The sequence below is a fragment of the Nomascus leucogenys genome, chromosome 16, assembly GCF_006542625.1.
Source record: "Nomascus leucogenys isolate Asia chromosome 16, Asia_NLE_v1, whole genome shotgun sequence".
Taxonomy (NCBI): domain Eukaryota; kingdom Metazoa; phylum Chordata; class Mammalia; order Primates; family Hylobatidae; genus Nomascus; species Nomascus leucogenys.
Window position 1 is genome coordinate 63,187,920 of NC_044396.1, and position 72,089 is coordinate 63,260,008.

General features: G+C 34.3%; 1 long non-coding RNA gene across 1 annotated transcript; it reads left to right on the forward strand.

Moving 5' to 3' along the window:
• The first annotated feature begins 33,276 nt into the window (after window positions 1–33,276).
• On the forward strand, window positions 33,277–44,274 carry LOC115830626. Its single transcript, XR_004026155.1, has 3 exons — window positions 33,277–33,379; window positions 42,496–42,505; window positions 44,262–44,274. It is a non-coding gene; the product is annotated as an uncharacterized LOC115830626 (long non-coding RNA).
• The last annotated feature ends 27,815 nt before the right edge of the window (window positions 44,275–72,089 follow it).

The following is a 72,089-nucleotide window of genomic DNA, read 5'->3' on the forward strand; positions in this document are numbered from 1 at the left end:
ATAAATCAGACAAACATGAAACTACTAAAGGAAACTAATAAAGCCCCAGTAGTAATCAACACCAAAGATGTGGGGCTTTACAGGTTGCCTGACAAATAATTCAAAATATTCATCTTTAAGAAGTTCAATGTGATCCAAAAGAACATAGCTACATGACTAAATAATGTTCAGGAAAACAATACATGAACAAAACTAGAAGTTTAATGAAAAAAATAGGAACCATGAAAAAGAACCACACAGAAATTCTGGAGCTGAAGAATACAATGGCATAACTGAAAAAAAAAAAGCTAATGCAGATCTTCAGCAGCAGAATAAATCATACAGAATAATCAGGAAACTGGAGGATAGATTAGGCCAGGAAGGGGTAGGATTATCTAAAGTGGTAACAAAAAAAAAAAAAAAAAAAAAAGCAAGCAAACAAACAAAAGCCTGTCAACCAAGAAAACTATGTCTGGCAAAGCTGTTCTCAGAAATGGAGAGGTAAAGACATTTTTAGAGAAATAAAAGCCCCTTTTTTTGGTGACTTCTAGGGAGTTCATCACCACTAGTCCTGCCTTACAAGAAATGCTAGAGAGTTCTTCAAATTGAAACTAGAGGACACTAAGTAACAACATGAAAACATAAAGTATAAAAGTCACTAGTAGAGGTAAACCTAGAATCAATTTCAGAATATTCTCATATTGTAATAATGGTGCATAAGTTATGTTTACAGAATGTAAACTTTCAGTTATATGGTTAATAAGTTCTGGAATTCTAGCATGTAGTATAGTCACTGTAGTTAATAATATATACTTCAAATTTGTTAAGATCATTGATTTTTCCATGGCTAACATTGTTTTATTTATTTTATTTATTTTTTTACTCATTTTTAACAAAATCCCATACATTTCATTAGCAAATTGTTCAGTATGTATCTCTAAAAGATTAAGACTCTTTAAAGAATTATAATATAGCACTCTTTAACCTATAAAACTATATAGTCAGTATTCAAAATTTCCCTATTGTTGAAATGCGATTTTTAAAATAGATTATTCTTCACACAAGTGCCATACACTGTAATCGGCTAATATGTTTTTTACTCTCTAAATTTATAGGTGCTTCCTCAATTTATTATTGTTTTAAAATATCTACCTGCAGTTTGTTGAACACATCAATTTTTAATTGATACGTACTATTTACATATTTACAATATTTTGTTACGTGCATAGAATGTGTAATGATCAAGTCAGAATATTTACGTCTCCTTGAGTAATTAGCATTTTTATGTGTTGGGAACATTTCATGCCCCGTCTACTGTTTTGAAATATACAATACATTGTTTTTACTGATAGTCACCCTATTCTGCTAACAATGAAACTTATTTCTTCTACATAACTGTATGTTTGTACCATTAACCAGACTCCACACAGTAGGTCTTAAGGGTTTACAATAGCAACAACATAGGACAACTATGTGAGATGATGGATGTGTTAATTACCTTGATTGTGGTAATTATTTTACAATGTATATAAAACATCATGTTTTGCATTTCAAACATATACAATTTTCATTTGTCAATTGTACCTCAGTAAAGCTGGAAAAATACTCTGAGAAGTGTCCCATCTATTCTCTAATTATATAACATTGTCACTGACTTGATATACATGATAGATTTGCATGGTTGTACCTTCACTATTTAAAAACTGATATGCCGGGTGCGGTGGCTCACGTCTGTAATACCAGCACTTTGGGAGGCCGAGGCTGGTGGAACACCTGAGGTCGGGAGTTTGAAACCAGCCTGACCAACATGGAGAAACCTCATCACTACTAAAAATACAAAATTATCCAGACGTGGTGGCACATGCCTGTAGTCCCAGCTACTCGGGATGCTGAGGCAGGAGAATCGCTTGAACCTGGGAAGCAGAGGTTTGCAGTGAGCCGAGATCGCAGCAGTGCACTCCAGCCTGGACAACAAGAGTGAAACTCCATCTCAAAAAAAAAAAAAAAAAAGCTAATGTAATAAATTGTTTTATATTTCAAAGATTAAACATTTTCTTGGCAGAAATACATTGATGTTTAATTTTTACTTATTAATACAAGATTTTTTAAGACTTTACATGATTTTATGTCATATATTTCTTTGTTGTCATGGTTTTTAGTCTCATTTATATTTCTATAAAATGTAAACATTAGTCATATATATTTTACTTCCTTACAAGTGAGTTTTCCCTTTGAACACCATTGTTAATATCTCTAAAACTTATAAAAATTTCACATAGTTTTTTCTCATAGTTATGTTATTTATAGGTATGTGATTTGATAAAAAATACAGATCTTAGGTTGTCCCAATTCAAACAACTTGCCTGGATTTTACAACTATTTAATATACATGCATGTGCGTGTCTGTGTGTGTGTGTGTGAGTGAGTGTGTGTGTGTGTGTATGTGTGTGTGTGTGTATCACCCCTTAGATCTTTTTACTCCTGGCTTATTCTCACATTTCTGGTTTCTACATACATGGCATAAATATACCTTTTACAAACAGACTTTCTGTTTTCTTAGAGACGCTCTAAGGGATTTGTCTTTGATTGTCTTCATCAAAGAACCCAATTTATTTCTTTCATGAAATTAATGATGACTTTTATTTATTTAAATGATGTATTTATTATCTAGCATAAGCTCCCTACTTTCAAATCCAACATCTTGGGCAGTGTACTGTTTCTTGGACACTTAGAATAAGAACGCCTCCAGCAGTGCAACAGATTCCTTGTTAACGATGGGCAGTAACACACACTCTTCCTGGTTACTACAATCGATATTCAAGTACATTTTGCATTGAAAAACCAAGTGGTGAGCATCAGATGTTGCTCATCTTTCTTGCTGTCTGGCTGCCTATGGGGATAGCAAAATGTGCCCTTAACCTTTGCTGTTTGTGACTCACTGAGTAGCTGTACAAAATGCTGCCTAAGGCTGGAGGTAAACTATCCAGGGGCAGCAGATTGTATTTAGATGCTCCTCACGCCCTCCACATATCAAAATCTCACACCAAACCCGTAAAAGATTTGTTAATCAACAACGTGGCATAACCCAGCAGGAGATTTGAGTTAGGGATTGGAGGCTTGTGAAGTTCTGAAATTATTTTCTGACTCTTATTCTCATTACATAGACAATTTTATTGTAGTCCAAAACAAATAAACAAACAAATAAGCAAATGCAGTGCATACCACATAAGGAAAACATTTTTCTTTCATCTGGTATAGCCTATAATTACTGTGTGGGGGAAAAGTACATACACATTGCAGAAATTAAATAAATGCATACTTATATTTAAAAATTTAAAGAGGTAGTTCACAGAAAAAATTGTTTTATAATACATAGAAATAAGTAATCCTCACATTTTTAATGATTGTTATAAGATGTAAATTTCATTTAAACTGTGCATTTTGATAAAATTTGATGTATAGGTACTCCTGTGATACCATTACCACCAATTAATCAAGACAATTTAAAGGAGTATTGGCAAAGATGTAGAGCAACTGGAACTCTTATGCACTAAAGTTTGGAATTTAAAATAAACGACCACTTTCAAAAACAATTTGAAAATTCTTAAAATATTAAACATACACAAAACCATATGATTCGGCCATTCTGCACTTATTTACCTAAGATAAATGAAAGTCCATGTCATTAACGAAAATTTGCATATAATTTGTTCATAATAACCCCAAAACTGAAATAAATTAAATGCCAATCAATAGGTAAATGAATAGATAAATGTTGTTATGTTCATAAAATGGAAAACCATTCTACAATAAAAACGTGTAAACTCTTGATACAAGTAGCCATGTGGCTATATCACAAAATAAGTGAAGTAAAGGCATTAAATAAAAGAGTCCATACTGCATTATTAAATTTCTGTAAAACTCTGGAAAATGTAAACTAATCTCTAGTCATGGAAATCTGAACAGTAATTGTCTGGAATAGGAGGGCAAGGAATGGGGGAAATAAATATAGGAGGGACACAACTTTGAGGTTTTTTAATGTTTATTAGCTTGATTGCAGTGACAGTTTTATGGATACATGCATATGTTACAACTCTTTAAGATGTATTCCTAAAATACTGTATGTGAATTTTTATATCAGTTGCTATAAGTTTTATAATAATATTTTTCCTCCAAAATCCAGGCACTGAAACTTAAAGCCAATGTGATGGTACTAAGAGGTGGCACCTTTAAGAGGTGATTAGATCATGAGGACTCCTCCTCTTGTGAATAGGATTAGGGCCTTTATAAAAGGGGCTTTGGCCGGGCACGGTGGCTCACGCTTGTAATCCCAGCACTTTGGGAGGCCGAGGCGGGCGGATCACGAGGTCAGGAGATCGAGACCACGCTGAAACCCCGTCTCTACTAAAAATACAAAAAATTAGCCGGGCGTGGTGGCGGGCCCCTGTAGTCCCAGCTACCAGAGAGGCTGAGGCAGGAGAATGGTGTGAACCCGGTAGGCGGAGCTTGCAGTGAGCCGAGATTGCGCCACTGCACTCCAGCCTGGGTGACAGAGCGAGACTCCGTCTCAAAAAAAAAAAAAAAAAAAAATGGCGGCGGGGGAGGGGGCTTCAAACAACATTTGCTAGCTTGGCTTCTGCCTTTCGCCACTTGAGGACACAGTGTTTATATCCCCTGAGGAGAAATCAGAATTCATGGTGCCATGTTGAGAGCAGAAATGGAATCCTCACCAGACGATTGAACCTGTCAGTGCCTTGATCTTCGACTTCTCATCCTTCAGAATTGTGAGAAATCATTTTCAGTTTTTTATAAATTACCCAGTCTGAGGTATGTTGTTAGAGTAGCACAAATGGACTTAGACAGAAATATACCTTAATGAAGGTATGAAAACATAGTCTGTAAGAAAAAAAAAAAGACACAAGACTTTTGGTAATACCAAAGGAGATAAAAAGCAACGTGATCAGTGTGCAAAAACAAATATAAAAACTAGTGAAAAGTAAAAGACATTGGAAAGTATCCAATATGCAACAGAAGTTGTAGAATAATTTAATTATGAAAAACAAATACAACTGGATGGGATATTTATTGACAGTTTTTGTTTATTAGTTTGAGGGCACAACTCAATTTCCAAAACTGAGATAAACCAGTGGCAGGTAAATTCATAGCACTACTTGCTAAAGGCAGTAAAATCAGAGTTCAAGACTTGGAAAGAAGCATGAAAGGGTCTGTACAAGAACCACAGAAACTGTGAGAACCCAATCAGTGCAGTCTCCCCAAAATATGAGACTCAAAGCTAAATTATGCATGCAAAAAGGAGATCTCTGTCTTCTCAGTTAAAAAATAAAAAAAGCTAGTAGATACCAAAAGAGAGTTCACTCATGAAAGTGAGAGCTTCAGGGAGCTTGTCTGTCAGTTTGTTGCTTCATTTAACTGACTACATTCTCAACCAGTCATAGCTCAGGTAGCAAAAATGTGGTGCTGAGTAGCTTTGAAGTGTCAGAGTACAGATTATAAGGGAATGAATGAGATACTCTGAAAGTAAAGGAACAACCTCAGAAGAGTGGAAACCAAAAGAAGGCTTAGTCTCCATCTCTGCTTAGATCTTTAACTGAGCACCGATTATTTGAAGCCCAAGGGAAACATACAAGGACCAAGCTAAAAAATTCCACAATTAGAGGTCGTCATACTAGAGTAGAGATAATCAGCTGCTACATACCACAGGCAGAAACAATTTCAGATTAAAGACATGCAAGTTATTAATCTACCAGAATTAAAAATTAACAGAAAAATGTGGCAGAATATAAGGTTGCTACAAGGTATTGTATAAAATACTCAGTTTTCAACTAAATATTGCTAAACACACAATGACACAGGAAAGTGAGATGCAAAGTCAGAAGAATCTGTCAACAGAATTGACACACAGTGGGTTAAATGTTGGATTAAACAGATGATGAATTCAAATCAGATAGCATAAATATTCTCAAGTATTAAAAGAAAATACTTTCAAATAATTGAGGGATACTATACTATTGGTGAAGAAGCTCAACAGAAATTTAAAAAAGAAAATTCTAGAAATTAAAATTTATTAACTAAAATAAAAATCAGATAAAAAGTTTCAGCATTACATTAGAATTATCAAAAAAAACTAGTGAACTTGAAGATATATAGAAATTTTAAACTCTGAAGAATTGAAAGAAAAAGAGTAATACTATGGGAAGTGAGTTGGTTAATGTTAATAATTCCTTTTCTTTTATTATCTGAAATGTTTTGTGTAGAAATTTTTATTTATTCTTTAAACATTTGTAAGATTTTACCAGTGAAGCCATTTGGGCATGAAGATTTGAGGGTCTGCTTGTGGATGTGCATCTGTTTGCACATATATTTATGTGAAGATGTTTTAATTAAATTTTTCAGTTTTCTTACTATTTACAAAGCTATTCCTTTTGTGTTTTTTCTTGAGTAACTTTGGTAGTTTGTGTCTTTCAAGGAATTCATTTATTTTACCTCAGTAAACTTATTGGTATGAAGTCATATATAATATTCCTTTAAAATCTTCTTGATATCTAGAGAATATAGAGTGGTGTTCTGTTTTTCATTCTTAATATTGATAATTTTTCTCATTCTCTCTCTCTCTGTCTCTCCCATCTATCTCTTATTAGCATTGCTAAAGTTTTATCAATTTTATTTTTGTGTTCAAAGCAGCAATATTTGGTTTAATGGATTCTTTATTTATTATTTTATGCTTTTAATTTCATTGATTTCTTCTCTTATTTTTATTATTTTCTTCCTTGCTTGTTTTGGGTTTACTTTATTCTTTGTTTTTTGTATAAGAAATATTAGGATTTTGATTTGAGATTATTCTTCTTTTCCAATATAAGCATTTAATTATATAAATATTTCTCTCTATATGAATATATCTAATTTCATAAAGTTTTATTTTTTTGTTATCTAAGCCAAATAAATTGAGATATAATTAATATATACAATATTGCATATTTTATGTATATATTTTGATAAATTTGGATATATGCATACACCATGATAACATTACTATAGTAAAGATATCAAAGAACTAAACATATATACCACCTCTAAAAATTTCCTTGTGTGCATGTGTGTTTTGTGGCATGAACCCTTAAAATAGACCTATCCCCTTAACATTTTAAAGTGCAAAATAGTGCATTTAGTATAGGTACTATGCTGTAGAGCAGATTTGTAGAACTTATATTTCTCGCATAATGAAACTTAATATCCAGTAACAATTTCCCATTTTTCTTGTCCCTGGCTCCTGGCCACCATCATTCTATTCCCTGCTCTGGGAATTTGACTGTTTTAGACATCTTATATAAACAGAATTATGTGGTCTTTGCTTTTTGGTAAATGGTCTATTTCACTTAGCATAATGTCCTGCCAGTTCATTCATGTTGTAACAAAAGGCAATATTTCCTTTTTTTAATTTTCTGTTTATGTATGTATATATGTATGTATGTATGTGTTTATTTATTTATTTATTTTTGAGATGAAGTCTTGCTCTGTAGTCCAGGTCGGAATGCAGTGGCACAATCTCAGCTCACTAGGAGCTCAGCCTCCCAGGTTCACACCATTCTCCTGCCTCAGCCTCCCAACTAGCTGGGACTACAATATTTCCTTTTCTTTTAAAGGCTGAATAATATTCCATTGTATGTATTTGCTATATTCATTATTATTATTATTATTATTTCAACACCGTCTTGCTGTGAGACTGGAATAGAGTGACACAATCATAATTTACTGCAGTCTCAACTTTCCAGGCTCAGGCAATCCTTCTGCCTCAGACTCCCAAGTAGTTGGGACTACAGGCATGCACCACCATACCCAGCTAATATATATATAGTTTTATTTTTTGTAGAGATGGAGTCTCACTGTGTTGCCCAGGCTGGTTTCAAACTCCTGGGCTCAAGTAATCATCCCACTTCAAACTCCCGAAGTGCTAGGATTACAGGCATGAACCACTATTCCTGGCAGTATATACAATATTTTTTAATCCATTCATCTGTTGATAAACATTTGGATTGTTTTCGTATCTTGACTACTGTGAATAATGCTGCAATTAACATGGAAGTGCAGGTATCTCTTCAAAATCTTGATTTCAATTTTTTTGGAATACATACCGGGCAGTAATATATGGTACACACACAAGGAGATATTGTTACGTATTATAAGAAATATATAATATATATTAAACCTATATATAACATATATTTTATATATAATATATATACCTAGATACATATATACACATATATAATATATATACCTAGGTACATATATATACATATATACACACTCATACATATATATATGTGTGTATATATATATAGAGAGAGAGACACAGAAATAACAATTGTTGATGAGGATGTAAGGAAATTGGAATCGATATACATTGTTGATGAGGATAAAGTATGGTGCAGCCACTATGGAAAATGGTATGAAGTTTAACAAAAACACTAAAAATAGAATGACATATGATCTATATATGCATTTTAAAATTATTGAACAATTTAAGATTTTTAAGTTAAATTGAATATTTTAATACATAGTACATTTTAGAGGAACATAGTGTAACATTCTGAGATAAATAAAATATTTTATACTTTGATTAGGATGACATTGTCAAAGATTATTAAACTCTGTACATTAGATATGTGCATTTACTGTATGGAAGTGTTATACTGACTAGAAAAGTGTTAATATATGGAATTGGTAGAAAAAATTCCAAGAAAGGAAGGAAGCTGTGAGTAGCTTAAAGAGTGAGAGAAAAGTGTTTGTGCAGAACCCTTAAAAAGACCAGCATTTAAGTGACAGGACAAAGTTTGATAGCCAACAAAGGAGATGTTGCAAAATTATTACGCACAAAGGTGTGAGAACAAGGAGCATGTTGAGTCATGGAATTCAGGGAGTAGAGCTGCAAGAATAAATGAGTAATATTTTGAAATTTGGCAGTGATGTACATTTAAAAACAAAAGCTATACTTGCTGATTTTATATAGCACCATTAAAGTTGCAGCTGCTATTAATGAGAATTGTTCCAGAGACATAACAGAGATACATACAAAAACTGGAAGTGAGGCAGTAGAGAGTGCATTTAGGGTATGCTCTTTAGGGGTAAAGTGGGGAGTGATGATCCTTAGTAAAGTATCAAGAGATAAAGTTGTGATGATACTTGAATATGTGCATTAGTTAAGGATATAGAGAGAATGAGAAAAACAATATAAAGAAACTAGGTAAATGACTGAGGAACAAAGTCCAGAAAGAGGAGGTGGAAATGTTATTCAGGATATAGGTAAATGACTTCCATCATGTAAAACTGAAAGACATCTGCTTAAAATTGGAATCAATATTCTCAGTGAAGCAGAAAGTAGGTTTTAGAAATGTAACAGAGGTAGTTAGCTGGACAGAAGTTAATGAAAGAGACAACTAACTGTGTTTGATGGGCTGTATTAATGGTAGGAAAAAACTTGAACCGAAATAGCTTTGTTATGATAAAATTTTGTTTTCTCAAAAAGAATGAAAATTTTATTAATAATAATCACTTATAAACTGCCTGGTGTGTGTCATACACTGTTCAAAGCTCATTACATGGATAAACAAATTGAATTCTCACAAAATGTGTAATGTGGATAGTATTAGATGAATTCTGTAGGCGGCAAAATTAAATTGTGGTACAAAAAGACCAAATAACTTGCCTAAGGTATCATTGTTGATAAGTGCCGAGGTTAGGATTTGAATCTAGGCATACTTGACTTCAGAGTTTCTGTATAACTAGGAAATTATACTGCTACTCTTTGGATCAAATAATAATGATAGTAATATTTTTAATGTTGTTCATTAAACTGGAAAGAAGCCATATATTTAAAGATATAAGGTTTGAAGTTTGGACTGCTGCTAATAGTATGCTGATAATTTTGTTGTTTCTTCGACTTCATACCTAAGACTATTTTCTGGTAACCCACAAAGTTTATTTGTTGAATAATGGCTGAAAAGAAATTGAGATTTATTTAGGATTATATATCTGAAGAATGTGGTATAGGAATGCTAAAATTGTATTCTTTTCTGTATATAGTGTGACAATTTGTATTAAAAATAATAAAAATTATATCAATAATTTTGGAAAATGGTTTTCATTGATTTGGTTATTAGAGAGACAGCTAAAATACAAAAATATTATATGCCTTTTATGAATTATATTTTATCAAGCTAATTATAAATTTTGGAAAAGCAATGGTTGAGTTTTCTTTGAGGTTAATCTTCATATTTCTAAATATCTAAAATGAAAACATATTGGTTGTTTTGTGTATATTTTGTATCTATTTTTTACATTTATTTTGAAGTTTTCTTTCTATTTTATACCACCAAAATAACATCTCTAGAGACACGTATTTGTCAAGCCCTGCAGGACCTATTGAACAAATCTGCCTTATAATAGATTGCTTCCCACAGAGCATGAACTTGAGGAAACAAAAAGTAATAAAAATGTGTTTTAAAGTTGTCCCAAAAGTGAACATCTAAGTAAGAAAAGCTCATCTCTACACATCCAGCCAAATTTGTCACAAAATATAAAGTGCTTTAATAAATGGCATGATAAATACCCAAAGTAACAACTTGCTATTTTATTTAAAGAACAGTAAGAGACCACCACATCAGCTTTCTTTGCTCAACATAAGGGGAATGCAGAGGATGTGTTGGTTAAAACTATTTTTACTCTCTGGATTCCTTCTTTATGTCTAAATGTGCTGCATAATATACTGATCAACACAAGCAAGTGAGCTCGCCACTTCTTCTCTATAGGCTTCTATTTTACATTTGAACTTCTTATGTATACCATTTTTCATTGTGATGTTCATCTTTTATCCCCTGTACTCCAAATGCAGGGAAATGAGTTGATTATGAGTTACAGAAGCTCAGAATCACTTTTTTCCTCTGTATGACCAGAGTCTAGAAATTCCAGATTATCCAAGAGAAACATGAGGCTATGCTTTGAGTATTTGTCCTCTTCAAAACTCAAGCTGAAATTTAATTTTCAATGTGGCAGTATTGAAGGGTTAGGGTCTTTAAGAGGTGATTAGGTCACAAGCGTTCTGTCTGCATGGATGGATTAATCCATTCATGGATTTGTGGGTTAATGGGTTAATGGATTAATAAGCTGACATGAGAGTGGGATGTGGATTTCTTTATAAGAAGAGACGTAGATGCCTGAGCTAGCACACTCATCCTCCTCGTCATGTGATGCTCTGCCCTGCTTTGGGACTCTGCAGAGTCCTACTAGAAAAAAGTCCCTCAGCAGGTGTGGCTCTTTGACTTTGGACTTCTCAGCCTCCATGACTATACGAAATAAATTCATTTAAAAAAAATTACTCAGTTTCAGATATATGCTATAAGCAGCAGAAAACAAAGACACTTTCCTAGCTGGTTGTTCTTTTTGGTACCTGCACCATGAATATATGAAAGTCTCAGGAGCTCCACATTCTTCTACATATTTATGCTGCTATTGTTTTTTTAATTTCAGCCATTATAGTCTTTTAAGTATGATCTTTTAAATTTCAGCCATTTTCCCTAAAATTGATATGGCTGAGCACTTTTTCAAGGCCTTATTGAACAATCATATTTATTTTTTGGTGAATTTTTGGTCCTATATCTTTCCTCACTGTCACTATTTTCGTTAATTTCTTTTTGTTATTGATTTCATGCAAATAAAATATGCTCTAATTTGCAATTTTATCAGATATACACATTGAAAATATTTTCTCTGTGTCTGTGAATTATCAATTTCTTGATTGTCTTTTAATGACAAAAATTATTGATTTTAATGATGTCCAATTTTTTGATATTTTTAAATTTTCACTGTGTTTTCTCTGCTATTTACAATATTATTCTACCTCATGGTTATAAATATTTTCTCTTTATTAAAAGAAAATATATAAATATAGATACATGCCATTTTAATATTTGTGCATAATGTGAGGTAGTGATTAGTATTCTTTTTTCTAGTGTGTCTACAGTTTTTTCAGCCCTAATTTTTTTAAGTACATATTAATCATTGCTTCATTCAACTTAAGCAAAATTAATTAACTGAATTATTTGTAGGTATATTTCTTGGTTGTCTATTATTGATTATCTTTTTGTATATCCATATGCCAATACTTTACTACATTATTTTGATTATTGTGGTTTATACTAAGTCTTGTAACCAGGAACTTAGAGATATTCAATTTTATTCTTGTTTTTCTATTTGTTCTGACTATTCCAAGTCCTTTTCAATTAAAGCTAAATTATAGAATCCATGTTAGTGCCTTTTTAATAGCTGGCATAGAAAAACTTATTGGTATCTTGTTGAACCTATAGGTCGATTTACAGAGAATTGATAACTTAACAATACTGCATTTTAGCAACAATGAGTATGGTCTATCTCTCCACTTGTTTACATCTTCCTCGCTCCACTCAGCAACGTTTACAATTTCTCAGTCCCACAGAATTCCCATCTGTGTTTCACTGCTACTCCCTACCAAGGTATCCACTTTCCTGACTTCTAACACTGTAGCCTGTTTCTGAAATTTATAAAAGTGGAGTCATACAACAGGTACTCTCTTGTACCTGGAATCTTTACTTTAACAATATGATTACAAGAATTATCCATTCTTATTGTTGTACTATGCTTCGTGGTATAAATATACCACGATTTATGTATTTATTCTACTGTTTAAGTACATCTGTGCAAAATTTATTGATAGCACAATAGAGACACATTTAAAAGTTTAAAAAGTAGCATGTTAAAGAATTCCCTGAAATTGTGACACCTGATCTGAGATTTATGGTGTTTAAGTTGGAGATAATTAGCTGAGCTATATAATAATTAGGTAAGTGCAGGGTGATAATCAAGGTGAGAAAGAGGGTAGCTTAAACAAAAGCACGCTATATTAAAATGGCAGTAAAGTATAAAAAATCTTTATACCTTAAGGTATAGCGGAGGTCAGGGAAGTAGTCAGAGAACCATGATGTAGCTGATTGCTCGATGTCTTTAAATTTCATGTTATAAGGTATGGATTTTTTTCTTACAGGCAGTGGAAAATTATTAAATAATCATGGAAATAAATGTATGGATGCAATCCATGCATTAGAAGGATGTTCAGTGAGAAAATATCTGTATTTCTCTTTTCTCCTATTTTCTGAACACCTGTGAATGCTTTGGATAGATACCACTTTAAAGACATACAGGGAAACACACACATACACACACACACACACACACACACACACAGAAACCTGTGTGATTCTGTCCACAGAACTAGTATTCTGGGCTACGAGGCAGGTCAGAGATGGTGCTGAGAAGAAAGAGGTTGGGGGACAATTGAAGAATAGCCTATATGATCATCAGCTCAAGCCCACTCCCTGTGAGGACCTGGGGAACCGAAGGAAGCTTTGCTCATCAAATGTTTATCTGCCTGATGCATCATTAATAAACTATATACTTACAGTTTACCATAAGAAAACAAAACTTCTATAGGGCTTTGCCAAGTCTCAATGTAGTCCTCTCTGTAGCCCTCAATATAGGGTTTAGGCACCTTGTTTAAGTGGAGGAAAGATAAAAATGAACATAATATTTCCCATGATTTAGTGCAGACGATCATTAGTATATGACATAATGTTGCTCAGAGACTGAGGACCTGGTTGAGACTCTCCTAGCAGTGAGACCAGGAATGTTCGTTGGGTGACCCAGAGAAGCTACCTTTTTGATCAACAGAATTATCTTGCATTAGAGACACTGGGGAAAGAACTAAGAACAAGAAATAGCTCAAAAAGCTATGCCAGGAAACCCACACATGTTCTGGGACAAATACAGGCAATTCGTAATATACAGGTAAACATTAAAGAAATTCATTATTCAGGCTTTCAGGGAACAGCAAGTGCCATTCATGAAGTAAACCCTCACACTTCCCAGAAAGAAGTCTTGGTGGATAAATGGAAATTAAAATCTGGTTGTGAAAGGAATGTAAGGGTTATTAAATCCTACTTGTGTCTTCTCTTCTGGAATGGAAGCTGCTGCTTCTTTTTGTCTTCTGATGTGGGGGTTCAATGGCCTCTGCCACTCTACCTTTCCTCTTTTCCTATACAAGCAAAATTCCTTTACTACTGTAGCCTCTGATGTTGCCATTACTATCACTATCCCCACGGGTGATTAGTCCTTAACTGTCAATGCCAAGTATACCTGAACTGCTCTACCACACAGGCCCAGTATCCCCTCAACTGTGAAAGAACAATGAGTTAGCAGCCAACCCGCCTGGCAGCAGCTAACAGAGCGCCCAGGCTCTTATGTCAACCTGCCAGAACAAGAGAATTTGAAAAATCATTTCCACACAACACTCTAGCCCCAGCTCAGCCTGTCCTGCCTACTACTGTCCTGACATATTTGCTGTTCGGCTCAAAAGGATTAACCTTCCTGTGGTGGCTGTGTGTGCCTAGTGACTCATTATTAAAGGGTCCTGATAGAAATCGCAGGAAGAAAAGTCAAAAGAGAGTAATGGTATTCTGTGAGAAGACAGCAAGTGTAACAACAGTAACAACAAAAAGCTCCTTTCTGTTTACAATGCCTTCAGTCATAATCGGTCAGAATTCTAGCGAGCAGCTGGAGCAAGCCTTGTCAGGTTGGTTTCGGGAGAATTGAGGGAAACTACTTTGCAGAAAAATGATATCATATGTCCTCATTTTTTCCCCTCAAGTCCTGAATAGAAAACAATACATTTTGTATAGCAAACTTACATAATTATGGGAGTATTATAGTTATCCAAAAATAACTTATCCAGAGAGACTCTGGCCAACCCAGACCCTAGCTGTAACTCCTGGGGGACCAAAGAATCAATAATAACATCAGGCTGCAAGCTAAAGACAATGTACTACAGGTTCTGAAGACACATCATCGTCAAAATATCAACCTGAAGAAATCCAGAATTCAGCCAAGAAATGTAGTCCCTAGGTATATCATTTGTTGGAACTGTTAAAATAAAATACCACTGACTAGGTGGCTTTAACAGCAGAAATTTATTTTCTTATAGTCATAGGAGCTAGGAGTGCAAGATCTAAGTGTAGGCAGGGCTGTTTCTGCGGAAGCTTCTCTCCTTGGCTTTTAATAATTGTCTTCCTCCAGCGTCTTCTCATGGTCATTATTGTTTATGAGTCTTTGTCCTAACCCTCTGTCCTTATAAGGACAGTAGTCACATTGCATTAGGGCCTACTGTATGACCTCATTTCACCTAAATTACTTTCCCAAAGCCCTATCACAAAGTTCAGTCACATTCTGAGATACTTGGGGTTAAGAATTCAACATATAAATTTTGTGAGGACACAAGTCCATAACACTAGGTCTAATAAGAGATATAATTGAATTAGTGATGTGATTTCACAAGCAATAGGACTCTTGCAAATGACCACGTCTATCTAAGGTTACAGTACCTTTGGTTTCCTGTTTATAAGTTGAGTCACTAGATATATCATCAAGGCTCTGCTTTCCTGAAAAACAAAATACTAGAAAAATATCCACTGATGTGAAGGTCAAAATATCTGCCCCATGGTTTATTTCCAGATTCCTTTTGTGAGATCAAAAGCTATCTTTGATGCAGGGCTCATTAGTATACTCAACACATGTGAACAAAGAATAAGTGAGTCTAGGTTAATAGAAGTTACCCAAACTGAAACAGGTCTAGAGATAATAGGGATATGGGGCAACATAGGGCATCCAAGAGCTATGGGAGAATGTCAGGGGAGGTGCAGAAGTACTAGTAAAGGCTGTGTTCCTGAGACCTAGCAACATGATGCCCATGTAATTGTGAAAAAGAATAGAACGAAAGAAATATTTGAAGAATGATACCAAAACATTTTTCAAAATTAGTGACAGACAACAAGCTGAAGAATCAAAACCTTCAGAGAGCATCAAGGAGTATAAAGCATAGAGGAATATCACATTTAAATAAACAATATCAAAAAACGTATATAAGTCTTGAAGGTAGCCAGAGGAATATAAGATAGTATATTAAAAAAAAAAAGTGAGAATGACACCAGATACCAGGAACCATGTTATCTAGAAGACAATATATTGACATCTGTAAAGTGCTGAAAAGAAAAACAAAACAAAACCTGTCAACCCTGAATTCTATATCCAGTTAAAATATCTTCAAAAGTTAAAAGGAAATATAGACTTTCACGTTTAAAAATGAATAAAGTCATTCATTGGCCCAACACCTGGATCAACACAAAGAAACAGAGCATGCTAGCAATGAATTAAATAAAGGCAATATAAAATATGTTCTTTTTATTTCTTAAAGCTATATTTTTACCAACTTTAAAAGATGATTGTCAGCCAGGCGTGGTGGCTCACGCCTGTAATCCCAGCACTTTGGGAGGCTGAGGCAGGCAGATCACGAGGTCAGGAGATCAAGACAATCCTAGCTAACATGTTGAAACTCCGTCTCTACTAAAAATACAAAAAATTAGCCGGGCATGGTGGCGGGTGCCTGTAGTCCCAGCTACTCAGGAGGCTGAGGCAGGAGAATGGTGTGAACCAAGGAGGCAGAGCTTGCAGTGAGCCGAGATCGCGCCACTGCACTCCAGCCTGGGCGACAGAGCGAGACTCTGTCTCAAAAAAAAAAAAAAAAAAAAAAAAAAAGATTGTCTACGGAAAAGAATAAGAAACAATTTTGTGTTCATAAAAATATAAAGATAAGATGCATGACACAAATCAGACAAAAGATACATAAAAAGGATTGAAAATACAGTGGTCCAAGAACCTTAAGCTACATGGCGAGCAGAATAAAATCATTTTAAGGCAACCTGAATAAATTACAGATTAGCTGAAGCCAATACGAGGACTAGAGTATGGCAAGATTTTTAATTCTATCTTCTCAGCCTAAAATAAATTAAACAAGATCTCCTTGCACTATCTTCTTACAGCCTAAAATAAATCAAACAAGATCTCCCTGCACTATCTTCTTACAGTATCTCCTTAGATTGTAATTTGCCCTTAAACTATCAATTAACCTATAAACAGTTCTGCAATTATGCTATCTACTTATAACTAGTGGAACTGAGGCACAAGCAAAAATGTACTTTGTATTCGTTTCTTGTAGGGCTTAGTCTAAAGATAATGGAAAGCAGCTAACATTCAAGGCTCTGGAATATGATGACAAGCATGGTTAGGACTGTCAGTTCAATGGAGCAACTATATCAACTCCACCAGGACTGTTTTCATGACTGTATTTTTCTTTTCTTAGTCTTATTATCATGTGGTCTCAATATAGATCCTATATCTTTGTTGCAATGCCTGCATTTCATCAGGGAGAAGAGGAGAAAGGTGTTTGACTATATAAGAAAAATTTTAAAAATATCCCAGAATGAGTATATCAGAAATCATATCAGCCAGAATCTAGCTACTTGGTCATCTCTTGCTGGAATCCTGTAAGAAAGAACCTAAAAATAGATTGGATCAGGCCTAACAGTGTCTGACACACTATTCTTGTACAAGGTATGTAAATTTGTATCTAGTTTATAATCAACAACATAGATCTTACAAAATGTATTACTACGTATCATAGAATTTGTTTTATCTTCATTGGTCTCCATCAGCTCCTTTTTCATTTGAGTACCTATTTTTGTTTGCATGTCAAAATGAAGAATAGATGTTAATATCTTTTTTATTACTATGCAGATATAATTTTTACTGTATAATTATTATTGAAACAATTTATCCTAAATCAAAATCATTTGATGATTTTTTTTATTTTCTTGGATTTCTTCATTTTTCACATGTATGGCTTACATATAAATTCAGTGTAACTAATATTATAGAAAAATTTTGTTGTGAATTATAAATGACATTTCTTTCTTTTAAATTATATCAGTATGTCATAAGTATCTATACTTAACTAAGGTACGTTCCATGGATTGAAATCAGTAAAAACCTCTGCTAGCTGGGGCTGCTACTTACTTTTCAGCTTCTAAAAATGTATTAGCACCCATGGCATGGAAGTCTGAATTTCTTCTGTTGTAATTCACTGTCAGAGAAAGATACAGTTGAAGAAACATACTATTATTTTATTCTTTCCAAGTCAAATATTAGAGATTTGCTATTTGTAACCTGATATCTACTTATTTCAAAGCTTGTTTAATTTTCTTTTTACTATATACAATAATACATTTTCTGAAAACAAATTGACTTTTTATATTTAGAATGTGCTTCCTGTAACTACTGGTTGAAAGAAAGCATCTGTCATATTATGTCAGCTTTTCCTCTCTGATCAGCTAGAGGGATGATCTGAATCATTAGTTTATAATCAGTTTTTTGTTTTTAATTAAACATCAGCCGTATGATTGAGTCAGGCAAAAATAGATTTTGCTCTTGGTCTCCAAAATAAATAGATTTATGGAAGTAATGTTTGGCAAAATATTTAATAGGCTAATAGTAATAAATTTTATAAGAAAAGCATCACTTGGAGATTTCCATACACTAATTACTTTTAGGAAAGAGAGAGAGTTTGAATTGTGTAATGTTAAACAAAATGTTATTGATCAAGTCATTGCTATAATTCAGATTTCAATAAGTATAATACATAAGTTGATTTTAATTACACATTCAATTTTTTCTTTATTAATTTATTCAATCAATTATTTATTCAATCAGACCATTAGCAAATTTGCTAGTCTATGTCAGTATGCTGGTATATATGATTGTACGTGTGTGCATGCGTGTGTGCATATGCATAACACCTGTAGTATATTTCTATACATTCAACAGTTGCAGATGAAATCTAAACTAGTATAAATTATACTGTAAAATAAAGATTGCACCATCTACTAGTAAATGCCCAAAAAAACACATTTTCATTCAGCTCAGTTTAAACACAGACACAAACATTTAGCAAGCTTTGTGCTTAATGAATAAGTGAAACATAGACATTTATAGAGAATATGTATTTGCAAATAACCAGAAGTCTATTGAAGAAAATATAGTTTTAAATTCTTTTGGATAAGTCTACCAAAACATTTATTAATCTTGGGTTGGAATGCTTTTTATTGATATATACGATGAAGAAAAACAGTATACAAGTATGAAATTATAAAACTCAACACTAATCAGACCTAATAACCAAACTATTAAGCATATCTATATCTACCTACACACACACACACACACACACACACACACACACACACAAAGATAAACAGAAAGAGCAAGGTAAAAATTAGGAAAACTAATCATCAACAACAAAAAAAAAACAGTGAAAGAAACCTACAAAATATCGGATGGAAAACCCAAACTCAAAACAGAAACAAATAAATTAGTAAACAATAGAAATTTTAAATATCTTATTCTGAAAAAAAATCAAACAGCTCCATTTGATTTACCTTAAAGTAAAATAGAAAACACAGTGTTCAAGTACATGCTATTAAGAATTAAATGCTATGTAATTCTATACCAAGAAGATATGAATATTTACTCAAATCTATAATAATTAAATTCACAACTCAAAGAACTCTATTTTTTTTCTCAGAAAATAAAATGGAAAAGAACAGTTCAACATTTGGCCTAAAATGAAGTGACAGAAACCTTTGAAGGAAATGATAAAAAATTGCAATAATTTTTTTTTTTTTTTGAGTTGGAATCTCACTCTGTTACCCAGGCTGGAGTGCAGTGTCGCGATCTCAGCTCGCTGCAACCTCCGTCTCCTGGACTCAAGTGATTCTCCTGCATCAGCCTCCCCAATAGGTGGGATAACAGGTGCCTGCCACCACACCTGGCTAGTTTTGTTTTTTAGTAGAGACGGGGTTTCACCATGTTGTCCAGGCAGGTGCAATAAACTATTTTTATGACTTTGGATTGTTACGGTAGTTTTTAGTAATGGTAAAAAAGATATTTGTATATATTCAAACCCATCAGATCATACTTCCAAAATATCATGTTTGCTTACAAAATATGCTTTAATGTAAGACGAAGGTTATTCTGCATAGCATGACAGCATACCCACTGAGATATCCTCCCTTCTCTAATTCTCACTAAAACAACAAAAGATTTTATACAGATTTTACATCTTGACATTTTCAATATTAAATATGTAAACTTTTACTAAATCTTTATATGCTAGTGCCATAGTATATAGTATATTTTAATACCTTTTTTCTTACTATGCAGATATAATTTTTACTACATATTATTATTATGTAGTATGGGTGCACCTTAGTCTGCTAGCCTATGTTCTACCTTCTGGGTCAGCAGCTTACTTTTCACTTGTATTCATTCTATCTAGGATTTATCATAACAAGTATTGTTTCTGTTATCAGTTAAGATATTTTCAGCTCTGAAAAAGAGAAACTGGCTCAATGATGCCTCCAAATGTTCATTTCTTTTTTTGTCATATTGTTTATTTGTTTGATTTTTGATCATTTGTTTCTGCTTTGTTTTGCTGTGTTTTACTCTTGTTTTGTATGATTTTAAGCTTGCTTTCCCTTGTGGTTTTAGAATGGCAGCCAGCAGAGTTTGGAGCTAAATGCTTTTGTTTCAAGTCCAGAAGAAATGAGAGGGAAAACAAATGAGCAAGACAAAAAAAAAAAAAAGTAAGCATAAAAGTCACCCAAATATGCCTCAAGCATGAATTGTAAAGCCTCCCACTGAATCAAAGTGCAAAGATTTAAGCAGCTTTACTAGAAAAATTCCCAGTCAGAGCTTTTTTAAGAAAAAATTATCCTTTTTGTTTCAGGAATAAGATGTCACCTTATTTCTCTGATTATATTAATTGTATTCATTTTATGGTTTTAGCCTCTATTTTTATGGTTTTTCTTTAAAATGTTGATGCTACTTTTTAATTTTTATCATTATTTTTGTCTCCAAAGTATGATTTGTTTAATAATGACCTCTATGTAATCTCTTTGTAGTTCCATTTTCTCATCAGTTGTCTTCTACTGTTGTTTCCATAATTCACCATTGGGGTTTTCCTTCTGCCAGGGTTCTTGTGAGTTTGTAAAGCATAGAAAAATCCCTTTATGAGGTGCACCTTAGTCTGCTAGCTTTTGAGGGTATTCACTCCTTCTTCCTACTGAAAGTGTACTTCCAGGGAAGAGTTATTTCTTGATAATACAATACTCCATATTCAGTGTGCTCTTCTAGAGGTAGCCACCTAGGTCTCTGATGTCTATGCCAATTTTCTATGTGAATGGTGGGCAGAGATAGACTTAGGCAGGAGATCACTGGTTGGTGGTACTCACAGTAATACTCTGGCAAACACTGGCATTACTCCCAGCCCATCTTCCTGTGCTTATAGCAGAATATACCTAGTGTTCCCACTTTTATCTTTCAGTAATTGCTCTCAGTTCCTGGGCTCCCTGGTGTTTCCTTTCTTTATTTAAGAAAATTATTCTGTTCTTTTAAGGCAGCTAATGTATGGTAGAGCAGCTTCAGTGAGTATTCACAAATTAGTGTAAAGCAGAATTTCTTAAATTCTTAAATACAAAAAAATGTAAACAATAATAAAGGAAAAATTAGGAAAACAAATATACAATCCTGAGGTTAATAAGATCTTCCTAATTAAAAACAAATTTTGGAAGAACAAAAGTTCTTATAAATAAAGTTAAATAATAAATAATACACTAGTGAATATGTTGGCAATTAACATGCAGAGTTTAATATCCATAATGTATGAAAAAATAGCCAAAAGCTATATTAATAGAAACATTTTAAATAGGATAATCAAAAGGTCAATTGAAATACGAAAAAGTAATATTCGACTCCAGGTTTTAAATTTTGAACAAAATATGCATCATCCTTGCCTTCATGCAGTTTAGTTTACTGAGGGAAATAGAAATTTAAGACAATATTTTATCTTAATCATTATTGGCAAACTCCTATCCCTTTATAAAACTTGCAGATACAGGAAATCCATTCTCTGAAAGAGTTTTTTGTTTTAAATTAGAAAACAGAATGCAGTAGAGAGAGAAAGATGGTAATATTTCTGCCCTTTCTACCACACATAGAATGTATCATTGAAAACAATAGATGAGGAATCAGATGTACCTATTTCTTCCAAATTTCTGGCAGAACTACTAATTGGTAAATTATAATGACATATACTAAAGTTAAAAAAAGATAAGAAGATACTTGGGGATTAACTTTGTGGTTTTACTTCTAGTCATGTCAACTTGTAGATGAGACACATGGGGTGCGTACATTTTTATTTAGTGCAATAAACTAAGTCAAGGAAGAACAACATAGGAGGAACCATAACATACATATTTTGAGTGCATTTTTTTGTCGACGCAATTACCTTGATTTTAGTAATGGTATCAAAGATATTTGTCTATATCCAAACCCATCAAATTATACACAATAATATGTGTAGTTCTTTATATATCAATTATACTTTAATAAAGCTGTAGGAAAAACAAATACTGATGGAATTATTAAAATAAATAAATCTGTAAAGGACAAAATACCCTCAAGATTTGGAAGAGAACTGAGTTTTTATTTGCCCCCAAGGGGAATCAAGTAGAAATCTATAAATCCCCTAAAAGAATGGCTGTTCTTGCCCATTGATGTCAGTGTTCTTGAGTTAAAAAAGGCTAACACCCATGCACAAATGGTTCTCAGAGTGCAGAAACCTTCCCATAGCATCAGAAAACCAAAAAAAAAAAATTATGATATTGCTTTTACAATAGCTCCTCAAAACAACAACAAATTTCAATCTGCCAAACAAAAGCAACAGCCAAAAACATTTCTTTTCTTTCTTTCTTTCTTTTATTTATTTATTTTTTTGAGATGGAGTCTTACTCTGTTGCCCAGGCTGGAGTGCAGTGGCATGATCTCAGCCCACTGCAACCTCTGTCCCCCAGGTTCAAGCGATTCTGCTGAGTAGCTGGGATTACAGGCGGCTTCCACTACGCCTGGCTAATTTTTGTATTTTTAATACAGACAGGGTTTCACTATCTTGGCCAGGCTGGTCTTGAACTTCTGACCTCGTGATCCACCCGTCTCGGCCTCCCAAAGTGTTGGGATTACAGGCGTGAGCCACCACTCCCAGCCAACCAAAAACATTTCCCACTACAGAAGAGATATGACTGAACTTGAAAGAGCATTTATTAAAAGGTACTTGGTAATAGAAATCAGAATTTTAAAGGAAAAGAGAAAAGGAGTCATAAAAGTAAGCATATAATCAAAACAGTTTATTATTACAGGAGGAAGGGGATTTTAAATTAGAAGGAAGACTCATTAATGCTAAATACTATATACAGTGATGAAAAATAAAAACTCAGACCATTTATTACCGTCTTTTAGATCATACTTTGGTCTTTGAAAATCACTGGTGTTCATTTAAAGCATTTTGCTCATTGAATGGTCAGAGATTCTGTTTGCAAAATGTATTAGGCCATTTTTGCAATGCTATAAAGAAATACCTGAGACCAGGCATGGTGACTCAGGCCCGTAATCCCATCACTTTGGAAGGCCAAAGTGGGCAGATTGCTTGAGGCCAGGAGTTCAAGACCAACCTGCCCAACATGGTGAAATCCTGTCTCTACTAAATATACAAAATTAGCCCACCAGGTGTGGTGGCACACCCCTGTAGTCCCAGCCACCAGGGAAGCTGAGGCATTAGAATCACTTGAATCCAGGAGGCAAAGGTTGCAGTGAGCTGAGATTGCACCTCTGCACTGCAGCCTGGGCTGGGCAACAGAGGAGTGAGACTGTCTCAAAAAACAAAAACAAAAACAACGCAAAAAAAACGGAGACTAATTTATAAAGATAAGAAGTTTAATTGGCCCATGGTTCTGCAGGCCATACAAGAATCGGCTTCTGGGGATGCCTTGGGAAGCTTACAGTAATGGCCCAGGCAAATGGAGAACAGGCACATCACATGGCCAGAACAGAAGCAAGAGGGAGAGGGTGGGGTGGTGGAAGGTGCCACACACATTTAAACATCTCAGAGAAACTCACTATCAAGAAGACAGCACCAAGCCACGAGGGATCCACCCCCATGATTCAAACACCTCCACCCAAGCCCCACTTCTAGCATTGGAGATTACAATTCAACATGACGTACATCACAAAAGGATTAAAGATAAAGTATCTACAAAGTAAGAAACAGTAGTTACCAGATACGTATATGGAAAATCCAGCGATCAAAGAGAAAGTCTTGATGATAGCTTGATGACATGACATGATTGTATAAATGTTCTGTTTAGAACAAGGCAGAAAGTCTACTGAACTGTGATGATCAAGAAAGAAATAATGGAGGAGAAATGTGTCTTAAATATACAGGTTAAAATAGAGTAAAGTTGGATATTTAATCCCTTATGGAAGACTTAGATGTTACCCCTGGGGAACATGTACATAATATATATACAATTATGATACCCTTTATTATCCATACCAGGAGACTTTTACGAGTGAAAGTGGGACAATTAAGTTTTATACTGAGACAGACATGACCCAGATTGTTCAATAACTGAAACCATATGGTCCTTTACTAATACATTACACCACAGTTCACAGTATAGCTCAGATTTAATCTGGCAATGAGTAGCAAGTCAGTAACTAAATCTTTGTTTCCTTCTTTAGTACTGCTTTTCTAAGTATCCCTTGGAGAGCTGTTGTCTTAAGGCCTAGCAATGATGTGCTGTGAGCACAAATGATATGATGTGCTTCCAACATTGGCCTAGAAAAGTCTTCTGCATGCTGTCCTTGAGTTTCCCATTTGGTGACCTGAGTTTCTTTGAGGGCCCAATATTAAAACAGTGAATCCACTAGGTTGAATTAGCATGGGTTACGAATATATGATGAGAAGTACTGTGCCTCCTCAGAGCTGTAGGTTGATTAGAAAGAATCTTTTACTTGTTTGAGAGACATTGTTCATCCGGAAGTTTGTTAAGCAGCTATTATTATCCAATACAAACTTATTCTCAATACAATCCTTCAAATAGTTGCTACCCATAGATTAAAGTGAATATGAGGGCATAATGCTAGGACCCATTTTGACGATAATGGATGAGATGGAAAACACAGATTAGTCTTTAAAAAGTAAAGGCACACCTTATCTACAATATAGGATAAGCAAAGGGCAAAAGAGTGCAGAGAAAAACATTAACAGAGCCAAGAATGTAATTTAGGCTACATGATTTTATTTTGTTTATCCTACTGAAACAGACTGAGATTAAAGTTTCTACTCAGATAATCACATTTTAAAGGACACATTCTATAGATATATATTGTTTATTTTTTTAAATGTATTTGTGTCTACCTTAAGCATCGCTGAAACTACTAATATTTCAATGTCTCATTCTGTCTTCTCATTGTTGACAATTTGAGTGCAATATGGTAGAAAATTTTAAGCTCAAGGCTTACATTGAAACTTGTGTCAGTTTGAAGTTAAATGAAATAATATAAAGCACTGCAAGGTCATAGGGAAAAGAGTTATACATAAAAGTATGCTGAGTATATATTTACAAATAAAGTATTATATTTAATCTTTAATAATATAAAAACACATGGCAATCCAATCTGAAAAGGTACATACTATATGATTCCAACTATTTGACATTCTGTAAAAGGCAAAACTATGGATACAGTAAAAAGATCATTGGTTGCCAGGGGTTGAGGGGAGGAAGGAATGAATAGGCAGAAAATTTCTGGGAAAGTACAAAATTCTGCATGATACTGCAATGTTGGATACATGTCATTTTACATTTGTCAAAACCCAAAGATTATAACACTACCAAGAGTGAACCCTAATGTAAGCTATGTAATGACATTGACCTTAACAAATTGTCATTCTGGTTAGAATTTTGCTACTGGGGAAGACTGTTTTCGTGTTGGGTGTAGTGTGCTGAGAAAGGAACCAGAGATATATGGGAATTCTGTACATTCTCAATTTTACTGTGAATCAAAAACTGCTCTAAAACCTAAAGTCTATTACAGTATTTTAAAATACATGTCAAACCAAAACATAAATTGAAGCATTTCAAAAGATTGTCACTTTGAATTGAATTTTAACAGCTGCTTGAAATATTTGATAGTTTAAAAAATATATATATGTTTTAATATAATATCTCAAAAATTACCTAATGTAGTAAAGGAGGAACACAGGAAAATGATCAGCAATAAAAATGGTATCTTTTTTCAGTATATTTTTGGATAATAGGGGCAATTTGTTTATTGTTGTTTAATGTGCATAAAGGTGCATGTGTTGTGTCCCTTATTCAAAATGCTTGGAACCAGAAGTGGTTTCAATTTTTGAATTTCAAAAATTTTTGCAATATTCGCCTGTACATAGTAAGATCCAAGTTTAAATATAAAATTCATTTATACTTTATGAACACCTTATATACATACACTGAAAGTAATTTTATGTAACATTTTAAATAATTTTGTTCACGAAAAGAAATTTGTGGTAAGTACTTAAGTGTTGAATTTTCCTCTTGGGGTGGTCATGTTAGTGCTCAAAAATGATTTAGGGATGCTAGAACTTTATTATTTAGTTAACATAGTGGCAACTTATACAACCCTTGTATTTTGTAACACATTCACAGATCTCCATTTTGCATCTGTAGCTATATTTTATCTGTCATAATTAATGAAGCTCCATATGAATTTGCAGCCTTTTTGTAAATTATTAGAAATGATACATGATTCATGCATACATTCTTTAAGAAGCTTGTCACCTTTAATCAAGTTCATCATATTTCACAAGTCTATGACCTTGTTAATTTCATCTACATTTTTTATTTCTTCATGACTCATTTGAATAATCATCTAACAAACTAAATAGACACAATTGCACCCATAAAATTTACAAACATTCATCAGACTATGAAGAAAGTTCTGTTTTTAAGTAAAGAAGCACTTTTCCTTACTGGTTACATGCCTAAATGCGTTGACTTGATTCCGAATACCATCACTGGGCACTAATGACCACATGTACTTGGAGATGCAGTGCAAAGAAGTCACAGAGTAGATGCAAAATATTTGAACCAAAAATAAAGTTGAATTAAATATACGTTATTAAGAAGTCAAACAGTGAAAAATAGTGACTTGTAATCATGCAGATATGGGCATGAAATTGGAAAAAAATCATTGATTTTTATTCACTAGATTAGCAATCTTTGGAATTCTGTAGGAGCCAGGGTACAGTTTAAATAAATATAATTTTAAAATTATAATTATTGATCAAAGGATGAAAACGTTTTTCTTAATCTTCATTATATCTTTCGGGAATGACAGAACAGACAACTCCTTAAGAGGAGTTGGTCTAATTTTCTAAGATCTAAACTTTAAAATTATAATAGATCCGTAAATGAAGATAATTACAAATTGTGGGCTAAATATGCTCCTTGCTCAATTAAATTTGTTATTTTCATGTGACTAAAGGATGAACTATGAACACAGGTTTTTCATTTTATAATGTCATAGACAAGGCATATGAGTAGAGATAGAACCAACTCAACACCCCAAACATGAAGAGAAAAAAAAAGGGAAAAGCCTTGTGTTTCCATTAAATCTTGGATATTTTATACCTGTGTGGCATTGGTAAAGTACATTGGTTGCTCTGAAATTCATTTTCCTCACTAGTAAAATTTGTCAGTGATATCGGCAACATGGAGAATTAGGAAGCCCTGGGTTTCCTCATCCCACAGGCACACCAGTTTAGTAATATACAGAAAATTCTATTTGTGAGAAATTCAGAGACCAATTAAGAGGCTCATGCTCTATGAGCAAGTGTGAAACCAACCACCAAAACTGGTAGGAAAATTTGTAAAATTATCTAACTGTAACTTTCCCTTCAGTACATTGCCAAACAATTTCCAATTATTTGGCAATTGCCAAATTGGGAGAAAACTCCTGGCTTTCAGAGTCTTCTTGGGGAGGGAAGGAGAGAACTAGACTGTAAGTTCAATGTTTTGACTCTCGGGAGACTGATCAAGGGACTGGTTTCTGTCTTGCCTGAATCTGAGAGCTAACAGAAAAGGGCCCATATTGGGAACTGCTGAGAACCAAAGTGATGATTTACCAGTATGCACTCACCGGCCATTGCTCATCCTGCCAACTCAGCATAACAGGATCAGGAAAATTATCAGGCCCCAGATTCTCCTCAGGTAGATAAATATAAGACTGAAATATAAGCCCAGTGTTCATACATATGGTGATGGGGAGATTATCTGAGATACTCTACATGACTGGGGGTCACTGAAAACAAAAAATAGAGTCGGATGGTGTACAGCCGCTCCAGAAGACCCCTGGCACAATAGACAAATACTGGAGAGAATAAGAGATTACAGAGTTTTGAAAAAGAAAATTAACAAATCCCTATGGGATATTACGTGCACAAGTCTGGAGAAAACACGTCAAAAGAAAAAAATTGAGAGGCCTCTAGAATCTCTAGCCAGGTCAATTGATGTCTTTCATTTTACAAATTCAGTCCTTAAAGACTCGGAGAGGAAAGTTCTTTTTCAAATGTATGAATCCCACAAAAAACTGTCATGAAACATGAAGAATCAGAAAAATGTTTTTTTTTTTTAATGGACACAATAGACTTCCAGATGTTGACCCTAAAAAAACAGAGATATATGAATTTCCTGACAAGGAATGCAAAATAATCATCATAAAGTTGTCAGTGATCTGGCCGGGCGTGGTGGCTCAAGCCTGTAATCCCAGCACTTTGGGAGGCCGAGGCGGGCGGATCAAGAGGTAAGGAGATCGAGACCATCGTGGCCAACATGGTGAAAGCTCGTCTCTACTAAAAATACAAAAAAAAAAAAAATTAGCTGGGCATGGTGGCGGGTGCCTGTAGTCCCAGCTACTTGGGAGGCTGAGGCAGGAGAATGGCATGAACCAAGGAGGCGGAGCTTTGCAGTGAGCAGAAATCACGCCACTGCACTCCAGTCTGGGCAACAGAGCGGAACTCTGTCTCAAAAAAAAAAAAAAAAAAAGATGTCAGTGACCTCAGAACAATAATGTGTGAATAAAATGAGAATTTCAACAAAGAAATTAAAGGCACAGTGAAATGGAAAGACCTCCCCATATTTATATCTCAGAAGAATTAATGTAAGTAAAACATCCATACCATCCAAAAAAACCCACATATTAAATTAATCCTTATTAAATTAAATTAATCCCTATTAAAATTCAACTAATATTTTTACATAGAAATATAAAATATATCCATAAAATTTATATGGAACCACAAAAGACCCAGAATAGCCATAAAATCTAGAAAAAGTGAATGTAGCTGGAGACCTCATACTTCCTGATTCCAAAACATATTACATAACTACAGCAATTGAGTTAGTATGGTACTGGCATAAAGACAGAGTAATGAAACAGAATAGAGAGACTGGAAATAAGGCCACACATATACAGTTAATCGATTTTTAACAATGGCAAAAATAATACACAATAAAGAAAGGACAGTTTCTTCAAACACTGTTGTGAAGACTGGATATCCACATTCTAAAGAATAAAATTGGACTTTTATCTTACCATACACAAAAATCAACTCATTAAAAAACTTTAACGTAAGACCTAAAACTCCAAAATTTCTAAAAGAAAACATGAGAAGAATCATGACATTGGACTTGACAATCATTTCTTGGCTAGGTGTCAAAAGCATAGACAACAAAAGTAAAAAAAGAGAAGTGGGGCTACATCACATTAAAAAGTTCTGGGCAGTAAAAGAATAATGAACAGAGTGAAAAACTATATACGGAGTTGGAGAAAATATTTACAAACTCAAAAGGATTTAATCTCCAAAATATATAAGAAACTCCTACATCTACATTTTAAAAACCCTAATAGTCTGATTTAAAAAATGAACAAAGGGCTTGAATATTCATTTATTCAAAGACGACATACAAATATCCAAAAGGTGTATAAGAAAAGGCGCACCACCACTAATTACCAGAGATATGCAAATCCAAACCACAGTGAAGTATCACCTCACACCTAATAGGATGGTAAATACCGAAAAGCAAACAACAAACAAGTGTTGGCAAAGATGTGGAGTAACTGAAACATTTTCGCACTATTTGTGGGAATATAAAATGGTACAGCTGCTATGGAATACAATATGGAAATTCTTCAAAAAAATTAAAAGTATAACTACCACACGATCCAGCAAGCCTGCTTCTGGATATATATCCAAAACAATTGAAATCGGGATCTCAAAGAGATATTTGCACATCCACGTTTATTTGTAACATTATTCACAGTAGCAAAGTTGTGGAAGCAAAGTAAATGGTCATTGATTGATGAATCAATAAAGGAGGTTTGGTATATTTTTCAGCATTAAAAAGAAAGTAAACCATGTTATATGCAACCATGAGTTAAAATATACTCATAATGTACTCAATAGATTAACCTTGAGTACATTATGCTAAGTGTAATAGTCACAGAATGACAAATAGTGCCTGATATCACATATATGAGCTATTTAAAGTAGTCAGACTCATAGTGGCAGAATGCAGAATGCTGGTTTCTACAGGATAAGAGGAGAGGAAAAGAGGGGGTTGCTGTACAATGGTTTTATACAAAAATATATACAAGCAGTTATACAGTATAAAACATTTCTAGAGATCTGCTGTGTAACTAGTGCTTATAGTTAACAACTGTACAATGCACTTAAAACTTTGTTAAGAAGGTAGACCTCATGTTATGTTTTTTTACAACAATTAAAAATAAGTGACATTTAACTAATTATAAATATTACATGAGATAGTGAAACATTTTTAACACATGAATGTTGCACACAATACAACATTAAATAATAAAAAAGTAATCAAAATTATCTCCCTAATTACTATAATTAGTACTACAAAAATATTAGGCACATAGTGTATTAAGGATAAGTGATTTTATATATACAGACAGACATATACAGAAATATATACACATAGGTATAAATGTATGTATATATAATTGAAAACAAATTATTGCAATGGATTGAGGGTTACACTACCTATAACTTTCAAACGTAAGCTTTTTTAAATTCAGACACTCATATTGTAATATTGTGAATTTGAAACTACTACAAAGAAAACTAAATAAATTGATTTTACCTACAAAGTTATAATAATAGAAATTTGATTGGAGGCACTGAATTATGATGTCAAATATAACACAGTCAAATATAACATGATTATCCAACGACTACAACATTTTAATGTAATTTCAATTAGACATAACTCTTCAAAATTATTTCTTCAGAAAATAACTTAAAAAATTCAGTTGGAACATTAAAATTAGTATAAGTATCTAATGGATGTATTCAAAAAGTTGAAAATATTTTTTCATATATAAAACTGAAGTTAATAAATATAACACAAAATTCAGTGATAATTATGATAATTCAAAGTAATGCTTTATAATTGGAAGCATTATATATTTATACATTCTGCAACTACTTTTCAATCAGTAAACTTTTAATCTTAAAGGAAGTTAACAAGCGAAAATCTTTTGCTTTTTTTCCTTTCCTTCCTTCCTTCCTTCCCTCCTCCTCTTTCTTCTTCCTCTTTTCTTTCTTTCTTTTTCCTTCTTTCTTCTTTTCTTTCTTTCCTTTTCTTTCCTTTCCCTCTTCCTCTTTTCTTTCTTTATTTCTCTTTCTTTCCCTCTTTCTCTTCTTCCCTTTCTCCCTTCCTCCTTTCCATCCTTCTTTCTTTTCTTTTCATTTCATTTCTTTTTGTTTTTGTTATTAGTTCAAAAGGGTAAGACAAATGTTCAGGCTGTTTTTATCTCCTCTAATAACTTTATTTTTTATTTTTAATGTATGTGTGTACATAGTAGGTAAGTACATACATGGGGTACATGAGATATTTTGATACAGGCATACAATGTATAATAATCAAATCAGGGTAAATCGGGGTATCTATCACCTAAAGCATTTATAATTTCTTTATGTTACAAATATTTCAATTAAAGTCTTTTAGTTATTTTTAAATGTACTATAAATTATAGATGACTGTAGCCACCTTGTTATGCTATTAAATACTAGATCTTATTAATTCCATCTAACTATGTTTTTATACCCATTAACCACCCCACTTCCTCCCCCCAACTATGCTTTCCAGCTTATAGTAAATTTCATTCTACTCTCTAGTTCCACGAGTTTAGTTGTTTCCATTTTTAGCTCCCACAAATGAATGAGAACATGTGAAGTATATCTTTCTTTGTCTGACTTACATCATTTAATATAACATCCTCCAGTTCTATCCATGTCGTTGCAAATGACAGGATCTCATTCTTTTTGTGGCTGAATAACATTCCATTGTTTATATGTACCAAATTTTCTTTATCTATTCATCTCTTGATAGACACACAAGTTGATTCCACATCTTGGCTATTGTGAATAGTGCTACAATAAACGTGGGGTACAGAAGGCTCTTTGATATACTAATTTCCTTTATTTGGTGTACATATCTAGCAGTAGAATTGCTGGATCATATGATACTTCTACTTTTAGTTTTTGAGAAACCTCCAAGCTCTTCTCTATAGCAGCTGAGCTAATTTACATATTCACCAACAGTAAATGAGAGTTCTCTGCTCTCCACATTCTTGCCAGCATTCGTTATTGCCTGTCTTTTGAATAAAAGCCATCCATTTTAACTGAGGTGAGATCATATATCATTTTAGTTTTGAGTTTCAATTCTCTAAAAATCAACGATGTTGAGCACCTTTTCAAATACCTGTTTGCCGTTTGTATATCTTCTTTTCAGAAATGTCTATTAAGATCTTTTGCTCATTTTTAAATCAGGTTATGAGATTTTTTTTCTATTGATTTGTTTGAGCTCCTTATATATTCTGGTTATTAATATCTTGTCAGATGAATAGTTTGCATACATTTTCTTCCGTTTTGTGGATTGTCTCTTCACTTTGTTGATTTTTTTCTTTTGCTGTGCAGAAGCTTTTTAAATTGACGTGACCCCATTTGTTCATTTTTACTTTGGTTGCTGTGCTTTCAAGCATTGCTCAATAAAACTTTGCATAGACTAATACCTGGAGAGTTTCCCCAGTGTTTTCATGGAGTAGTTTCACAGTCTGAGGTCTTAGATTTAAGTCTTTAATCCATTATTATTTGATTTTTGCATATGATGGGAGATAGGAGTTTAGTTTTGTTTTTCTGCATATGGATATTCAATTTTCCCAGCACCATTTATTGAAGAGAGTGCCCTATCCCCAACGTATGTTCTTGGCACCTTTGTCAAAAATGAGCTCACTGCAGGTGGATTTCTTGCTATGTCCTCTATTTTCTCCCATTGGTCTATGTGCCTGTTTTTATGCCAGTGCCATGCTGTTTTGGTTACTACAGCTCTCTAGTATAATTTGAATTCAAGTAATGTGATTCATCCAGGTTTATCCTCTAAAAAAAATAGAAACAAGGTCTTTCTCTGTCACCAAGGCTGGCGTGCAGTAGTGTGATCATAGCTCACTGCAACCTTTAACTCCTGGACTTAAGCAATCCTCCCACTTCAGTCTTCCTAGTAGCTGGGGCTACAAGTGTGTGCCATCAGATATGGCAATTTTTTATTCTTTTGCTCAGAATGTCTTTGGCTATTCTGGGTCATTTGTGATTCCACATAAATTTTAGAATTATTTTGAATATTTATGTGAATAATATTCTTGACATTTTGATGGGGATTGCATTGAGTCTATAGATTTCTTTGGATAGTATAGATATTTTAACCATATTGATTCTTCCAATCTATGAACATAGAATATCTTCCTTTTCTTTTTTGGTTTCCTCTTTAATTTCTTGCAACAGTGTTTCATAGTTTCTGTTGGAGATTTTTCACTTCTTTGGTAAGTTTATTCCTATGTATGTTATTTTATTTCTAGTTATTTTAAATGAGATTACTTCTTTATTTCTTTTTTAGATAGCTCACTGTTAGCATATAGAAATGCTACTGATTTTATGTGTTGATTTTGTATCTGTAACTTTCCTGAATTTGTTTATCTGTTCTAATAGTTTTTTGGTGGAGTCTTTAGGTTTTTTACAAATATAAGATTATATCATCTGCAAACAAGGATAATTTGACTTATTTCTTTCAAATTTGGATATCCTTTTTTTCCTTCTCTGATTGCTGTAGCTGGAAGTTCCAGTACTATGTAGAATAACAGTGGTCATAGTGGGCACCCTTGTCACTTTCCATATCTGAGAGGAAAGGCTTTCAGTTTTTTCATATTCAGTGTGATACTAGCTGTGGGTCTGCCATATATGGCTTTTATTGTTTTCAGGTAGGCTTCTTCTATACCTGGTTTTTGAGGCTTTTCATTGTGAAGGAGTGTATGCTTTTTCATAATCAGTTGTAGTAATTGTATGATTTTTGTTCTTCATTCTGTTGATATGATGTATCACATCAAATGATTTTTATATGTTGAATTATCCTTGCATCCCACTGAGTCAATAATAAAAAAATCTACTTTTTTTTTTTTTTTTTTTTTTTTTTGTGATGGAGTCTCACTCTGTCTCCCAGCCAGAGTGCGGTGGCACGATCTCAGCTCACTGCAACCACCGTCTCCCAGGTTCAAGCAATTCTCCTGCCTCAGCCTCCTAAGTAGCTGGGACTACAGGCGTGTGCCACCACACTCAGCTAATTGTTTGTGTGTGTGTGTGCGTGTGTATGTGTGTGTGTGTGTATTTTTAGTAGAGATGGGGTTTCACCATGTTGGCCAGGATGGTCTCAATCTCCTGACTTCATGGTCCACCCACCTCCGCCTCCTAAAGTTCTGGGATTACAGGCCTGAGCCACCATGCGTGGCCAAATGATCTTTTAAATGTGTTGTGAATTCATTTTGCTAGTGTTTTGTTAAGGATTTTTGCATCAATGTTCATCAGAGATATTGGCCTGTAGTTTTCTTCTCTTTATGTGTCTGTGTGTGGTTTTGGTATCAGAGTAATACTGGCATCATAGAATGAATTTGGAAGTTTCCCTCTTCCTCTATGTTTCAGAATAATTTGAATAGCATTGCTATTAGTTCTCCTCTAAATGGTAAAATTCAGCAGTGAAGTCATCAGGTCCCAGGCTTTTGTTTGCTGGGTGACGTTTTATTATGGCTTTTATCTTGCTCCTAGTTATTGGTCTATTCGGGTTTTGGATTTCTTCATGATTCAATCTTTGTAGGTTGTGTGTTTCAAAATTTATTCATTTCTTTTAGGTTTTTCAATTTATTGGCATGTAATTACTCATAGTAGTCTCTCACGATCCTTTGAATTTCTGCAGTATTGGTTGTAGTATCTCCTTTTTCATCATTGATTTTATTTCTTTAAGTATTTGCTCTTTTTTAATCAGTTACTGTGGCTAAAATGTGTTAATTTTACTTATCTAAAAACAACAACCTTTCATTTCATTGATCTTTTGAATTTTTTAAATTTTAATTTCATTTATTTCTGCTCTGATCTTTATTCTTCCTTTTCTTCTACTAATTTTGAATTTAGTTTGCTCTTGCTTTTCCAATACTTTAAGATGCATCATTAGGTTGTTCATTTGAAGTTTTTGTACTTGTTTGATGTAAGCACTTACTCTCTAAACTTTCCCCTTTAGTACTGGTTTTGTTATAACCTATACGTTTGGTATGTTGGATTTTCATGTTCATTTGTTTCAAGAAAATTTTCAATTTTCTTCTTAATTTCTTCATTGACCCACTGGTCATTCAGGAGCATATTGTTTAATTTCCATGCGTTTGTATAGTTTCTGAAGTTCTTATTATTGATTTCTAGTTTTATTCCACAGTGATCAGAGAAGCTTCTTGATATGATTTTCAAATTTTGTGAATTTTTAAGACTTGTTTTGTGGTATGATCTGTCCTAGAGAATGATCCATGTTGCGGAGAACAATATGTACCCTGCAGCCATTGGATGAAATGTTCTGTAATATCCATTAGTTCCATTTGTCCTATAGTGCAAATTAAATCTGATTTTTTTTGTGTGGATTTTCCTTCTGGGTCATATTTCCAATGGTAAAAGTGAGGTGTTGAAGTCTCCAGCTATTATTGTATTGAGGTCTATCTCTCTTTTCAGCTCTAATATTTGCTTTATATATCTTGGTGCTTCAACATTTAGTGCATATATATTTATAATTGTTATATCCTCTTGCTGAATTGAGCCTTTTATTATTACATAATTATCTTCTTTATATCTTTTTATAGTTTTTGTCTCAAAATCTAATTTGTCTGATATAAGTACAGCTACTCTTGCTCTTAATTTCTGCTCTGTTTCCATTTGCATGAAGTATCTTTTTCCATCTCTTTATTTTCACTCTATGTATGGCTTTATAGGTGAAGTGTTTCTAGTAGCCAACAAATAATTGAATCTTGGTTTCTGTTTTTTGTCTTGTTTTGTTTTTAATCCATTCAGCCACTCTGTTTTCTTGTTGTTTTGTGGCTTTTCTTTCTTCCTTTCTTGTAAGAAAGGTCTAGTGTCGGTGATATCCCTCAGCTTTTGTTTGTCTGGGAAAGTCTTTATTTCTCCTTCATGTTTGAAGGATATTTTAGCTGGATAAAAATGCAAGGGAAAAAAAAAAGCTTTTTTCCCCTTTGGCAATTTAAATATACCATGCCATTTTTTTTGTGTCCTGTAAGATTTGCACTGTGAAGTAAGCTGCTAGATGTATTGGAGCTTCTTTTCATGTTGCTTGTTTTTTTTCAGTTATTGCCTTTAGAATCCATTCTTTATCCTTGATTTGGAGGGATTATTATTAAATGTCTTGAGGTATTCTTATTTGAGTTAAATCTGCTTGGTGTTCTATAAACTTCTTGTACTTAGATATTGATATCTTTCTCTAGGTTTGGAAAGTTTTCTGTTATTACCTCTTCGAATAAACTTTCTCTCCTGATTTTTCAATATACCTCCTCTTTAAGGCCAGTAACCGAGATTTGCCATTTTAAGGCTGTTTTCTAGATCTCTGTAAGTGTGCTCCATTCCTATTTATTCTGTTTTCTTTTGATTCTTTTGCCTGTATATTTCCAAATAGCCTGTCTTCTATCTCACTAATTCTCTATTCTGCTTGATCTATTCTGCTGTTGAGAGACTCTGACATGTTCCTCAATATAATTTTTCAGCTCCAGAATTTCTGCCTGATTTTAAAATTATTTCAATCTCATTGTTAAAATGATCTGATAAAATTCTGAATTCCTTCTCTGTGTTTTCTTTAATTTAGTTAAACTTCCCCAAAACAGCTATTTTAAATTGTCTCTCTGAAAGGTCATATATCTCTGTCACTTTGGGATTGGTCACCAGTTACCTATTTAGTTCACTTGTGAGGTATGTTTTCCTGGATGGTCTTGATGCTTGTGAATGTTTGTCAATGTCTGGGCATTGAAAAGTTAGTTACATATTCTAATCAGAGTCCGGGCTTGTTTGTCCCCATATTCTTGAGAAAGCTTTCCAGATATTCAAAGGAAATTGAATATTGTGGTCTAGCTTTTTGGTCACTGCAGCTGTATTTTCATTAGGGGGCACCACAAGCCCAGTAACACTGTGACTCCTAGAAGTGATGCCATGGTGGTGTTGGGTAAGGTCTAGAATTCCCTGGATTATAATGCAGTCTCTTTTTCTCTTCCCTTACTTTCCCCCAAACAAACACTGTCTTTTTCCATGTCTAGCTGCCTAGAATTGAGGAGAGGTACATCTTAAGCCAGCACAGCACTGGGTCTTGCCCAAGGCTTGTAGAAACCATTTCCTGGCTACAGCTGATGTTTATACAAGACCATAGGGCTCTTTAGTCAGCAGATGATGAATCCTCCCAGGAATAGGTTTTTCCTTCAGGGCAACAGTTTCCCTTCTGACCCAGGGTGGATCTAGAAATGTTGTCCAAGAACTAGGGCCTGGAATCAGGACTTTAGGAATCTGCTTGGTGTTTATTTTGCTATGGCTGAGCTGGTACTGAATTTACAAGAAGAAGTCCTCTTTATTTTTCACTATCCTTTCTTCAGGCAGAAGTCTCCCCATGGCCATTATTACCTCACGCCTATGGCAACCATGGCTACCACTGATGTTTATACAAAGCCTAAGGGCTCTTTTGTCAGCAGGAGATGACTTCTACAAAGAGTGCATTTTTTCCTTGTGACAGAAGGTTCCCTCTGGCCCAAGGTGGGTCTAGGAATATCATCCATAAGCATACTGGAATGGGAGCTTCAGGACTCTGCTTGGTGGTTTATTTTACCATGATTAAGCTGGTATTCAAGTTGCGAGACAAACATCCTCTTTACTGTCTCATCTCCTCTCCTCCAGTGGAAGAAAGGAGTCTCTCCCAGAGCAACTCCAGACCATATGGAGGTAGAGGATGGGTGACACAAGCACTCCCCAGCTGGTGTCCCACTGCATGTGTTCACCCCAAGTCCACTGGCTCTGAGCCCAGTATAGCAGCAGGAATTGCCTGGGAATTGCAGTCCTTGTGGCCCAGACTTTCAAGTTTATTTGGGACCCCAGTGTACTTGAGCCTGCTGTGGTGAGGCTAGCTGGAACTCAGGTTCCAACCTCTAGGATGGATGATTCCCCTCTGGTTAGGGCTAGTTTAAATGCTCCCTCTGTGGCCACTGGCTGAATTCTACCCTGTGTTGCTTTCTTCTGTGACTTAGCAGTACTGAGTTCCAATGCAAAGTCCTATAATCACTTCACTCTCTCTTCCCCAAGCACACTGATTCTCTTCCCCCGCTATGTGGAACCTTTGGAGAATGGGAGAGGGGTGGTTGTAGAAAATTTGAAATTTTCTTTTTTATGCTCTTCACTGCCTTTTTCCTTGATATGACGCTATAAGGTGAGTGCAAAAGTATTGCGTTTTTTGCATTGTTGGAATTTGATATTGGAATACATATGTAAGTAAATGTGTTTATGTTATACATCATCTTAATGGGCACTTCTTGCTTTATTTATTTGCTAATGACTTTATTTGCTGTTTATTTTATGTTTATTGTAGACTATGGAAATGATTTGAGACAAAAAGCAAAGTCAAGCTGTTTTCTTATTCGAGTTCAAAATTGGTCATAAAACACCGGAGACAACTCTCAACATCAACAACACTTTTGTTAATAGATCAGATTAGATTAATAATTGCTAGCCATAAACATTTTATAACATCAAACGTGTCATTTTCATTATTTTCTTACCTTTTTAATATGAAATAATTTCAAAATTGGAAGAAAATTTTCAAGAATAAGACAGAGAACACTAAAATATTCTACACCCCTTCCTTTCTATTGCTAACATTTTACCACATTTGCTTTATCATATTTTTCCTCACTAAGGATGATTGATAAATAGGTGGAAGAATAAGCAGACATAACATATTTTTTCTGGGTCAAGTAAATGTAAGTTGAGGTCATGCAGTCATGATTCCCTCTTGCCCTAAGGTTTTCTAGGTCTCCGCTGGGAAGATCAGCTCTCTACCCTACAGCGGCTCTCTACCTACACCTGTTTAGAATCACAATTTTACTTTCCTCTTTTTTTCTTCATGTGTCTCTCTTTTTTCCTTCATGTGTCTCTCTTTTTTCCTTCTTTCTTTCTTCAAGAAGATCAATAGTTAGCTAGAATACTTTGAAAAGTATAATATAACCATAAAATTTAGGAAATTAATATTCTTCATAATACTACCCATCTAATTTATAAATCCCATTCAAGTTTTACCCACTATTCAGATAAAGAACTCAGCTAAAACATCCAGGATCTCACCTAATATTTATTTGTCATATCTTCTTAGTCACCTTCAATCTGCAACAATTCCTCAGTCTTATCTTTGATGATCATAGCATTTTTAAAGACTTTAAGCTTCCATTTTGTTGAGTATCTTTATGGTTATCTGATACTTCTCTTCTTCCTCCCCTGCTTAGATTGTAGTTAAACATTAAGGACAAAAATATCACAGAAGTGATACTATATTCTCATTATATCTTACCAGGTGGTACAAGATTTTGATTTCTTTCATTACTGGTGATGTTAATTTTGGTCATATGGTTAAAGTGGCATCTGCCAAATTTCTCCTGTTGGTATTTTCAAATCAATGTATCTAACTAATGTATCTAATTAAAAAGTCTTTTGCGGAAAGATTCTTTGATACTAAAGTCCGATTTCTCATTACTTTTCACCCAATAATTATAACATCAATTGATGATTTTTCTCAGGTCAGTTGTAACTGTTATTGTTGCCAAATGGTGACTCTCTAATTTCATCAGTTCTTATGCATTTACCACCTGGCATTTCACATTCAGGAAGAATTATTTTTTCTCTCACATTTACTCATATCTTTATTTATATCAGTATAACCTCATTAATTCTACTTTATTTATTAAGTTATAGTCTGCCATTACTATTACATATATTGATATTCAAATTGTCCCATATTTTGTAAGTACATCCTAGACAAGTTGGCTTTTATCTTGTTTTAACATGCCTGCATCATTCCTCAGGCACCTTTTTAGTTTCTGGACACACTCACACCCACATATCTTTGTCTATTTATATTTTAGTTGTTCCTTTTTATTTTTATAGCCCAAACATAAATTCTTCAAAGCCTAGGATGTTGCCTCTTTATGCTTTTTTGTTTATCTCAGATACTTCACTTACCAGCTATTGACACTTAGCACATAATAACTGATTTCTCAGCTTTGCTGAAGTGACTTTCCTGACACAGAGAAGAACAAAGCTCTAGTTCTATATCCAGACTATTTTTGGTCTCACTCTTGATGCTGAACTCACTACTAGTAGTGCAGAGATGCCAGTGAACAGAGAAAGATGTGGGTGGTAGCATTTAAAAATATACACTACTGTTCACATAACTTCTTTTCTTACTCATCGGAAGAAAATAAAAAGGTAACGTGAAAGTAGAAAATAGCAGTTAGATACATCCTGTTTTTTTAAGTCAGTTTGACCTTAGAAAAATTTAGCCACTTAAAACTTCTGAACTTCTTATTTCCTATCTATATATTTATAAATAGGAAAGTTTTACTGATCTCTTCCAACTTCAAAATTCAGTAAGTCAAAAGTTATCCAAAATATTGTTTCATCTTTGAGTGAGGCTGTCAGGAATCACAAAAAACATAGATGCATCAGGGATTTTCAGATTCAGAAATAAAAGTTGACATGTCAGTCACAGGGAACAGACAAAGCCAGTGACAGTGTCTGAGGACTTATGAGCCATGTGTCATCTGTGGGGTTTACATAAAGCTGTCCACGCTAAATCTTTAATAAAAGTCTGTCTCATAGCATGGAATCAAATTTCCAATTGGTGAATATTTAAACAAATTTCCTATAATACTTTATGTGAGCACATCTTATATTCTTATTAATGGTCTAGAAGCACTTGACATTGTATATCATCAAGTTATAATCAATAAATATCTCAATAATATTTTTAAATTTTTGTTAAATATTTGTTTATTTTCAAAATTTTGTTATTTAATATAAGATAAACACAAAGCACAACTGTGGATTTTTTTCAACATAAACCCCAAAATTTCATAAGCTGTGAATGGCTAATTTTAAACATTCATAATATATACCTGTTTTTATGTAATAACATTTTATGTAATAACATATTCCAACATACTGTATTTTTTCTAACTTTAAAACAACTGCTTTGACAAGTTTATATAGATTTCTTTATAAATGTCTCTCTACTTCTTTTACATGAAGTAGATGTAATATGTACTTCTTTAACATGAAGTAGATAGACATTTATATTATATCCAAAATTCACTAAGAATTCATATTTTATTTTTCAACATTTCTTTTGTTTACAATCAGCATATGTTAAAAAAATTAGTGTGAAATTTACAAAATAAAAACTGGAAACAAATTAAAAACTTAATATACAATTAAAGGTCAAATGATTTTAAAATGATTATCTATTACGACTACTATTTCATTTTAAAATGTTGTTATATGAGACACAAACTGAAAATATTTTACAACATATTATATTTTCCTGTGAAGAAAACGTCTATTAGAACAGTATTTGTTTTCTCCTTAAATAAAGAATAAAAAATATTTTATTCTACTCTGTCAAATATTCCTTGATTTCACTTCTAGAAAGATGATTCCCTTTGGTGTAGATTTCTCAACTTACTCACTCATGCAGAGTTGGATTTCCAACTGCAGTCAATTGACCTGGGATTTGGAGCTGACCTTTAACAGTACAATAGTATAAGCTTCAACAATTTTTCTTCATTGACAGATTAGAGTTCTCTAATGCTGTTTTCATATAAAAATATTTCATTACAAGTTTTATTTCATTTTTAACATTCAAAAATCAAGAAAATTAATAAACAGTTTATTTATTTATAACATTAAATAAAGCAACCAAATAAGTTTAGTGAACTAGGGCTATATGCATGTGGGCCTTATTTATTTGACACATATCTAATTTATTCTTTTAACTAAGTTTTGTGATCCGTGTCCCTAAACTTAGGCGTTTTGAACATCCTATTTTAGTTTTCAAAGATGATTCTCCTCCTTTTTCTGCCACCATAAAACAGTTTTGTTTTTGTTTTTGTTTTTGTTTTTTATTTTTAGATGGAGTCTCGCTCTGTTGCCCAGGCTGGAGTGCAGTGGTGCGATCTTGGCTCACTGCAACCTCTGCCTCCCAGGTTCAAGCAATTCTCTGCCTCAGCCTCCAGAGTGGCTGGGATTACAGATGCCCACCACCACGCCTGACTAATTTTTTTTGTATTTTTAGTAGAGACAGGGTTTCACCATCTTGGCCAGGCTGGTCTTGAACACCTGACCTCGTGATCCACTCACCTCAGCCTACCAAAGTGCTGGGATTACAGACCTGAGCCACTGTGCCAAGCCAAAACAGTTTTTATAAAATGCTTTCCAGTTTTATAAATTAATATTCTTTATTGTCAGCATCTGTATGCATTCCAAGAACATAGCATTGTTTTTAGTCACATAACGGTAAGTAGAAGTTTCTCAGAATAAAGCTCTTTATTGTAACAGTAAAATTTCTCTAATTATTGGAATATATTTCATTTACTTTGAGGAATATTTAATAATTCAACATGTGCTAAGCCTGACCATTGCTGGAAGGTAAAGCTTAAAAGAAACCACTTCTTGTGTATACTTTTTTAAGTTCATCAAATACTTTTAGCCCAACATGCACCTCCATGCAAGTATTGTTCTCCAAACAGAGAAAATTATTTTGCCTATGCATAGTTGTGGAAGAATTCTATGAAAGTTTTATATATATATATATAGTTATATATAGTATATATAGTTATATATAGTTTTATATATAGTATATATAGTTATATATAGTTATATATATAAACTAGATATATATATAACTATATATATATATAGTGTAAATTCTAAAGTTACACATCATCCCATTAAACTTTGCCCCTCAGCAATCATTGCAACTGGTAATTCATTAACAGAAATTAACAGTATAAAGCATATATTGAAGCTGAGTTGAAATAGTAAGAATCAAAGAAACAATCAGTGTAAATATAGTTGGGAAAGCTAATGGAAAAACAAAGCTTTTTCCCTTAGCTTGGCAATTTTGCCGCATCATAATCCTTACTTTTATTAGTAAACTGAAAATATTATGTTTCCAGACAAATACGATACTGGATTTTCTATTTGACCTATGCATGCTGTTTTGCATGTTAAAGTTTCCCTGGCTCAACCATGACAACAGCATTAACCCCTGGGTAAATCCTCCAGTCTTCTGGATGGTGTGATATACGTTACATCTATGGACCTCATGGTCATGGATCAATTCCCACCCCACAGTGTTTCTTCATTCTTGTATTGCTTCTGCTTTAGCTGTCATTTATAAAACTATATATGTGTATATATATACACACACAGAGACACATACACACACACATATAAAAGAAAGCCCACTTGATTGTGATTAATTAACTTTTTGATGTGTTGCTGGATTTGGTTTGCTAGAATTGTGTATGTATAAGTGTGTGTGTGTGTGTGTGTATACATATATATAGTTTTTGTTCTTTTTCTACTTTTATTTTAGGTTCTGGGGATAGATGGGCAGGATTGTTACATGGGTAAATTGAGTGTCACTGAAGCTTAGGGTACGAATGATCCTATCATCCAGGTAGAGAACACAGTACCTGATAGGTAACCTTACAACCTATAGCCCCATTACCCTCTCCTCTCAAGGGTACAGTCCCCGGTGTTTGTTGTTCCCATCTTTGTGTCCATGTGTATTCAGTGTTTAGTTTCCACATTTTAGTGAGTATAGACAGCATTTAGTTTTCTGTTTCTGCATTAGTTTGTTTAGGATAATGACCTTCAGCTGCTTCCATGTTGCTGCAAAGGACATGATTTTGTTCTTTTTTATGGCTGTGTAGTATTCCACGATGTCTGTGTATCAGATCTTCTTTGTCCAGTCTACTACTGATTGGAAAATGATTTATCTCATGTCTTTGCTGTTGTGAATAGTGCAGGCTGAACATATGTGTACACATGTACACATATGTTCTTTTTGGCATAATAATCTATTTTTCCTTGGGTATACACCCAGTAATAGGATTGCTGGATTGAATGGTAGTTCTAATTAACTTATTTGAGAAATTTCCCAAATATTTTGTATAGTGGCTGAACTAATTTACATTCTGCCTAAAGATAGTATCTTATTGTGGTTTTGACTTGCATTTCTCTAATGATTTAGTGAAAATGAGTATGTTTTCACATATTTGTTGGCCACATGTATTTTTGAGAAGTGTCTCCACATGTATTTTCCCCATGTTTTAATGAGGTTATTTGCTTTTTGGTTATGTAATTATTTAAGTTCCTTATGGATATTAGATCTTTATCAGATACATAGACAGTGAATATTTTCTCCCACTCTGTAGGTTGTCTGTTTACACTGTTGATAGCTCTTTTGCCATGCAGAAACTGTTTAATTTAATTAGGCCCCACTTGTCAATTTTTGTTTCTGTTCCAATTGCTTTTGGGTAGTCATAAATTATTTGCCAAATGCCAAAATGGTATTTGCTAGGTTTCCTTCTAGAGTTTTTATTGTTTTAGATCTTACATTTAAACTTTTAATCTATATTGAGTTAATTTTTGTATATGGTGAAAGAAATGGCCTCAGATTCAATTTTTTTACATGTGGCTAGCCAGTTTTCCCAGAACCATTTATTGAAAATGGATTCCGTTTCCTATTGTTTGTAATTGTTAACTTTATTGAAGATCAGGTGGTTTTAGATTTGTAGCTTTATTTCTGGGTTCTCTATTATGTTCCATTGCTCCACATGTTTATTTCTATACCAGCACCATGCTGTTTTGGTTACTATAGCTTTGTAATATAGATTGAAGTTCGACAGTGTGACACCTCTGGTTTCATTCTTATTGCTTAGTATTGCTTTGGCAATTTGGGCTCTTTATTGGTTTCATATGACTTTCAGTATAGTTTTTTTTTTTTTAATTCTGTGAATAATGACATCGGTAGTTTGATAGATATAGCACTGAATCTGTAAATTGCTTTGGGCAGTACAGTCATTTTCTCAATATTGATTCTTCCAATCCATGAGCATGGAATGTTTTTCTATTTCTTTGTGTTGTCTCTGATTTCTTTCTTTAGTGGTTTGTAATTCTTGTCAGAAATCTTTCACTTCCTTGGTAAGCTGTATTCCTAGCTATTTTATTATTTTTGTGGCAGCTGTAAACGGAATTGCTTTCTTGATTTGGCTCTCAGCTTGCATTTTATTGGTGTATAGAAATGCAGCCAATTTCTGTACATCGACTTTTTATTCTGAAACTTTACTGAACTTGTTTATCAGATCTAAGAGCGTTCTGGCAGAGTCTATTAGGTTTTCTAGGTATAGAACCATCATCCATGAAGAGAGATCATTTGACCTCCTCTCTACCTTTTTAAATGCCTTCCCTTTCTTTCTCTTGCCTGATTGCTCTGGCTAGGAATTCCAGTACTATGTTGAATAGAAGTGGTGAAAGTGGGCATCCTTGTCTTGTTCCAGTTCTCAGTGGAAATGGTTCCAGCTTTTGCTTATCCACTATGTTGGTGGCTGTGTGTTTGTTATAGATGGTACTTATTATTTTGAGATATTTTTATTTGATACCTATTTTGTTTAGTGTTTTTAACATGAAGGGATATTGAATTTTATCAAAAGCCTTTTCTGCCTCTATGAAGATGATCATATGGTTTTTTTTTTATTTTATGAATCCAATTTATTGATTTGCATATGCACAACCACCATTGCATCCTAGGAAGAAAGCCCACTTGATTGTGATTAATTAACTTTTTGATGTGTTGCTGGCTTTGGTTTGCTAGAATTGTGTTCAGGAATTTTACATTTATGTTTATCAGAGACATTGGCCTGAAGTTTTCTCTTTTTGTTGTGTCTCTGCCAGGTTTTGGTATTAGAATAATGCTGGCTTTGTAGAATGAATTAGCAAGGAGTCTCTCTTCCTCATTTTTTGGTATAATTTTGGTAGTATTCTTACTAGCTCTTCTTTGTATGTTTGCTATAATTTGGTTATGAATCCATCTGGCCCAGGGCTTTTTATGCTTAGAGGGCTTTTTATAATTATTACATTTCAGGACTTATTATTTATCTATTCAAAATTTTAATTTCTTCCTGGTTCAATCTTGGAAAGATGTGTGTTTCCAAAAGTTTATATATATCTTCTAGGTTCTCTAGTTACTGTGGGTAGAGGTGTTAGTAATAGTCACTCTGGAGCTTTTGTATTTCTGTAGGGTTGATTGTAACATCCCTTTTGTTGTTTCTGATTGTATTAATTTGGTTATTCTCTCTTTTTCTCTTTATTAACCTAGATAGAAATTCATCAATCTTCTTTAATATTTCAAAAAACTAACTTTTGCTTTTGTTGATCTTTTATATTGATTTTTGGATCTCAATTTCATTCAGCTTAGTTCTGATTTACATTATTTCTTTTCTTCTGCTAGTGTTGGGCTTTGTTTGCTCTTCTTTTTCTAGTTACTCTAGATGTGATCGTTGATTTTTAATTTGTGATCTTTCTAGTTTCTTGATGTAGGTGTTTAGCACTATAAACTTTCTTCTTAACACTGTTTTAGCTGTGTCCCAAAGATTGTGGTATATTGTGTGGCTGTTTGCATTAGCGTCATTTTTTTATGTATGCCTTAATTTCATTATTTCCCCAAAAGTCATTCAGGAAAAGTTGTCTGGTTTCCATGCAATTGTATGGTTTTGATAGATATTTTGGGCATTGATTTCTGTTTTTATTGCACTGTGGACTGAGAATATAGTTTATATGATTTCAATTTCTCTGAATTTGTTGAAACTTGCTTTATGGTGGAACATTTGTTCAATCTTATAGTATATGCTGTGTGCATATATGAAGAATGTATATTCTATTGTGTGGAGTGTTCTGTAGATGTCTATTAGGTCCAATTGGTCAAGTGTCAAATTTAAGTCCTGAATATCATGGTTAGTTTTCCGCCTCAATGATCTTTCTAATACCATCAGTGGGGTTTTCAAGTCCCCCAATGTTATTGTGTGGTTTTCTAAATCTCTTAATAGATCTTGAAAAACTTGTTTTATGTATATGTGTACTTGGATGATGGGTGCATATATATTTAGAATAGTTAAGTCTTTCTGTTGGATTGAACATTTTATAATTGTGTAATGCCCTCATTTGTTCTTTTTGATCATTATTGGTTTACAGTCTGTTTTATCTGACATGAAAATAGCAACCCCTAATTCTTCTGTTTTTCATTTGCCTAATAGATCTTTCTCCGTCCCTTTATTTTGAGTTGATAAAATAAACTCACAAGTTTATTTTACTTGTGAGTTGAGTCTCTTGAAGATACCAGACAGCTGAGTCTTACTTCTTTATCCAACTTGCCACTCTGTGCCTTTTAAGTGGAGCCTTTATCCTGTTTAGATTTAAGGTCAATAGTGATGTATGTGGATTTGATCCTGTCATCATGCTGTTAGCTGATTGTTATACAGACTTGATTGTATAGTTGGTTTGTAGTGTCAATGGGCTATGTACTTAAGTGTGTTTTTGTGGTGGCAGGTATTGTTCTTTTATTTCCATGTTTAGTACTCCTTTTAGCATCTCTTTTAAGGCAGGTAAAATGTTAATGAATTCACTTATCATTTGCTTGTTTGAAAAGGATTTCATTTCTCCTTTGTTTACCAAGCTTAGTTTGGCTGAATATGAAGTCACTGGCTACAATTTCTTTTCTCTAGGGCTGTTGAAAATAGGCCCTCAATCTCTTCTGGCCTGTAAGGTTTCTGCTGAAATATCCATTGATAGCCTGATGGGTTTTCATTTTTATGTGACCTTCCCTTTCTCTCCAGCTATCTTTAACAATTTTTCCATTAACATTGACCTTGGAAAATCTGATGACTATGTGTGTTGGGAATGGTCGTCTTATATAGTATCTCTCTGAATTTCTTGAATTTGCATGTCAACCTCTCCAGTGAGGTTGGGAAATTTTTCATGGAATATATCCTCAAACATTTTTGCCAGGTTGCTGTGTCTCTATCCTTCTCTTTCAGAAATGCCAGTGAGCCATAAGTTTGGTCTCTTTACATAATCCTATACTTCTTGGAAATTTTATTTATTTAAATTCTTTTTTCTTTATTTCTATCTGCCTCCATTGCTTCAAAGAAGTAGTTTACAAGCTCTGAGATTCTTTCCTCAGCATGGTCTATTCTGTAGTTAATGCTTCCAATTGTCTTTTGAAATTCACGTAATGAACGTTCATTTCCAGAAGTTCATTTTGGTGCTTTCTTAAAATGGTTATGTCATCTTTCAACTCCTGCATAGTTTTATTAGTTTCTTTGGATTTCATTTCAACCTTCACTTATATCTCAATGAGCTTCCTTGCCATCCATATTCTGCATTCTACTTCTGACATTTCAACCATTTTTATCTGGTTAAGAGCCATTGCTCAGGGGCTAGTGTGATAGTTTTGAGGTAAGAAGACACTCTGGCTTTTAGAGTTGCCAGAGTTCCTTATAGGTTCTTTCTCATCTGTGAGGGCAGATGTTCCTTTATCCTTTGGAGTTGCTGTCTTTTGGATTGGGCTTTTGCGTTTTTATTATGTTCTTGATTGCCCTTGAGGGTTTGACTGTGGTACACATTGGGTACAGTTAAATGAATCCGTGTGTAGATGCTTTTAGAGTGCCAAGGCTCAACTCCACACTCGAACTTTGTGCTTCAACTCTGAGTGGTAGGGACTGGGCCTATATCTTTGTTCTCTGGTTCCTTGAGGTTGAGCACTAGCTGGGGTAGAGGGGCTATGGTACTCTCAGACTGTTGGTAACAGTGCTGTGTTGTGAGCAGCAGAGGCCATGGGAGGAAGGCATTCCAGCAGCAGCACTGTGGGCAAGAAGTGCTCCAGTGGGACGGTGATGGCTCTGTAGGCAAATGTGCTCCAGAGGGGCAATGGTGACATGCAGTGGCAAGAAACTCCCATCAAAAGTCTCTGGCAGGGATGGCATGGGTGCTGCATGTGGAAAGCCTACTGTAGTGTGATGGCAGAGTCCCTGGTGAATTCACCAGCTCTGGCAGCTGGCTATCACCAAAAGTGCTTCAGTGGGGGCAATAGAGGCTTCCAGAGAAAGTACTATGGCATTGGCCACTGACAAAAGTGCTCTGGTGGGGTAGATGAGCTCTGGCATGCAGCACAGACAGGCAGGAACTCTGGGAGGGGCTGGTCAACAGAAAGGTGAGCACCTTGGACGCACCCTTGTCCTGTGGGCAAGACAGACCTGCTTTTCCAGGTGTGGTGGATTACACAGGTCAGAACCACCTAGAGGAGTATGAAGAACCTTAGGGGATGAACACCAATGGTCATGTTCCACTGCAACCATCCCAGCACCTCACCACCTGGGCTCCATGCACATTCAAGTTCTGCCTACTCTCTGGGCAGTTCCCCTGCCGCTCAAATGTCTACGGAATTTGTGGAGTTTCCTGTAGCTATGATCCTTGAGGTCCATGGTGAAAGTAGGCTGCTTGGCATTTATTTCACTCACCTCTTCCTTAGGAGCTGTTCAGGGCCAGGAATGATTTCTGGTTCTTGGCAACCTGATGTATGGTTCCCAGCTTCCTCCCGCTTCAGCCCCAGCATTTAGATTGTCTGTCTATCCACTCCCAGTACATTCTCTCAGATGATCTGTTTGGATTCTGCCAATCTACTGGATATTCTGGTCTTTCTCAATGGGAGAAGTTCTTCCTGACTGCATATAGTTGGCCATTTTTTCACCCTCTCTATTTTTAAATTTTTCACACAAAAAAAATTTATGTAAATTTTGTCAATTTTCTTTAAAACCATTCTTTTGTTATGTCATCTCATTTCTGAATTTTTCCTAATTGTTTTTTATGCTTTTTTTTTAGTTTTTTTCTTAATTTCTTTTTGCTTCTTTTGTGTATATATTTTGTCATGTGCCTTCATTGTGGATTAGGCATTATTGATTGTTATCTCTTACTGTCTTTCTCTCTTTGTTTTGGCAATGACTTGTATACAATTCAACCACAATTCTTTTCTATTGTCATAGTTAAGATGGGCTTTCAAATAAGAATGATTTTGTTACCCAAGAATATCTGGAAATGTCTGGGGACATTTTTGGGTATTGTTAATGGTTGAGCTGCTGTTGGCATCTAGTGGGAAAGACAATGGATACTGCAAAAAAACCCTGCCTTGCCTAGGACATCTTCCCTCTAAGAATTATCTGCTCCAAAATATCAATTTTGTCTAGGTTGAGAAACCCTGGCCCCATACACATAGATGACCATAATGGGGTCTGGGGAGAAGTTAGATTTCTTTAGCTTCATGCCTCCAATGTGTCTTTTTATGTTGTCAAAAGTGAGTCTTTATAATTCCTAAAATCTGTCTTGTCTCCCTTCAGTGTTTTTATCTGCACTTTATTTTTTCCATTTTACTTACAGCTTCTATACTTTTCTATTTGATTTTTATTCCCAGGAGTTTGTTTTCAGAATAAGTGATCGTCTTGGGAATTATAGTTTACAAATCCCCTCATAATTTGGGCTGCTTTTATTCAATTGAATTGCAGAGACTTCCATAAGCATTTGTGATCCTTCACTCTGAAGTACACTACTTACTAAAAATCTGTCAGTTCTTCAGTTGTCAAGATCCTCAGAAGTTGCTGCCTTCCTACTACTTCATCTACTTAGTTGCTGATACATCATGAGTCACCTCACTGTTGAATGTTTCAAGTGTATACATTTTCATTGATTTTGTTTACATGTTATATATGACATTTTGAACTAGTGGTTCCATTTCTATACTGAACATCAGTTTTTCCATTTTCTAAAATTCTAAATTTTACAAATATTTGATTTTTCAATTTATTATTGAGCATTGTTGAATTTTGTTTGATCATGTATGTATTAAGTTGTCAATTTAATTTTTTAAACTTACAGGCATAACTGTGTTTCTGTTTTTCTTTGAAGATCTTTTTATGTATCCCTCAGTTTTAGATATACCTCTCTATTACTTTGTAATAACTGTTTTGTTTTCTATAAATTAAATTCATCAAAATATAATCCTCAAAGAAACAACATTTGATTATATAATCCTGGTCTTATTTTTATCTTTTTCTTACTTCTATTTTCTTTCATTTGCTCTTATGGTCTTCTAAATTATTTGGTTAAATATTTTGTTTACCAACTTTTAGCTCTTTGATTCTCATATATAAGAATAAGCTTAAATTGTTTGTTTTACATAATGCTTTAGGTGAATCCCATTAGTTTGGAAAGTTTTATTAACTTTTAAATTAACTCTCAAACTAATTGTATTTTAGTTATGTAATTTTTGTTTTGTATCCTTTCAATTTTCTATCAACTTTTGTTTCATTTGCACTTGAAAACTATTTTTTAAATCTTTTGTGTAAATGTTTGTGTATATATGTGTGTGTGTTTATATCAAGCTTATTTATATCTTTAAAATATTTTTTGATTTTTATCAAACTATCAGTTTCATCAATCAGTTGTTCCAGAGATATTTTTAAATTTTCACAAATGCACATGGATTTATCAATTTCTCCAATTTTCTGCAAAGTTTTATCTTATGTAATTTGGGGTTATTTTTATAAGCATATTAAGTTGTTATACCTTCTCACTACATTAAACTCTTTATCAATGGATAGGTACTGTCCATATCCCTCAAAAGGAGTTGTGAAGATGGAGGTAGAAATTAGGGTGATGTGGTCACAAAACAAGAATTACTGGCAGCCACCAGAAGATGGCAAAGACAAGGAACAGATCATCTCCTAGAACCTCCAGAGGTAGTGTGTCCCTGACAGCACCTTAGCTTCAACTTTCAGGCCTCCAGAGCTGTGAGGCAAACATTTTTGCTGTTTTATGCCACTGAGTTTGTAGCAATTTATTGTAGCAGTCTTAGGAAACAAATACACCTGCACTCCCACAAAAAATTTGCATTATGTTTGAGAGTGTGCATCATATTCTATTCAATTTTTAATCTCAACATTATGGCTTATAACAGAGCCCATATCTTGTTCATAATATGTAAATTTTAAATAAGATAATTAAAGCATGTAAAAACATAGGCTTTTCAAATTAGTGCCATCTGGTTCAAATAGAATTTGGAAATAATTCTCTCTGACTCTGAATCAGTTTTTTAAAATTTCTATATTTTGCAAATCCTTATTAAGTAAACTACTGTGTGCTGGCTGTATATCCCAAAGTGGATTATGATAAAAACTAGAGTATCCATTTATTGTTTCCAAGATACTTTTAGTTAGTACTCCAGAAAGACCCAGTTTGGTTGTTTTTTATATAAAACTTCTCTAAATTTTTTTCCTTTGAAAATTTATTATCTAAAATGGTATTATGTTAAGATACACACTATTCCTATAATAATTCAACAACCACACTAATATAATTTTAAATATAACCTTAGGTATAACTTCATGTAATTCTTTCATGATTTTTATCAAATTACCCTTAAAATCGTATAAAACTGCTACAAATTCAGGTATATATTAGGCACCCACTGTGTAATTTTTAACATTAAGCCTTTTTACACTATTAGAGTGTGATATTGGAATCTTATTTTATAAAAACTCTTATTGTTTTCTAAATTGTATTAAAAGTCTTGTTTTATTAATTCTCTTTTATTAAAGAGAATTAATTAAACTTATTGTTTTATTAAAACATTGTTTTCTAAATTTACTATATATTTGCATCAAATTATTGCAAGAATATATTATTTCATCCTAATATGCTCTTCTTAGTGTTATAATACTTTCTAAACTGTAAGAAGAGAAATATCAGTTTAATTATGATCATTGTAACCAAGAAATACTCCTGAAAAGATGTTCTAGCATGTAGTGTTAAATCATCATAGAAATCATAATGATTTGTTGCATTCCTTACTTATTAAACTTCTGCCACTTTCAATCCCTCAATATTATAGGCAATGTAGACTAAGAAAGATGTTAATTTTAAAATCTTCAGCCATTTGTTCATTTTATGAAGGAACATTACATTCACTATAAAAGGAAGACTGTAATAATTTCTAAATAGAGTAATAAAGCAATAATATTTTTTTAAAAAATGGGACAGAACACCTGGCCAGAGCAATCAGGCAAGAAAAAGAAAATGAGGGCATCCAAACGGGAAGACAGGTAAGTCTAACTATCCTTGTTTGCAGATGACATGTTTCTATAGCTAGAAAACTCCACAGTCTTGGCTCAAATGCTTCCTCAGCTGATAACCAACTTTAGCAAAGTTTCAGGATACAAAATTAATGTGCAGAAATCACCAGCATTCCTATACAACAACAACAGCCAAGGCAAGAGCTAAATCAGAAATGCAATCCCATTCACAATTGCCAGGAAAAGAATAAAATATCTAGGAAAACAGCTTACCAGGGAGGTGAAAGATCTCTACAATGAATATTACAAAACACTGCTCAAAGAAATCAGTTATGACAGATACAAATGGAAAAACATTTGAGGCTCATGGACAGGAAAAATCAGCATTATTAAAATGGCCATACTGTCCAAAGCAATTGATAGATTCAATGCTATTCCTACTAAACTACCAACAACATCCTTCACAGAACTAGAAAAACTATTTTAAAATTTATATAGAACCAAAAAAGAGCCTGAATAGTCACGGCAATCCAAAGCAAAAAGAGCAAAGCTGGAGGCATCATGATATCTGACAACGCCATTCAAAAGTGGGCAAAGGAGATGAACAGACACTTTTCAAAAGAACATATACACACAGTCAACAGTCATATAAAAACAAGCTCAATATCACTGATCATTAGAGAAATGCAAATCAAAACCACAATGGTATCTCATTGAAAAAGCAACAGTTGCTGGCAAGATTGCAAAGAAAAGGAAATACTTATATTTTATGGGTGGGAATATAGATTACTTCAGCCATTGTAGAAAGCAGTGCAGTGATTCCTTGACATAGCTACCCTTCAACCCAGCAATCCCATTACTGGTTTTAGTGGTTGTATACCCAAAGGAATATAAATCATTCTGCCACGAAGGTGCATGCATGTGAATGTTCATTGCAACACTATTCATAATAGCAAAGATATGGAATCAACCTAAATGCCCATCAGTAGCAGATTGGATAAAGAAAATGGATTACATATACACCATGGTACACTACGCAGCCATAAGAAAGAAAAAAATCATGTCCTTTGCAGGAACATGGATGGAGTTGGAGGCCATTATCCTTAGCAAACTAACACAGGAACAGAAACCACATATTCTCACTTATAAGTGGGGAGCTAAATGATGAGAATTCATGGACACAAAGTGAGGATCAACAGGCAGTGAGGCCTACTAGAGGGCACAGGGTGAAAGGAGGGAGAGGAGCAGAAAAAATAACTATTGGGTACTAGTCTTAGTACCTAGACGACAAAATAATCTGTACAACAAGCTCCAGTGACACAAATTCACCTCTATATCAAAACTTCACAAGTACCCCTGAACCTAAAATAAAAGTTAAAAGACAGGGCAAAGTATTTCTGGGGACTTTCACAGAAAATGTGTTCAGTAAGGCTGAATATGTGTTTTTAGGTATAGTATTTGTTTTAGAAAGCTCTTTAATTTCTGACAGAGCCCTTTAAATGTGTACATTTCAATGAAATTAAGGAAATTTCAAACAAAGATGATCATTAACAGTCTTTCTTTTTATACCTTCCTTCAAAACTTTTAGTAAACAAGTTTTCAAGATTACACAATGATTACTTCCAGGATTCTTGATCAGCTTGTGGTGCAAAGAGCAATCATGGTTGGCAATATAATCTGTTGGAAATACACTAATTTGGGGGAATCTTTTGAAATATTTAATATGTGTCAAATAAATCTGAGTCAGCTATATAAATTGTCTATATTATACAGGATTTTTTGATGCCTAGCTGCCTCAGTATTACTTAATAGTTTTCTCAGAAGAGAAGTGCCATCAAAAAAGGAAGCAAAGAAGAAAGAAGTAGTAAATGAGAGAGGAGGCATGATTATAAATTGAGTTGAATGTAAAATAAAATAGTTATTTAATATTATCATCCATGTGCTGTTTTTTGTGAATTGTATTCTCTTTGACTAGCTTTGTCACAGTATTTCATTAGATTATATATTCATAAAGAATTGTATTTTAAAATTATACATTTAATTATTTAACATTGGTTTTAAAAATCACATAAAATTATGTCTTTAAATTCCAAAAGCCTGAAAAAGATCAGTTTTTTAAAAAAGGTTCACAAACTAAAAAAATAAAAGTTACTAAACACTTGTGTAAGTGGAAACATTACAGCTTTCTGGCTCAGTTTATTTGAAATAGTATGATGTTAACTCACTTTTTCCCAATGCTCTGCGTATATTTATGCTGTGTATAATTACATATAAATTTTATTTATTTAATTAAGCCAGAAAGACTTGCTGGATCAATGGGGTACACTTTTCAAAGTCTCCACTAAAACATTCTCAAGGTAATGCATGAGAATGACTAATATATATGTGCATATATATATTATGTATCATGTATCATGCATCAAAAATTGATCCACTGCTCTTTTAAGTTGTTAATTTTTATCTTTCCTATTACTTTCTTTAAATTGAGAACATAATAAATTGAGTTCCAAATTAGTTATAATCACTCTAAAATTTGCAGCTTCAAAAGTTTCAAATGTATTGCATCAATTAAAACTTTGCAAGATTAAATTTACTTGAGAATAACATTCAGCCTTGTCTTGTCGCTGATCTATTGTTTTACAAATCAATTCGACATACACATTAAAATATCTTATTGCTTTAGAAGACTATGAATAATATACGTGTATACAGTTACACAAGATGGTTTTTAAAATGTGTTAATTTACTAGGCTTCAGCCCACACTTACTCAAAGACTAATACTGTTATTTTTTAGAAGTGATTGGAGTCCATAGCCAATTGACATTAAGGAAAGGGAATTATCCTAGATAATCTTGGATGGCCTGGTTCAATCAGCTGAAAGCCTTAGGAGCAGAACTGGGGCTTCCTGAAAAAGCTATTCATCTATGAACATCAGCTTTAGCTTGTGCCCAAGAGTCCTTAATGTCCTGCACCAGAGATTTAAGACTTGCCTAGCCAGATCCACAATGAAGAAAGCCAATCTACTGCAATAAACATCTTAGTATACTTCTTACTCATTTCTGACTCTCTGGTTGAACTTTGACTGATATAAATTTTGATACCTGAAATAGTTCTAGAGGAACAGAGGCCTAAGGCTCAATTTCCTGAATTGGTTCTGGGATGTCTGGAATTAGTTATCCAATCTAATTAAATTTAAAGGCACTATTGACTCTATCTCCAGACTCTATCACATGTGACATAAAGTGACAATAATATATGAAATATTTCTATTGGATAGTCCTAATCAATTACCTCTAGAAGGCAAGTTTCTGCAATACCATGTATTTACTAGCTTAGAACATTTTGCTCAAATGAAGGAGTATGAGTTTGGCTGGCTGCCCCTAACTTTGCTAGAGAAAGCAGGTAATTAAAAGTATGTTCAGGGCTTCATATTTCCAACTTAAACTCTGTATTAATGACCTAGAATATTCTCTACTTGCCCAAACACAAAATGAAATGCAACAAGAACCTTTATCACATGTACCTGTATCATAGACATTTCTGAAAACAAAATTAATAGTTTCATTTGGTGAATAGCTGAATTACAACATAAACTGAATTCCTATCCTAACCCCACAAGGTAGATTCTGTTAAAGTGGAGGCATTGATTGAGAAGGAATGGGATTACGGAAATTGAAACAGGAGATGTGAGAAGATCCTAATGAAGGTAGGAACTTTGGACTCATGAACTCTGCTAAGTGTAGCAGCCATTCTTTCCTTGCTTGAATGGGTTAGCCCATCCCACAAGGTAGTTGCCTTATCAGCCACTGCTGAGCTTTCTCAGTTCCTGTTTCTAACACCTCTCTGTGATTTTAGATGTAAAACTAACTCAAGTCTCCGCAGGCCCCGAAGAGTAAGGTACAAAGTGAGATCCATGAGGAAATACACTACCCACCCAAATAACTAAATATTTTTAAAAATATACACAGAATAAGATCTGAGAAATATGTTTGGGAATGAATCTTAAGAATGTCGATTCAAGGAGGAAAGAATATAAAGTTAAGTCAGGCTGAATTTATTGACATGAGACCCTAAGCAGAGATTCTAGATTTCATGTTTTACCTTGAGGGGTTGAAAAAGCAAACATGTTCTACACTAAAGGAAATTAAATTCTAAAAGTACTTTGGTATAATGTACAGGAAGGGAGAGAGTGGAGATATTGCAATTTTATAATGGATTTATCATACTGATTTGCTCAATTACCCTGGAACACCCCTATGACACACCTTTCACCTTGACTGTGAGAAATAAATTTGTAAAGGAAGCCTTGAATGTTCTTAATTTGTAGGTCAGAAATTAGAGTAGATACTTCTGTTGTCAAACTGTGACCTCAAGACGCAATGGAAATAATGACAGCCCAGGGCAGCAGTGGCCTCATGACTGCAGTTAATTGCCAAAGACAAGGTGTGCATGGTTAATGGACCTGGTTAATGGACCTCAGGTTAGCGGAACCTGAGGAGTAATCAGAAAACTTTGACTTGCAGTGACTTATGGTATGGGCTACTTAATCACAGTGTACTTAGAAAATGAATAGATGGACAGTCTATTAAAGTCTTATTTGACCTGTATAAGAGGGAAACTTCCAGGTTTAGTGAATAGAGGTCTAATTTGAATTACCAAAAAAGATACTCATGACCTATCAATCAATTCTAAAATATCAACCAATTTTCAGGACACTTCTACACCACGACAAACGTGTACTGCTTGTTTTTTTACCATCCTTTTCCAGATGGACCTATGGATGTTTACTAGCGTAGTGATGCAATGGAAAAGGGGAAATAATCAAACATTTTGGAGATTACTGGAGACTGGATCTGAAATGACACATTCTTTCCTGAAGACCCAAAGTGTTACTGTAGTCTACCAGAATTGAGAAATTATGGTGATTATGGAATTTTTGCTCAGATCTATCTCACAGTGGACCAATGTATCCACAAACCCATTTGATGTTATTTTTCCAGTTCTAGAATGTAAAATTGGAATAGACATACTCAGCAACTGGCAGAATCCACACATTGGTTCCCTGACCTGTATATTGAGAGCCATTATGGTAGAAAAGTTTAAGTGTAAGCCAATATAATTGCCTCTACCCCAACATATAATAAACTGAAAGCAATAATGCAGTTCTGGAGGTATTGCAAGGATTAGTGCCACCATCACAGACTTGAAAGATGCAGGCATGGTGATTTCCATAGAGCCTTATTCAAGTCATGTATTTGGCATATGCAGAAAACAAATGGATCTCGGAGAAGGGGGCAGTGGATTATTGTAAATGTTCAAATTGTAGTTGCTTTTGCAGACGTGCTTACATTACTTGAGCAAATTAACACATCTCCTGTTACCTCGTATGCTGCTATTGATTGGGCAAATGCTGTGTGGAAATAAGTAATTCAAAATTTAAGCTGTTGAAATTTTAAAATATTTTCAGCCTTGGGGAAATGTGATTAGGAGAGACTCACATCAGACAGTTGTAACCTAGGCAGCTATCTATAACCTATGTTTCTCTTTATAGATTAGACTTCTTCCTTACCTACACTGTTTTATAAAATGTTGTAAATGACTAAAGATCACCAAGGAAGACTATGTCTCTCTTTACTGTTGATCTTCATTATAGATTAATTTCCCTCTTACCTTTCTCACAAAAAACAATGCATGACTATCACAATATATTAGATGGAATGTTAAATATACTCTTTTAAATTGGAATGGAAAAACAAGCTGTATGGAAAAGAAAGCAAACTATAACTAATTAAATCATTGTAACTCATAAACCAGCCTTGAATATAGAGCTATAATCCTACTAAACTTGATTTCCTGACTATATAAGCAACTTTTAATGTCTGTGAACTGACTCCATTTCTTTGGAGTCTGTGATCTCTGGATGGCTATTCCTAGATTTTCATTTGAATAAACTATTCAAAACTGGATTCTGACCCTTTTGATTATTTCAGGTTGACAGCTATTTGTTCTGTACCTGTTAATGAAGACCACCAGAGCAGTTTACTTTCAGCTGGCAAGGAGAGCAAAATACCTTCACGGTCATGTCAGAAGTATCTTAGCTTTCTAGATAAGGTATGTTATAATTTAGTAAGCAGGGACCTTGATCCCCTTTCCCTTCCATGAGACATCACACTGGTTCATTAAATTGATGATATTATGTTGATTGTTAGTGATCAGGAAGTAGAAAACTACACACTTGAATAGACATTTGTGTGTCAGAGGGTGGGAAATAAATCCCACAAAGATTCAGTGGCCTTTCATCCCAGAGAAATTTCTAAGGTTACAGTGGCATGAGCATGTGAAGTTATCCTGTCCACGGCAAAGAACGAGTTTGTTGTGTCTGGCCCCTGCTGCCACACACAAAATGAAGCTTAATTCTTATTGAGCCTCTTAGAATTTTGAAAGCAATGTTAGCAGTGGTGAATTCATACAGGTTGGCCCCAACTTGATTTTTGCCTCATCGAAAGAAAGACTTCAGCCAAGGAGCATAAGGCAGGGTAAGACACTGAGGCCAGTTGTAGAGCAGGAGTGAAATGTATGACAAGTTTTACAGCGAGATGAAAAAAACTAAAGTATACTTGGAAGAGGGCCAATAGGGTGACTTGAGAGATCCAGTGCTTCGTTTGACCTTCGACTGGGGGTCTTATACATTGACATGCTTCCAGGGTTGTGCTACTTCTCCCCTGATTCACCCCTTGGGATGGGCTGTTTACATGGGCAGTGGCCCGCCAGCACTTGGGAAGGGTCACATGTGCAGTGTGTTTACTGAAGTTGTGCACATGTTCACTTGAGGTGTTTTTCCCTTACCAGGCGAGTGTTCCTAGAGGAAGGTCCCTTACCTGTTAAACTGCCATTTTGCCTCTTAGTGTGCATGCTTGAAGCTGCTTGCCCAGCTCCTGAGATCGTATTGAGAAGCCGCTGGTCACCAGCTTCAAATGTTTTCCATCTATTGACAGATTGCCTTTCCTGGCACCAGCTGCAACCAATTATTATTTTAGAGCTACAACTTAACAACCAGCTGATCATCATCTCATGGTTGCCTGTCATTCCTTGGGGGCGGGTCTCTCCTGCCCCACTCATGTCTGCCTAGCTACCTACTGTAAGAGAAACAAATTTCTCACTTGGGTCTACTACTATGGTCCATTTACTGGTTGGCCATAGGAATAGCTGGTTTTGAGTAGATCCCAGAACAAAAGAAAGCTCTGCATCACATACAGGTTGTCATGTTGACAGATTCTCTTAAATGTCTAAAGCAGAAAGAAAAAGAAAAACAAACTAAACAAACAAAGACAGAAAAATTAAAAAAGAGAAAAATGAAAAAACACACACTCTTCTTGTCTTTGCAGATTGGCATGTGTTGGCAATCTGTGTTGGCACTCCTTTGGCACTTAGGTAGGCTGTTTACCACGCCGTATTAGCCTTCACTCTTTGCTTACTGAGCCAGAAGATCAGCCAGAGGCGAAAGCCTTAGGTCTTCTCTGGCCTTTCTGAACACATTCGAACCCGTGTCCTACTCTAAGCAAGCATATGGCTTTTTTTTTTTTTTTTTTTTTGGAGGAGGGGACGCAGTCTCACTCTGTCGCCCAGACTGGAGTGCAGTAGCGCGATCTCGGCCCACTGCAACCACTGCCCCCCCAGGTTCAAGCTACTATCCTGCCTCAGCCTCCTGAGTAGCTGGAACTGCAGGCGCCCACCACCAAGCCCAGCTAATTTTTTGTATTTTTTAGTAACGATGAGTTTTCACCGTATTGGCCAGGCTGGTCTTGAACTCCTGACCTCATGATTTGCCTGCCTCAGCCTCCCAAAGTGCTGGATTACAGACGTAAGCCACCATGCCCGGCCAAGTACATGGCTTTTAAATTTCCCAGTATACATTCCCCAGAATACAGGAGCTTTTCCATGCCCTATTTCCTCAAAGAACCTCTCTTCTCAGAGCCTCCTTTCAGGCTTCCACATTTTGATTGCTTCACTGTAACTGTCTGTCCCAGATGGCAGAGGGACTGTCCTTTACCTTTCATTGCTTTCAAGACCTGCCCTCTGAATAACTCCTTTTCTTCCTGAGAGAGTTTCAGTTTAGTTGAAACAAAACAAACACCTCGCCTCGGTTCCTCAGGATGCCTTCAGACAAGTTAAAAGAGACAAACACAATTCTTCGCATAGAAGGTCTGCTTTGTTCCCTCTGGAGCCGGGAACCAGGGTCTCACTGAGAACATGAGCTGCCACTTTCAAGACTGCTGGTGGGCAGGGAAGTGAGGTGGCACAAGAACAAGTAACAATGCTATCAAGTTCTCGACATTTTTAAGTTGGTTTTTCCGTGGTTAACATTTAGTTGGTTCCTGTCAACCTCTGACTGTTTTCCAGAGTGCTAATGAGTTGATTCTGACACTTCCTGCTTGTTTTTTTTTTTTAGAGATGGGCCCCAGGAGCTACTTAACTCTGAGTTTTTGGCTAATACTATTCCTTTTTATACTAACTGTTGGAATCAGGTAATGTAAGTTCTCTAACTTTTTAAAAAAGCCTTTGTACTTTTCTGTGTCTTGTTTTTTCATATATATTTTAGAATTGGCTTGTCATTTTGTGAAAAAATTCTAGTCAGACTTCGACAGAGAATGCATTAAATCAATAGATCAGGAATTGCCATCTTAAAAATAGTTAGCTTTCAAATGCATGGACATAATGTTCTCCATTAATTAAATCTGTTCAAATTTCTCCCAGGAAAGTTTTGTAGTTTTCTGTATATACCTTTTGCATTTTTTTTGTTGTTGTTGTTAAATGTATTTCTAAGCAGGTTTTTTTTGGTGCTGTACGTATATGCTTGGTTTGTTAATTTCATTTTTGGATTATTTCTAGTATGTAGAAATACATTTGAGGTTTATATATTGATCTTTACTCAGAGTCATTGATGAGCTTATTAGTTTTCATAAATTGTTTCATGAAATCCTTAAAATTTTCTAGGTACAGGTTCATATTACCTTTGAATAAAACATTTTTAAACCAGATGTCCTTTATCTCTTTATCTTGCCGGTTTGCTCAATTGCACTGGCTAGAATTTAATGTACCACTTTGAGTAACAGAGGACATTCTTGCCATATTCCTGATTGTAAGGAAAAATCATGTAGTTTTTCACCATTGAATATGATACTAGTTGAAACTCTTTATAGATATTTTTCAGTTGAAGGAGTTCCCTTCTGTTCTTTGTTGAGAGTTTGTTGAGCTATTTTCCCTGGAAAATGGCATGTTTTTCTTGAGCCATTTTCTTATTCATACACTGCAGATGACATATTTTCATGTGTCTGATCACTTGAAAAACAAACAACAAATACATTTTTATTATAACACCAGACAAAAATAATTAATGTAGTTGCACTCAGCAAACGTCAATATTAGAAACCTACTTTTAAATCAACAAAATAGACAATATAAGTGCTATTTAATAGCATGAAATATCAGTGATTATTCATTAATTCTAAACCTGGTAATTAATCACCTGAATTACTGGATTTTATTCGATAAGTATGAATACCAATAAAACATCCATTGTGAGCAAACATCTTTCATCTTCCCTTTTATATTCTCTTGCATATAAATTCAATAAATACTATTAATCAATACTTTCTACATTAATATATAAATCTTGCCCTCAGTAGTGTCAAATCTGCACATGAAAATCACTACACAGAAACATGGCATAATGTCTGATGAGATTACCTCTGGATGTATAGTCATACATTAAATGTCAAATGATTAGGAAGAAATACACTAAAAGCAGTTGTTATGTATCAGTTGTTGGATCATGGTAAATTTTTAGCATTTTTTTACATGTATGTTCTCAATTCAATTATATTCAACATTTTAACATGTTAAAAGAGGTAAAAGCAATTAATCTTTATTTCAGCAAAGAATGCCACCACAACTTTTTCCCCAGGGATGCCACCCCTCTGTAAGTAAGGGAGTTCACAGGCTTTTACCCATTTCTGAGGCTCTCTCCATTTAATCTATCTAAATTGTTTAGAAATATCCAGTGTTGGGAGAAGATATAAAAGGGATAGATACGAAGTATATCATAATTGGTATAAAACATTATAGTGGAGTATGGTAGAATTATTCAAGTTAGCTAAACAAAGGAAACTTTAAAAAGTCAAACATTTAGCTTTGCCTTATCTGCCATTTGTATTGCAATGTTAGTGGTGTTTTCCATAAATCTTGAGCATCTTCTGCTAAGTACAACTATATTGCTTAATTGGTTTATAAGGCACGCCAAAGCAACATTTTTGTATTCCATATTTGAGTTAATGTTCAGCAGGGAAACATGACATGGCAGCAGCAGCTAAAAGAGAACATTTAGTAGCAATAGGATTTGCAACCAGAAAGAAACATGAAATCATAACCTATGGGTATTTGTCAGCATATTGGGAAATATACTGACCTTCCATAAGACTAAGGAGTTATGTAAATCACTGCATAATTTTAATGATTCAGGCAGCTATCTGGGTTAAATTTGCTTTGTTAACTATAAAACTCTTTGAACTTTGGCGTACAAGTTCATGCCAGCCCCGCTTCCCACCATCAATCCACAGTGTGTTGTGACTTATTCCTACTATTTTGGAATAGTAGGTTTGGAATATTTTAAGTCTCTCCTTAAATTATTCACAATCTGTTCATCTTCTTTGAGTGCAAAAGTTGCCATTTGCCTTTTAGTTGCTCAGAAGCCTATTTTCTGGTATGATATTCCAAGATTTACTATTAGGCTGCACTATTGCACATTAGAGTTCAGAAAAATATGTCTCAAAAGCTCAATTTATCTATTCAATCAGATGTAGTTACTTGGAAAATACAGAATGATTACTTTTCTAAAGTGTATCTGGCCTGATCTAAAGAGATTTCACTTATTCAAGGATCAACTCCATGCAAAGACTATAAATTTCGCACAGTAAGAATAACACTAACAGATTGCAGGAATTCTAATGAGTGAGTTTCCATGTCTACTAGGACACATACAGATATGCAGCCATGGTAAAGGAGAAGAACTGAAAAGCATGCAAACTATTTACAAGATAATTACCCAAGTGGAGATTACATTAAAATACATATTTTGCTCAATTTCTACAATTCTCATACTTTTAGCTTAAAAATAGTAATATATATGGAATATTACCTACATATAAAATTATTGTACAGGTGTTTTTACCATAGAGGGGAGATGCTGAAGAGAGTATTTGACTCAATAATTCAGCAAGTTTCAAAAGATGTTACAATAAACTGAAGTTGGCAGTTATCACGCATAATTTTCATATGTGGTTGCATTAAATTTCTAATTCTGGGCATCAACTCAAATTCTGAGAACAAGTAATATGCTTTCTATTGAAACCAGCAGTTGAGTAATAATACATAATATGACAATATTATGTGAGTAACATTTGTATATGAGATATTATCACGGCTAAAAATGTATTAGGCATAATAATACCTTAGGAAAACTTGAACTTCTTTCTTGTAAGAGGCATAGAAAAGAAATAAGAGCTCTTTCAACAGTTGGTTTACTCTTTTTCAAAGCTTTCACAAAATAATGCAAATATAACTTTTCAAAGAGAAACAAAATAGTATTTAATATCAGTAAGAAAGATGGAGTAAGTGAACATTAAATTTTACTGCTAGATTTTTTTCTAAACTAAACAGTTTACCAATTTATAACAACCTTAGTTATCATTTCTAATTAATTATAATTACCTATTGTTCCATTTATACAACATTAAAAGTTTAGTAATACAGTCATGTGTTTCTCAACAATGGCAATACTGTCTGAGAAATGTGTCATTAGGTGATTTCATTTTGTACAAATACCAGAGTGTATTTACACACTCTACAACAGAGTGTACTTTCAAGCCTAGATGGAATAGCCTACCACACACCTAAGCTATATAGTATGGCCTGTTGCTCTTAGGCTACAAGTCTGAACACCATGTTATTGTACTGAATATGGTAAACAGTTGTTATACAATGTAATACAAGTATTTTTTATCTCTAAAGATATCTAAACATAGAAAATAAAAAGACATCATAGTATAACCTTATGGTTGCACCATTGTGTATGTGGTCCATCATTAACTGAAACATTGTTAGGCAGCACATGACCATATACTGGATATATTCAATGTCAAATGTGTGTGACTGTCAAGGTGAGGGGTCAGGGTTTTAGGCTGCACGTAGAAAGATGTGGATTATTCTGAGACTCTACATCCTCCAAGTGCCAGCACTGCAATTTTTATATCACTAGTAATTGTGAGTGATCTGGCTTCTTTTCCAGAGTTTGAGTTTCATCTGTTCAAGGCAATCTTATTCTGTCATTCATCCAGTCCATGCTCCTCTCCTAATCAGAGATAAAATATATTACAAATTCTGCTACGAACTCCAGTGTTGTCTCAATCATAAAATGCCAATTTGGTATTCCAACTAGATTAATAAAAGTGATCTCCTGAAAGTGATAAACTTTGCAAACTGACAAACAACATTCTAGTTCATACAGCATCTTGCTTCATCTCTAGTAGCCATTTCATTTGTGGGGAGCCAGGGAATAGGTAAACCTGCATGCTTTATTCCTTAAAATGGAAAGAAAAATAAGAAAAAGTTCACAAGCCTGGTTTTCAACAACTTAATTTAGTTTAAATGATAAAAGAATACATACATAAACACACACACACACACACACACACACACACACACACATTAGTTTCCAAAGATAGTGTGAAACCTACCTACTACTCTCTATGTGGCATGCACTACCTACAATCAAGAGTGGAGATGCTCTTTGAATCTGAGCTGAGCCTGTGACTGCTTTGATCAGTGGAATGTGGACAAAGTGAGGTCTTAGGCTACTGAGCACAGTTATTAAGATTTGACAGTCTACTCTCCCTGTCATGGAAAACTAAGCTTTCAAGTAAGAGTCCAAGTTATTCTACTAGAGAGAGAAACCACTTGTTAAGGTCTTGAAAGTTGAGATGCAACGTAGAGAGAGGCCACATGGAGAAGTACACAGGCACCAGATATCAAGACAGAGCTGGCAGGCCCGACCATCATCTGACTTGACTCACTTAAGAGACCTCAAGCTAAATCTATTAAGCAACCTACCAACTGTGCTCTGCCAGCTTACAGAATAAAATTGCTATTGCGTAAACCACCAAATTTGGAAGTTATCTGTTATTCAAAAATATTGAAGTGAAATAGACTTTTTAATGTTAAGTGGAATGTTGCTTTTGAAAAAAGCTTCACATATATATTATACACTTTGGGACATCATGGGGCATGGAAGCTGGCAATGCCTTGAGAAGATTGTTAGGCATGAAGAGAACTTTGGAAAGTATTATTTGAGCTGGAAAGACAGAGACACAAGTTACATAAAAGCAATATAATTAATAAAATAATCAATAAAGGGATTATGAAAAATTGAAAGGTTACCCCAACTTGTTGATCTGTGTAAACATATTACCAGAAAAAAATTTGAGAGTGTGAACTTTTTAAAATATAAATATTACATTTGTATATCGGTTGATGATAAAGTACAAGAGTAGCCAGAAGGGCTAAAAAGTAACTGCTCAGTTTTTTAAGATAATTTAGAGAAAATACAAAAATGCAATACTTTTCTGTCTTCAAAAATAAAAGCTTGTCTATTCTCAGTCTCTGTGAAAGACAAAAACAGCTTTCAAAGTAGGAAATAGCCTCAGAGCAAAGGACAAATCTTGGCCATTGCCAGTATAAACTGATCTCTGTGTAAATTTCAGATCAAGGATCAGCTGTACATGCCTTTGTTAAGGCTCAAAAAACTTTGTCACCTGTAGAAATTTTCAGCTAGAAAAAAGACCACTAGGTCAAATAATAGAATTTCTGAAAATTTTAAGAAAAATTTTACCTCAGTAGCCTTGGATAGGAGGTCTAAGGTACAGCAGCTCTTACTTCTGAAGGTAATGTGAGTGCTATTTTTTGTTTGTATGTGTTTTCTTGTCTAATGAGTTTTATTATGATATGATAAATTTAAAAACCTACAAAGCTTATTGAAGGAATTATAACATCTTGTACTACAAAAAAAAAAAAAGGTGGCAGTTTATAATGAAAAAAGATCACTAGGAACCTCAAAATTTTATAAGCAGGATGCAGGCCAGAAGAGCTGCTGTGCTAAAAGCATGAGCCATTTCTTATAGAGAAGTGAGGTTAAGTCAGAGGGCAAATGAAAATTCCTGAGGATGGAGCCAAGATCTATGGGGAGCCACTTCATTGAAACTTAATCAAGAAACCACATGTAGGTACCCAGTTGGATATTTTAAAAACTGTTGTTTTATCAGGTCATTTATGTTCTTCTCTAAACTGGAACATATCTCAAAATAATAGGAGCTATTTATGACAAACCCACAGCCAGTATCATACTGAATGGACAAAAACTGGAGGCATTCCCTTTGAAAACCGGCACAAGACAAGGATGCCCTCTTTCACCACTCCTATTCAACATAGTATTGGAAGTTCTGGCCAGGGCAATCAGGCAAGAGAAAGAAATACAGTGTATTCAAATAGGAAGAGAGGAAGTCAAATTGTCTCTGTTTGCAGATGACATGATTGTATATTTAGAAAACCCCATCATTTCAGCCCAAAATCTCCTTAAGCTGATAAGCAACTTCAGCAAAGTCTCGAGATACAAAATCAATGTGCAAAAATCACAAGCATTCCTATACACCAATAACAGACAATCAGAGAGCCAAATCATGAGTGGACTCCCATTCACAATTGCTACAAACAGAACAAAATACCTAGGAATACAACTTACAAGGCATGTGAAGGACCTCTTCAAGGAGAACTCCAAACCTCTGCTCAAGGAGATAAGAGAGGACACAAACCAATGGAAAAATATTTCATGCTCATTGATAGGAAGAATCACTATTGTGAAAATGGCCATACTGCCCAAAGTAATTTATAGATTCAATGCTATTCCCATCAAGCCACCATTGACTTTCTTCACAGAATTAGAAAAAACTACTTTAAATTTAAATTTCATATGAAATCAAAAAAGAGCCCATATAGCCAAGACAATCCTAATCCAAAAGAACAGAGCTGGAGTCATAACACTACCTGATGTGAAACTACACTACAAGGCCACAGTAACCGAAACAGCATGGTACTGGTACCAAAACAGATATATAGACCAATGGAACAGAATAGAGGCCTCAGAAATAATGCCACACATTTACAACCATTTAATCTTTGACAAACCTCACAAAAACAAGCATTTAATAAATGGTGTTGGGAAAACTGGCTAGCCACATGGAGAAAACTGAAACTGGACCCCTTCCTTACATCTTATACAAAAATTAACTCAAGATGGGTTAAAGACTTAAATGCAAAATCTAAAACCATAAAAATCCTAGAAGAAAATCTAGGCAATGCCATTCAGGACATAGGCACGGGCAAAGACTTCATGACTAAAACACCAAAAGCAATGACAACAAAAGCCAAAATTGACAGATGGGATCTAGTTAAACTAAAGAGCTTCTGCACAGCAAAAGAAACTATCATCAGAGTGAACAGGTAATCTACAGGATGGAAGAAAAATTTTGGAATCTATCCATCTGACAAAGGGCTAATATGCAGAATCTACAAGGAACTTAAACAAATTTAAAAGAAAAAAACAAACCACCTCATCAAAAAGTGTGCAAAGGATAGGAACAGACACTTCTCAAAAGAGGACAGTTATGCAGCCAACAAACATATGAAAAAAAGCTCATCATCACTTGTCATTAGAGAAATGCAAATCAAAACTATAATGAGATAGCATTTCACACCAGTTAGAATGGCAATCATTAAAAAGTCAGGAAACAACAGATGCTGGAGAGGATGTGGAGAAATAAGAATGCTTTTACACTGTTGACGGGATTGTAAATTAGTTCAACCATCGTGGAAAACAGTGTGGCTATTCCTCAATGATCTAGAAACAGAAATATCATTTGACCCAGCAATCCCATTACTGGGTGTATACCCAAAGGATTATAAATTATTCTACTATAAAGACACATGCACACATATGTTTATTGCAGCACAATTCACAACAGAAAAACTTGGAACCAACCCAAATGCCCATCAATGATAAACTGGATAAAGAAAATGTGGCACATATACGCAATGGAATACTATGCAGCCATAAAAAAGGATGAGTTCATGTCCTTTGCAGGGACATGAATGAAGCTGGAAATCATCATTCTCAGCAAACTAAAACAGGAACAGAAAACCAAACACCACATGTTCTCACTCATAAGTGGGAGTTGAACAATGAGAACACATGGACACATGGAGGGGAACATCACACACAAATGGGGGCCTGTTGGGGGTTGGGGGTCTAGGGGAGAAATAGCTTTAGGAGAAATACCTAATGCAGATGATGGGGTGATGGGTGCAGCAAACCACCATGGCACGTGTATACCTATGTAACAAACCTGCACGTTCTGTACATGTATCCTAAAACTTAAAGTATAATTAAAAAATGTTAAAAAAAATGTTATGAGCTGCTTATTACTCTCTTCCTACCACTTTAACTCTATCTACACATTCTTTATCCTTGTTCACTATTATATATTTGGTGAATGGGGTAATGAAAATTTGTCTCTATTTTAAAGATTCTCAGATCAAAAGGGACAATATCCAAGTAGATGAACTGGAGATTCCATGCCAAAGAAACCCAATTCACAAAAGATAAGGAAATTCTGGAATTCAAGTTGATACTGTAAAAGAATGATACTTTGGCCGGACAGTATCTAAAAATGGAATGGCTATATGTGACACAAGGAAATAAATAAATTCTTGTGGCCAGAGGTTTGGATGGCCCCGAAACTTTGCCCTTCCTAGTTTGTAAATAATTACTTTTTTCCATCAAAATATGGAACTTATATCCCTCCAGTACAGTTGTGATACATTTGACAAATGGACTGCAGAGGAAGTACCATTCTAAATTTCTAGTCCAAGTATAAATAAAGCATTAAGGCAACTCCCTCTTTTTTACTCTTGGAGTCTTTCACGAAACTACCAAAAGGAGAAAAACGCCACATGAAAAGTATAAGGTGAGAAAAAAGCCACATGAAAAGTATAAGGTTACAAACAACCACCTCTAGCCATAAGCCCAGCTACCATCTGAGTCCAACCACATAAGAGATCAGAAGAAAGATCAGAAAACAACCAGGTAAGCCCTATCCAAACGTGATATGTAATGAACTGGTGGTTTGATTAAGTTAGCAATGATTTTTAAGAAAAAGTTAAAACTAAGTATTTTAGAATTTGTGATTCATATATGGCATCTGTTTTTACACCTTTTAAAAATGTGGAAAACATGAATAGTTAGAACGTCATAAAAAACCAGGTCACAAGCAGTGGGAAATTCTTTGTTGATGCTTGTTTTCAGCCATTAACTTTTGTGCTGGTTAAGGAGGAACATGTGACCAAAACAATTTATAAACATATTTTAATCATAAAACTGAAATTTAACAGCATATCGAAAACTTTATGGACTATTAGATAATATGGTATAGTTTTATTACAGTTTCAAAACAAAATCTGGGAGGTTAAATTTTTTGACCTGATTTCTCAAACAATAAAACAAAATATGAAAATATGTTAAAAACTAACTAACCACAAATTCACCAATTATGGAAATAAATAACAGCATTGCAAGTTTTATTATACTTTAAATATCTTCTAGTTGATCAATTAGATTGCTAGCCTGTAAATTCCAAATCACAATAAAATTGCCACCAATAAATTACAGAGTAATGAAGGGTTTAAAAAAATGCATCTGTTCCATTTTGCCTTGCTGAAATCCTTCCTGTTACTTCACAAGAAGATACTTCAATCTCATACACACCAATGTTTGTATATCAAACTCTGCAATTCCTTTGTCTATAACAATAAAATTATTTAATACTGATAATAGTAATTAAACTAATTATTAAGTGCATATTGTGATTATAGCAGTTGCTTTTGGCTTTATGGGGAAAATGAAAACACAGCACATATATCGATGGAGAAAGTAATCTTTAACAAATAAGATGCACAGAGAAAAGAGGTAAAATAGGAAATAACTTTTATTTATATTCACATGGTAATTTTTATAGAGAATCTACTCAGAATATTTGCCAATTGACAAAAAATAAGGTAAGATATAATTAGGTGTCAAGTGAATGTTATGACTAATAATTTAGAAGAGGTATATTTATTGTTAAACTTTAAAAAATATATATTTATTGGCCAGGCATGGTGGCTCACGCCTGTAATCCCAGCACTTTGGGAGGCTGAGGCAGGCGGATCACGAGGTCAGGAGTTCGAGACCAGCCTGGCCAACATGGCAAAACCCTGTCCAAAAAGGTAGCCAGGCATGGCCTGTAATCCCAGCTACTCGGGAGGCTGGGGCAGGAGAATCTCTTGAACCTGGGAAGTGGAG